Source organism: Pleuronectes platessa, chromosome 16 (assembly GCF_947347685.1).
Source record: "Pleuronectes platessa chromosome 16, fPlePla1.1, whole genome shotgun sequence".
In the NCBI taxonomy this organism is placed as follows: Eukaryota; Metazoa; Chordata; class Actinopteri; order Pleuronectiformes; family Pleuronectidae; genus Pleuronectes; species Pleuronectes platessa.
In genome coordinates this window covers 10,931,048-10,992,770 of record NC_070641.1, presented here as the reverse complement: position 1 = coordinate 10,992,770, position 61,723 = coordinate 10,931,048, and the positions used below count along the sequence as shown (strand labels likewise).

The following is a 61,723-nucleotide window of genomic DNA, read 5'->3' as shown; positions in this document are numbered from 1 at the left end:
AGTTTCTCGGATTTGAACGTTACAGTATACATTCGTACATATGAGGTCATCTGTCATTCTACTTCCTGTTCTACCACTGCCTTCGAGGAAAGAACTCTCGACACATGATCCCTGGACTTCCCTGACTGGAAACCCCACATTGCATGAGTGCAGCCCCGCCATGTCTTCAGCTGTAACGTGCCACTGATAGGAACAGCAGCAGCCTGACTGCTGGGATTCCCATGAGCCCGTTTAGTGAAAGCTGAGATAAAGCAGCTAAACAAGCACGGGCAGCAAAGGAGACACTTTCTGCATCGCCGGGCCTCTGCCTTGCTCTACACCCAGTCAGCCCGGCCTCGATCTACTGTGTGTGTTTGTCTCGGTGACAGGAAATAAACACAGAGGGGTGTGAGGGGATGAGTGGGTGTGGAGAAGAGGTGCATCTATTACCATCAGACAGCTGCTGACTCAGCTGTCTGAGGCAGGCTACTGTCACCCTTCAGCTCTGGCCCGCAGCCAATCAATCTGGAGAATCAATGACACTGTGAGTCTGGTGTGTGTGTGTGTGTGTGTGTGTGTGTGTGTGTGTGTGTGTGTGTGTGTGTGTGTGTGTGTGTGTGTGTGTGTGTTTGAGACAGAGAGAGGAAAAAGCTGACATAAAAGAGGGCCGTTCTGACATGGATGACATTTATTTCTCAGATTTCAGTCAACATCATTCAAAAGATACTCTGGACTTTGACCCTTTTCTGTTTCTTTGTGACGAATCAATAGTCACAGGTCAAAACCAACCAAGTCCATGACTGCGTGTATTTCGGGTTATTCCCATTCTATGAGTCAGACAGGTTTAGTTGCTATGAACAATAAGAAGTAACCTGTCTATTATCTGGATTTTAATTCTGCCACGTGTGATCAATAAGAGGACACAACAGGAACAATCAACAGGTCACATGGTGTCTGTTGCCCTTTTACTTGTATTTTGCTTTGTCCCTGGCAGCAATATCTGACTCTTTATTTAATTTGCTGGACGTGCCTCAGGCACACAATGTCCTCTAGTTTATTTTGGCAGCTTTATCTTTAGTCCCCGCCACCTCACCACCCCCCATCCCCTCCCTCCCTCTCTTTCCCCCCTTTTCATCTCACCTGATAAGGGTTAGACTGAGCGGAAATTGAAAAAACATTAATTACATCTCTTTTAAAATGCTCCATTAAGCGTTATTTTTTCATTAAACCAGAGGGGGTCGCTGTTGTCCAGATTGATGACGACAGATATGGGTAGTTGGCGATTAAATTGAATGTAATCGACCTGTGTGCACAGAATCAGAATTAGAAAAAATAACTTATACACATAGGTTTACACATACAAGGGATTTTTCTGTGGTGTATTTGTGCAACTATAAGTATAAAGAATATAAAGAATATATAAAAATAGGAAACAAAATAAAATGTAAAAAATACTATAAGCACCATAAGAGGGATTGTGCAACACGCTGTAAGTAAACACTAGAGACACGAGCCCCTGCAACAAGGGAGCAATTTAAATCTGATATAAATGTTTGTATTGATCATATCACATTATTGATTTATCTAAAGCAGCAGTGTTGAACAAAGTTTATTTTTAGTGACTGTGGTTCTTCTTGCATGTGTGGCAACACAGTACACTATTGCTCAAAACAAAGTCAGATTCAACAATAAAAATTAAATAAAATACAATAAAACTAAATAGTTAAAATTAATAAAGATATGTTAAGTTAAGTTAAGTTAGGCAAAGTGCAGTAAAATAAAACAAAGTAAAATGCATTTAATTTGTTTTAATTAAATCTAATTAAATTAGTAAAGTAAAATAAAGTAACGCAACGTAACGTAACGTAACGTAACGTAAAGTAAATTAAAGTAAAACAAAATAAAAATAGAATAGTTTTTGCACTAAGCCTGCAGAAATGTTGTTAAATGATATAATGTAGATATTAGAAAGAAATTAGCAGAAAGTGTTTCTGACAGAGAGAGAGAGAGAGAGAGAGACAGAGAGAGAGAGATAGAGAGAGAGAGAGAGAGAGAGACACGCCGGAAGTGGGCGGTTTGACAGAAAGAGAGAGAGAGAGAGAGAGAGAGAGAGCAGTGAACTGCTGGAAAACTGACGACTGACAGAGAGAGGTAGAGTGAGATAGAGAGAGAGAGGTAGAGTAGAGTGAGAGGGAGAGAGAAAGAGAGAGGTTCCTGTCGTAAGTCGGTATCGTCGCTGCAGCCTCTGCCCTCGTTTTATGAGAAAAGCCCCGCAGCTCCCGTCGCTCCACCGAGGTAAGCGTGACATGCTGTGTGCGTGTGTGTGTATATATACATGTATGTCTTTGAGTTTGCGTGCGTGTGTGAGTAAGTGAACGTCTCTCGTCTCGTCCCACTCACTGTCCCTCCACCGGTTGCGAAAGCTTATTCTGACAGCGCTTTGTAAACAAACTGCGAGTGTGTGTGTGTGAGGCTCCTGCGCACGCTGCGCACACACACACACACACTCACACTCACACACACACGCAGGCTCACACACAGGCTCACACACACACATGTATGAACCCATCTATGTAGACATGTAGTTTCTTCCTCCCGTGGTGTCATGAAACGCTGCTGGATCCACAGGCAGCTCCACATGCAGCGGGACCCGTCTGCCGCTCGCGGGCTGTGCTGGTTGTAGCTGCAGAAGTTTGGCAGGTGATTGTGGGACTTTGTGTTTTGTGCTGTGGTCGAACACGAGCTGCTGCTGCTGCTGCTGCTGTCCCTGAGCTGCTGCTGCCCTCTGTGTGGATGCAGACACCTTTCCCCCTCAACACCGCAGCGAGCAGTCCTGCACTTTGTACTTCCATGACATCTGTCTGACTGCGATGTTACCTCGAAGATAAAGACTTCACATGCAAAGGATATGTAGCAGTTTGGAAAGTGGTGCCTGTTGGACCCGGCTACAGCTTTTAAAAGGTCCTATGTGTCAGCACAAACAAACTTTTTGGGGATTTGAATTTTCTGCAGTCTGACTGATAGGGATTAGTTTTGGGCTGATACCGATATTAAGGAGTAAAAAAAGATACAGATATATCGGCTGATATCTATTTAAAAAATAAATAAATGATTTCATGATTTGTAAGATTACATTATCACAGCCTAATGACAAAGGACTGTAATCGAGGTTTGACACTGTACAGTAAAACCATAAACCTTATTAGAAATAACTATAAATCAATAAATAGTTACAACCAGATTTAAAGAACTTGATTTAACAGAGTAAACATAATCATATCCCCCTGCCTTTTACTGGTCAAATGATAAACTCCATCTGGTTCCACAATCTACTATTGACACTTCTTGAATTAATACAAGTACATATGGTTTCATTCCAGTCAAATATTTGACTGCTTTCCTCTGTTCCTCTCTACACGACAAACAGCGGCTAAAGTGATACTATCAACATACATTTTACTGGTTAAATAAATCGATTTTTTTAGAAAATGGATGAATATTATAAGGACGTGGGAATGATACACAACAACCTCCAAAAAAAACCACTTATAACACAATAAGATGCTTTCAGGCACGTCAGGCTCCGGACACCATCAGGAAGGATACAGTTGAAAGAGTATCGGTGGCACGTTGTTACATCGTAATCAGCTCTGTTCCATCTAACTTTATCTCACCTAACTGTACGTTACTGCGAAACAGAGGATGTCATTGTTTATTTGCATACCACTGTTGATGTGTGGTATGAAGAGGCATGAAGGGGAAGGTTCATGGAGGTCAGTGCAAAGCCGGCTCTCCAGAATCAAGACCCCGGAGTGGGCATCCTCTGTCATTTGCTGAACGCTCAGTTGCTCTGATGAGCCTTTAGTTGTTTACCTTTGGAAGGTTTCGTCTCGACACCCACAGTCCAGCTGGCAGTGACTTGGCCCCCCCTCGGCTCCTGGTAATGGAGAACTACATGTTGTGACAATAATGTCCTCCGCCCACTGTGATAATGTCCCCCCTTGAGGCTGCAGTGTGAAAAGTTTGGATGTGTTCTACGGCTACTCCCCGAGTCCTTTCCTCTCTGCAGGGCGATGGAAATGATTTGTTTGCGACACCTTTTGTGTTTTGCTCTCAGCCGTGCTGCAAACAGTGGGTCAAAAGTCAACAATCATTTTCGATAATTGAATCATCAGTTGCAGCTGCAGTTTCTGTGTGTCCTGCTATGTTCACCAGATGGGTCAAACGCTGCATGTAGTGTGACTGTGCATGTGTGCTTGGGATTAATAAATGTATCTTGTATATGTTCGGACATCCAACAGCTGGGTTTTGGGACGAAGTCATCTCAAGACATCACGGTGAGCGAAGAGGCAACAGGGATCTTTCTTGACATTTTGCTGGCTTGATTTCAGATTCTCAGTTCTTTGCTCAAGATGCTTCCTTCTCTATGTATCTTTTATTTCCTCTGTGTTTACTGCACATCTGCTCTCGCTATCAGTCAAACATTTCAGACAGGAAACAATGGTCGGAGTCAGCGTTTAGCCCTGTTGGCAAGCCACCATGTTACCCCTGCGTGCTCCCTCTGTCCCCGCTGTGCAGGGTGCACTTGAAGGGAGCATTTTCCCAGGTTTCTGTGAAAAAGAGGTTCTCTGGTGTTGGCAGGGGAACATGGCGGTGCTGGCCCTGGCATGAGTTGATTGGCACAGAGTGTCCCTGTCCCAAAGCCCCCCCGATGCAGGGGGAAGAGCAGCAGGGGAGACCGGGGAAAGCACTGTTTTATCCAGGGTTCCTGCAGCTTAAGACAGATTTAAGATGTTTTAAAGTTGCCTTCAGTGCCACTTGGAATAGAATGTACGACTTTCCGGATCATTGCACGGACCAAGTCTCCTAGTCCGTCACTTAATTTGTCACTGTGATCAAACACCACTGCCAGTGTCTAGGCGCACACCCAGATCGGAATCAGCTTCTCCTTGTGTTGAAGTTGGTGCTGAGACTTTGTGGAGACTTCACAGTTTTTTTTGTTTCTCACTCTGCATGCAGGATTCCCTGCCTTGATTCCCATTGTGCAGGGTCTGAACAACTTCCTGTACAGAATGCACAGTGTCTTGTATCCTGCACATTTCCTGGTGCTGGTTTCAGCCATCTTGCAGTGCATTGGTTGACTTGCCAACCTGCCTAGAAGCCATGTAAACTGTTTACCATTCCCGCGTGGTCGCCTGCACCCTGCGGGGAATACACGTTTACCTGATTTCTGCTCACGTAATTCACTCTCATGGCGTTTGTACTGCGAAACAGATTGTGCTGCTTCATTCTTTAATCAGAGCTGTAAACACTGACACCCACTGAGACACAAGGTGAAGGCAGAGATCTTGCAGATTTTAAGGAGCGTTCATGTTGCGCGAGCTTAGCATCACTAGCTAGCTGGTAGTGCAATTGCTCTGAGCATCCCGGCCACAGACCCAATACGATTGTTGTTGCTTCCACCAGGGGCGTTTCTAGGATTGAAAGAAAGGGGGGGCTTAGCCCCTAAGGATGCTGAATGTTTGCGCGCGCAGCGGATATCCATGTTTCATACAGTTCATAGATTGGTTCAATCAGAAAGAGTGGGATTTTTCTCTGTATCTTTGCTTGCATTCATTCAGTATAAGATAACAGAAAAGACAGAATTTCAGGGTCATTGTGAAATTTGACAACACAAATATGAACTGATTATAAACAACAACATTCTATAGGCACTGATATTATTGTTTTAAAATACTAGAGATAGATATTAATGCAAAGAATAGAGAGCTGTCGATAGTTATTTCTTACATTTCAAATTTGCTCGTTCACACACTTGCTCACTGGAGACATTTTCTAACAAAATAGCTAGCTAGCTAGCTTAGTGTTAACATAGCTCTTTACAATATTCCCTTTCATTTGCCTCAAGTAAACCTAAATTTAAGAAGGTAACAATCGTTAACAACTACAGATAGCCACATTCTGTAACTACCTGTACTTACAATTTCACTCCGTGCATCATTTACTATGAGCTAAACTCCTTGGCTGTAATCCTACTGTCTTGATGAGAGACGTTACTTGGCAGAGTGAGAAAGCCAGCGCAGCAGCGATGTAGACTCCCTAAGGTCCTAGTGCCTGGTCTTTTATTGTTAAGTATGATGAGAGGCTATAGGATTGTAATTTGAAGGGGGAGAAAACATACAAACCAGAAAAGCACTTACATATGTAGCATGTTAGAGTTATAAATAACTTGTCAATGTGTAAAACAATAGTTAAAAAAAAAAAAAAAATCCCAATAATTATTTGGGGGGGCTGAAGAACATTTTACGGGGGCTTCAGCCCCCCTAAAACAGGCCTAACGACGCCCCTGGCTTCCAGTATCCTGATATGTGGGACCTTAATGTTTAAAAATCTTTAGGATAAATGAATTACAATTTCAGATTTTAAATTTCAATTGCCCAAAAAAAGATTACAAAAATCTGACTTGCCATGTGTCGCCAAGACTGATTCAAGTCCTTTTTAAATACCCATTCAATCCAATTCCTATTTTTAGATCCGTGAATTAAATGGATCCGCGGTGCCATGTGCTCACAGCATGGCATGTCCTTAAGCGTCTGTGTGTCTCACGTTTTCACTCGCCGCTGCCAGACAAGTGTAGGGTTCACTGGGCTGGGAAAGGCTGATGAGAAAGTCTGAGTACTGTAAGTATGGGGTGCAGGGGGGGAGGGTTGTATGGAAAGACCGCACAGGAGACGTGTTCTTGATATCATGAGGCGATTAGAGTGGTAGTTTTGATATGAGTGAGCTATGGGTCTAAGTTTTCAGCATCACCTACACACTAATGACTGTGCTTATCATAGGGCTTCCTGTCACTCTGAACGGAGGAGGAGAGCATGAATGGATGAAAGAAGTTAACAATAAGAAAAGAAAGAAAGAATATCCTCTGATTGCTTTCTGGTGCAAATAACGGTATAAAAATCATAAGTGTGAAAAGCAAACAGGGGGCGAGTGACAGGAGGGACAGAAAAAGGGAAACAAATTCAAAGGGAAGTGATCAGGAAGCGTGTGGTGACACGCACCCTAACCTCCTCCCCCTGTCAGTTGGGCTAACGCTAATCCACCGGTCACGTGACCATGAGCTTTCAGCCTGGTCTTGGCCAGTAGCTCGCTGATCCATCTGTCGAATAGCGTTGCTGATTGTTGGCATCCACAGCGTTTACTTCTGTCCCATGATCACTGCCTGCTTCGCACAAGACTCAAATTTGATTGCCATCAGCGAGTTGTTTCATCTGCAGTTTCACTAGACGTTCCCCTTTCTGTAGCTGTATATTTCCCAAGATCTTTTCTTTTGCCTCCTTCTTTCTCATTGTCTTTTTTTCAAAATTTCTCTTCTCGTCATTGCTGTGAGTAAGTGGGAGCGGGGGGGGGGGGCGAGCTTTGAGGACACTGAAAAGCATGATAAGTCCTTGGTTTATTATCTCAGTGACACAACAAGAATAGCCAGAAGAAATTCGGAAGCAAGTTTGCGCTGAGCCATATGAAGGAAGCCACAAATCAAGAGAGGAGAGTATAAGCTTGAAATCCAATTGATGTTGCCAAGGGTGCTTCCCTTTGTTAACTTGTGTAAGGAGCCATCGGTCAGAGGTCAGCGTGGAATAGGCTAAGAATTAAAATACGTGATCCGGATTAATCATTTTCTCATGTTTACACAATACTCCCCTGCTAGGTCTAAACACACAGCTGTTATATTTTGCCGCTGAGGGAACGTTGCACCAAGCCTGACCCATAAAGCTCGAAACACCATACTTTAGTTCACATCTGGAGGCTGTTTGCTGTTATTCAGAAGCATGCATGACCTCGAATGGCGCTAAAGGCTCAGCGATATTCATAATCTGCACATCGTTATCTTGTTAATTTGTGAAAAACGGATTTCGGGAGCTCTCTTTGTCATTTAGACAACAGCACGTTATATCTCAAGACCTCAACTTTAGCTCCCAACCTGTGGCTACGCTCACTCCCGGCCGAGGGTCGGCAGCTCGTAGGTTACTGAAAGCCAGCTTGTGAGCCACTGGCAGGTCGCCCTTTCTTTTCAATCCCTGGAGAAGTTCTGGGAGTGTGAGTGAGAAAAAAGACGAGCAGTTTTTCCTTCCTCCATGCTGAAGTAGCATCAGTGTACAGGAATCCTACCCTCTGAATTACTCCAAGAGAAGCTCAGTGACCGACAACTTCGGCCGTGCCTTCAAACTCAGGAATGTGGTGATATTTATGAGAGTTTAATAAAAGTATGGCTTAGTGTCGAATCTTGGATTTGTCATTCGGTGAGTTATTGATCTCCGACTTCCATTTTAATGGTCGTGTTGGAAAGTTACACCTCGCAACCGCTTATGTTTTTTATTAATGCCTCGGGCCGTGAGTCACGCTTGATCTCTCGTGCATGAGTTATGTGAATAGATGGCTTCATCGGGCCTTGAAGGACATTTCATCATGTGAAGTCGTAAACTTAAATATGTGGGAAACATATTGAGTTTGTTAAGTACAGAAAATGTGAAGGACATATCGTTGGCAGTTGTGCAGTTATCAGTCCCCGTATGAACTTATTGTTTCCTGGTGATTTGGGACATGCTAGCTTTGGCATATCTAGCACACAACTCTTTGGGGTTCATCTTTGCAGATCTTGGAAGTTCGTCAAGTTTTTTTGACATTTTGCTCACATGGTTTTTACCATTAAGCCTGTGACGTGTGTCTCTGTCCCAGTGTCTGTGCATCATTACATTGGTCAGCAGGAGGCAATCTCGATGCCTGAGAATATGTTAACTACCTCATGTGAGTTCTTGTAAGTATTGAACATAAAAAATGGGCCCATAGAGACAGGGTTTCAATGTGAGCCTGACCTGCTGGCCTACTTATGAAGTCAGTGCACGTCGTCACCCATGGAATGACCTGGGTGATGCATTAAGAGAGCGCTGCCATCTGACAGTCAGTTTCAGTTTGACAGCAGCATTTACAGTAACACACACTGTGACATTAAGCACGTTCCAAGCAATAGCACCTTTTAGAGCAATTAAGAAAGTATTTTATCTTCTATCTAATCATAAAGCTGCAAACTCTGCAGCTGAAAACCATATTCTGTTGTCCTTAAATGTTCCCTCTGAACCCATATAGGTTGCTGAAATGAAGCAAGGAATGTGATACTGTGCATGTGATTTATTTACATTCCCAAATGTAAGGTTTACACTGCAGCTATTTTAAGCACAAGCTGTCTGTGTTCTGAGGTAATTCATATATATATATTTATTTAAAACCAAAGTTTGTACATAATGTGCTACAGCTGACAGTATAAATCAAGTGTAAAACTCAAGCTGCTCTTTGTGGCTGTGCACACCATGTGCATATAGTTCCCAGGAAGGGAAGGGCTGTTTTGGGTGGAGACTGGTATCGACCCAGCATGAACTGACTGAAACCGTATGTCCTGACAACACAGATACAGATGTATAAGCAGCAGGTAGAGAGGTGGGATCCCAGTGTCTATTTGACACTGGGATCTAACACTATATTTAACATTATACCTTTTAATGAGGAATCAATCAGAATGTGAGTGTAACCTAAGGATAAAGTAACTGTTTCCACTACTGCCTGTGGAGGAGAAGCAGAGAGCAGAAAGGACAGTGGCCCACAAATCTGCCAGTTCTCACTTTGCTGTCAAACCAGATTTTGATTACATTTTAGCTTTTTTTTGCCACATCAATGTCTCTTAAAGAACTCTAACTCAGGCTCATCGTGAGCTAGTTCCTATGTAGGTGCTTTGCAACACGAAACAGACCCAACATGTGTCTCACAAGACTCTGCAGGACTACAAAGGGGTCAAGGCAATTCTCCAGGTCAGTGCTCAGGTTTACAGGTAAATAGCAGATAAGCTGAAAGACTTAATATCTAATGAGGGGTTTGCAGGGAGGAGGAAAACTCACAGACATTGAGCAAGTTAAACACAACCCCCTAAATGTGAAACAGGATCCTCGGCAGGACAGTCCCATAATATGACCGACAAAGTAGTGATGAGGAGGGCACTCAAAGAGCACATACCTCCATCTCACCATTTTAACGAAAGAGGAAAACTATTCCTTGATCTGCTCAAAAATTGAATGGCTTCTTCACTCAGACAGGCATTGTTCTTTCCCTATCGTATGACCCCCCAGGACATCAGTGTTTCATTGACTTGAAAGATCCGGATTCTTGATCCAACATCATTGATTGATAACTAAATAAATGTGATCATCAGTTTTGTTTTTGAAAAGTGACAGAGACCCCCCCCCCCCCCCCCCCCCCCCCCCATACTGTATGTGAACTGTCATCGGGGGCAGTGAAAAATTCTAGTTGCACCTATATTAAGTGCTGCTGCAGCTAAATGAAAAAGTTAGGCGCACCAGTGTGACCAACGTCAAAAGTTTGTGCGGAGCCCTGCAGCCTTTTTGAAGCTGAGCACGTCAGCCCTGCTGAATTACTGGTCAGGATCTAATCTCTACAAATGCAATGTAATTTAGAATGAACTTCTTTTTGGAGAAGAATTTATAAGATTGTTTGACGACAGAGATGACAAGGGCCGGGGCGATACAGGGTCACGCACAAGGTTAACACGATTATCAGATTCTGTTCATTGTTATTTACATGGAGGACAGGAACGTTATATGATACTGAGTGTAGATGTAAGTTTAGGGCCAGGCCTTTAACCAACACCGGTTCCTCTGTTATTTTTGCATAACAGCACTGTGGCTAAAAGCAGTTTTTGCTGTAGAGTCTGCTTAGAGACACTTTAATTGAGCCGGATGAGAAGTAGCTGCTGCACGCTCCCACTGCTGTGCTCAAGCCTATTACAGGCTTACAGAGAACGAGACGGGCTGGAAATGGATAGCTCACCGATAAATAAATATCTCTCTCTGTTTGCAGAGAGAGATCGGGGTAAAGATAGTTGCTCTAAAAACAGACAAACATGCTGTCAGTAAATGAAATAATGCTGTTAAATGTACCCACACTACACGGAGCGCTGTGTATGCACATGGGACGGAGAACATAAACAACGTAGCTCATTTGTTTGTGCCGCCATTATTCTTGACCCTTGTTTCAAATTCACGTGTGTGTGTAACATGTAAGAATGTGTTTTTGTTCAGCTGGATTTAGGTCATGGATGCTCCTTTGTGTCTGGTGAACATCTGTGTAAGATTAATGTAAGGAGCATGTGATGAAAAAATTATTATGAAGACATACAGTTCCCAATTATTGATCCTTGTGTCTCTTATGTTTGCATGTATGCTGGATTACACTGCACTGGATTAGAGAGGAAATAGGGCTGAAGGATCGAATGCACAAACAAGCTCCTTATTTCTCCCTGGGTTGCTATTTTAGAAGTGTGTGTGTGACATTTTGCACGCTTCATCCTCTATCTGTGTCCTGCTTGCTCACAGGGGCACTGGCGGATTAATGCGAAGTCAGTGTTTGGATTTGTGGAGCTGTTCTCCCGTATCGATCCCAGGAGCTCCTCTGTGCCCGCAGCAGTGTTTTTAAAACCAGCCCGACTCTCCCATAACAAAACAACAAAACCCTTATTTTTTGTTTTGCTTTGATTTAATAGAAATACAATATTTCGCAAGAAGGATGTTTTATTCTTTTTTAGGCTTCCATATTCAGTGTTTTCTAGATGGTTGTACATGCATTTACAAAATTGTTGTGCCTCAGTGCAAAGGTTTGCACGTGCTTGCTTAGCGTCTCTATAATAAAGCACATGTTCATACACAGGTCTATGATGAGGTCTGAGTGTTATAAGCATGTGTCAGACCCACAGTTACATTAGGGATCCCTCTGTGTATCTTTGACAATTAGATCCCATCTGTTGCTCCTTTCACTGCCCCCTGCTACCGCTGTGAGGCATTCGGCCACGTGAAGCCGTTTTCAGACGTGACCTGCGGGTAAACTCCGAAGAATTTGCTGCAGTTACCCGCAGTTTGCCTTTCACACAGTCCCAACACAGCGGGTTCTCTGCACAGACGCGTTCACAACAGCATCAAATCCTTTCAGGCGAGAGGTGGATCAGCAGCAGGAAGAGACAGCAAGTGACGTATCAACTCCGCTGCAGAGATCATGGGATTTTCTTGACAAAACAGACACCGGTGTCGGCTTTTATCACCACAAACTCTCTCCATCAGGGTCTTCTACATGTATGACACCACTCTTTCCCCGGGAGATATTTGTTGGGGATCCCCTGTTGTGTTCACACATCATCTTCTCCTGGATTTCTATGGACATTATACCCGGAGGCCAGGCAGAGAAGGTCTGCATAGCTCAATGCATGTCTGAAAGCAGCTTGTGGCAATCACATGTTCAGTTAAATACATGACAGACAGACAGACAGTGTGCATTTGTTGTTTGCTGTGCAGGATCACCAATGCTCCGTGGTGCGTTGGATTACCATCAAACCTCATTAGACACATTTTCCACTTTCACATGATCTGATGCTGCTTGTCTTTGTTTTGCCCACAGCAAGACATGAGGCTGCATGTGTATACACTGGTGAATAATAAATGGATTGTAATTTAAGTAAAAAGCAGAGTATGGTTTGTATATTTCTTTCTCATGGGAAGCATGTTGGTTGAGCAGCAAAATATAAAAGCGTACAGAAGTATTGTTACAAATAGGATGGATATTAAACATGTTTGGGGCGGAGGTTGTTAGCAGCGTCGCCTCACAGCAAGAAGGCTCCCGGTTCTGTTCCCAGTTTGGCTCTGGTCTCTCTGTGTAGTTTGCAGTGTCTGTAGTCTATATCGGGCCCCTTGCAATATACTGGTGACCTGGCTCTTCCTGTTACCCTAAAGAGGAGAGACGGATTTCGATCTTTGAATCAAAGAATATCTGTTTTTTCTCAGATGTAATATTTTATTCCTATTCCCTTTCCTATCTCTTGGCTTAAAAAGTTGCCAACTCTTGTTGTTTCCCAATTCAGGGTTTGCATCTGTGGCATGGACTAATGAAATGAGACGGTCTGGTCTGGGGTTTCCTATTTGCATCACCAGCTTGTGGTGCACTTGCTCGGCTGCCCGCATAGCAATAAAATGCATCAGATCGTCAAGGTATGCTAGATGAAAATCAAAACCAAATCAAAACACTTGCAATTACATGATTAATTGATGAATACTCAATAAAATTGCTCTAATGTAAAAAGAAGAAATAAAAGCATCCACAAGGCAGGAGGGAGACGATGCTTTGCGCTCATAGTGATGTAAGCTCCAACACTTCCTGTTCCTCATATTGCTGTACATGTGCTTTACTGTTCATTCCACCACTTTGCCCTTTCGGTAAAATGGTGCTTTCCGATGCCCTTCACCGCTGTAAACAGAGACCAGGTCCCTGACTGACGTCATGTCACCAAACCACGGTGGTGCTATCGTGTCCAACAAAGTCGACTGATTTGGTTTGGTTTTTCACTCTGACTTTTGTTTTCTCATAAACACTTTCAAGTTCATTTAAGAAATCAAGTTTCATAGAAGCATAGTGGAAGGATGTGGTATTTTTCGGGGAGGAACCCAGTTAAATATTGTGTCGATCAGCGGGCGGATCCAAGATTGCTTTTACTTTCTTCAACATAGCAAGATTTTTTAATTTAAATTTTTTACATCATTATAGTTATCCCACAGAATAACACCTACAAAAATTGGCACATCTAGAGAACTCATATCTATGAGTGTGTGAAATTTGGTGCAGCTTCATTGAATTTAAGGGGACTGGCCGTGGCACGGCTATGTGCTCCACAGAGTTTGCTTTTATTTTGAATATATTTTTACTCTGAAGCAACTGTTGATAATCCTGCTTATGACATATCATATGGTCTCTTCTTTGTTTATTGAACTTTCTATGGCTTCAAGCCACAATGGGGAGTTTCTGTAATGCCCATGGAGGAACTGAAAGAGAAAATTACTTGTATGAAAAAACCCGGGGATGATTTCATTGTAAGCCACAGGAATGACTAGAACAGTCAGATAGTTTAATCAAGGAGGTTACTTGATGCTCTAAGTTATAGTTTTTTTTATTCTAAAATAATGATTTCCCTATTGAAATCGTGAAAAGATGCTAAGTCTACCAAGGTTCCCAGCACTTAGCTCTGGACACTGTTAACAAAATCAACCCCCCCCCCGGCAGAAGGAGGGTGCTGCTGTTTTCTCTGTGGGGTAAAGGTGGAGTTGACCTTTTGCTTGAAGCACTGAGCTGGCCATGGCGGGAGGGGGAGACATGGAAAGGGGAGCAGCAGCACAGGGAGCAGGGTGCGGGGGGGGGGGGGGTCCAGAGCTCAAGTGACTGTGTTAGAGACTGTGTGTGAGAAACTGCAGCTTTCTGACCTCTGACACGTGACAAGCTGGGAAGATCAAAAGGGCGTAGCTCTCTAAAGAGGCCTGCATTGGTGTCGGGAGCAATGTCAAAGCAAAAGAAGGAAAGAGAATCGTTGAAAGAGATGAACAGTAGAGTGAAGACATGGCTTGAATTTAGAGACGCCCAAAAAAACAATACGTGAAATTCTTTCCAATCTATAGCAATGTAACGTGAAGGACACTCAGAGAGCGCTCACCTCCACCAACACGCCCCTTATGAAAGCCCATTTAAATTCACTTGCTCTATTTTGATCTGCTACAAATTGCACACTGACAAATATTAATCTACAAAAAAAATTCTTCATCAAGATCCATTATTAATCATTTGAGAAATCAGAATTTTTTTTTTGTAAAATGCCCTGTCTCTCAATGTCAAAGAAAAAGAGAAACGATCCTTATCTGGATCTGCACCAAAAGGTTATGAGTTCTTCACTGACCCAACCAACAAATAAACAAATGAAGACAAAACCCAAACCTCCTTGGTGGCAGTAACAACACTGCTCTTCCACTTAACTAATGTCATAAGACCGGTTTGAAGATGTTGAAACAATACATAACCCATATTTGCCAGAGCACCATCCTTTCCATTGACACGTACCAAACACAAACACACCGACTGTGCACGCACATGTACGCACATGCACACACACACACACACACACTCTACAACACACACAGCTATCCTTACAGTCTCACACCATGTTGTGCCTGAGTCTCAGAGGAAATGGAGGACTCCTTTAGATTAGGGTTAATAGCGTTATGACATTCTAATAAACGTGCATTAGGTGTAACTTTGACTAGATGTCTCAGGGTAACTGTGTTAGAGTTAGGCTAATTCATGTAATCACATGCACAAGTGTCTGCCGCTGCTTTAACTAATACAGCTGCACATCCCCTCTCTTTCCAGCTGATGAAAGGCATCGATTGGCCGGCCTGAATGTGATCGTTCGTCTCATGGGTGTGAGCTCACGCAGCGCAGAGTCGACTCCTCCCGCCTCCTGCACACAGCAGGGCGACCAATGTCCACAGCAGCCAGGGAAATATGCAGCCTGATCCTCTTACCATACATCTGCAGTGAGGTTGACCGTTGCTATAACTTCCTGACGCTGAGATTAAAAGAGCAGAAAGAATATGACCTGCCAGATGAATGAGATTAGAAAGGAGCGACCCAGTCAGGACCTCCTGACCTCCTGACATTGAAATACAGTAACATTGCATTCTGTCAGCCGGCGGATCAATAATGATCCGTCTTTTCATCCTCAGTGAGCAGTGTGAGGGGTTTTTATTAGATCCACCACAGGACTAACCGAAGTCTTGCTCTGAAACCGGCCCCCGGCTCTTTCTTCAGCCCCTTGTCTCTGCCGGCCCGGCTCCTCTGAAGATCAGTGAACTGAGCTTGAGGTCGGTTTGGAGCCGTTTCTGCTCAAACTGAGTTACTATTGAAAACCCTTCAGGAGTTGTGCTCTGCTGTGACTGGACAAGTTGTGAACATGAAGACATGGGAAGTGTGCAGGGTCTTTAGGATTACACAAAAACGATTCAAATGTAAATCTGTAATGAAAAATAAAATTATAATAATAATCATTTAATTAATTATTTTATTGCTAACATTGTTTTTATTTATGCAAGTTGTTCTTGAACCTTATCAAACATTTTAACAGTGATTTGGGGATTTGGGGATATATATATCTATCTATATATATATAGATATATATATGCAAGACGTTATTATCACTATATAATATATTTAAATATATTTGAGGCTTAAAATGTTACAGTTTAACAATAAACCTTATTAAGAATAACTGTTTATTCTGTCCTTACTCTAGTCGGGCTCTAAGATACATATTCACATAAAGCCTATATGTGTTCTATATAATTGTCACTAAGCAGCGACACATTCTGAGCAGCTGTGATAGTGGTGCACATGAGTGGACACAACACCGTCGTGCAAATCCCACAGGACCCTCTTGTTTAGTTAGATCATAAGGCTTTCAGACCTGGTCCAGTACTGAGTTTCATCTCCTCCTCTCTCTTACAGCTTTTGAAAAATCCAGGCTCTAAATTCTGCAAGCCCAGGTTTTTTTTTAGGGCCTCCACGTTTGCCCTCAAACCGAAATATGTAAACAACCCCCTCATCCGGGGCCTCATTACAACTGCTTATTGCCTGCCCCCAGAGACCCCCGACATCCCCTCCTATGCAGCCTCTGTGTGGTGTCTCCCCCGAGCCCGATGGTCTCGGCTGGAGACACGGGAGGCCCCTCCGATTGTTTGTTCACTTGTCAGATGTCGTTTAACGCCCTGTTTGGTGAGACAACGAGGACGGCGCTAGAGCGATGGGGTGAAGTGACGGGGAGAAGCAGGGAGGTCCGCTGGTTCGGGATCAATGAGGATGTTTTCCAAATGAAATGAACCCAGGAAGGTCAATACATCCACACTCTCTGAAGGAGCCCAGACTATAATTCATCATTTAATCAGTAGCGTATATAACAAAATGTGGTGAAGAGTGATTCTGTGTGTAAGGCGTTAACTCAGACACTTGTTTTAACCGCAGGAGTTAAAGAGCATGTCAGCTTATATTCAACCTCATAGACTATGGTCGCACAAGATTGAGTTGACCACCATGAGAGGCCTATAGGTGCTGCTCACAGTAGACATGTTGGAGATGAGGTGGTTTACCTGAAAGACACTTACTGCTGGGTAAGGTCTAACTATGTGTGTCCTATAAAAATGAACTCTTATCAAGCGATGTGACGTTGAACAATTCTGTCTTGTTCCTCTTTTGTGACGAGCCTCCATATCAGTTCAAACTTACCATCAACATTCTTTGATTCAGGGCAGATATATTTTATAAAATGTTTTAATTAATAAGCATTAATTCAATAAATTGTGTTTGGAATGTTTAAAAATGACTCCAGACTCAAAACCTATAGAAACAAGTTATGGATTTTTTTGACAATGTTATGTTGTTGTATGAATTACTTTGGTATAATTGGCATCTTATACTCTCCTTTGGATTTACACATTATTATGTACCCAGACACATAAAGATGTCAGGCGCACTTCTTTAAGAGTCCTATTTTTATATGAAGTACTAGACACGGAACCTTTATGATCTTCTGATTTCTCAAAATCTTTCCTTCAAATGATTTCCACAAGGCCGGTGTTATGTTTTTGCTAGGAATCTGACGATATCACTTATTTTACGACAAAGGAATAGATGTGTTTTTCTTCTGTGTGTTCTCTGCTGCAGCAAATGGGCTGAGCTGAAATGTTGCCCTGTGTGTGTTTGTGCGTGCGTGCGTGCGTGCGTGTGTGTGTGTGTGTGTTAATGTGTGCCAGGTACTAATTTCTCTTGGTCTCCTCTTCAGAGGCCTTTAAAAACGAGTGGTGGCAGGGGGCCGTGGGGTCCCTGTGGCAGGGCCTGACTCTGAACAATAGCTTCAGTGCTAATGCTTTGCTCTGCTTCACTAGCTCATGCAAATAATTTCAGCCCCATTAGAGATAACCTGTGCGATCTGGCATAAATAATATTACTAAAGATATTCTGCGTTGTCTTCCCGCGTCGACTGTGAAGATTCAACGATCATCTGGTCACACAAAATGAGAAATGCAGAATTTTTCTTGTGGCAGCTGGGGTCATCCATTCCACCGCGAGTGGCTTGATGATATTTAGTGAAATTCTAATACTGAGGGATATGTATGGATTATCTAATCTTGGTGGAGGACATGCAGAAACAACCAGTCATGCTGCATGTGGAGAGGACGGAGCAGATGAGGTTTAAAACCATCGTGTTGCCAAAGGTCCGTGCAGATTAGAGTTCCCGCTGCATGTGTTTGGTTAAGAAGAGAGAGGGATGGGATGTTACGACAGTTACCCCAAATGCCCTCAACTAACACATGGGCCGGTGAACTTATCTGTCTGGCTCTGTTCTTTGTTTCCAATTCATGCCGTATGTAGGTTAAGCTTCTTGTCGGGTGATTATTTTGTGTGTTCACGAGCCTCAAGCCTTCTGATTGTTGCACGTTGTAATCCCAGAGTTTGTTAATCAAACAGAGTTTTTTTTTCTAGCTGGTTATTTATTACATAACAGCGAAGTACAACAAATGCTTTGTCAATTAACGAGCATCGAGATGTTTGTCTGGAAAGCGGTGATGGTGTGACATCTTCAGAGACATATTTTCTAAAATGGATTTCACGACTTTGGCAGCAGCTTCCCACCCAGAAACGAGGAGAGTGGTGCTTTTATCAGTTCAGGTGTCAGATGGTTTCATGACGAAGTCTGTGAAGGAGAGCACTGTTAATCATTCATCAGGCGGGCCAAGGGCTGACTCTTTGTATGTTCTTGTTACTTCTGAAAAAATAATGTGAACTACGACAGGAGAAATAATATGAAATGAATCCATCTCTGGGATTCAAATCGAAGAATCTGCGGCTCTCTGTGGTCGTAGTTCAGAGAGAAACTGACTGTCTCCAGGTATTTTGGGCTGTTGGTTTAACAAAGTGAGGCATTTGATGATGTCACGTTGTGACATTTGGAAACTTTTTTTTTTACTGTTTAAGAGCCAATGACTAATCAAGCAAAGAGGTGGAAGATGAATTATCACAAGTTTAGAGGAAAGTGTCTCTGTGCTGCGGTGATGGAAGAGTCATCAGACGTCTGTTATTAACTGAGGGGAATTGTTAAACCTATTGAGGCGCACTGCAGTAAAATGGGCAGTTTAGATAGTAACAAGGAAATAAATTATCATCATTATTAATTTGACTTTAGAGAATTCAACCTTTACCTCTACAGAGGACCTTGTTGGAAGGGTGGGACATAGTCCAGGGGACAACCCACTAAACTTTGGGGCCGATCTCAGTCATTTTCTTTTTACTTTCATTAGCGTTGTTTTTTTCAAACATTGATAATCATGCAGGGATCTTGTTTGCTCTTTGGTGCAGCTTGATTGAATTTACAGCGACTTTCCCGGTTGGCCCCTGGATGAAGGGCACGTACATGCACTCTACTGATGTCTGGTTATCTTTAGTAAATGGTTTAAATGTCATGGTTGAAAATACAGGAATTGTGTACAACCCCTTTAATCACTGGTATCTCGTGATGCACCTTTTACTGCTTTGGATAAAAGCGTCACTCCTTTCCAGTATTAGTTTGACTCTTTTCAAATCAAACACTGTGCATTTTGATTAAGAAGATAAAAATGCATCCTGACAGTTCATCCTGACAGAGCACATGGCTGCTGCCCGGTGGTTGCACTCTACAAGGTAGCAGGTTGAGCCTAAGTCTGTTTTTCCAAGTGGACTAACACTATCTTGAGCTGATGTCTGATTATAGCAGACTGCGGGACAGTGACAACTGGCTACCCGGTCGTCCTCCCAGTGTGTATCTCTGGTCGTTGGGTTTTACTGGCTGCAGGCCTGTATCCCATAGTGGCATCGCTCCAGCAAGCCGGCATTCCTGCTGCCGCGGACTTCAGCTTGCAGGCCATATCCACATTTAACACTCCCTCTGGGCCCCCACATTATATAATGTCACCCACTGGTCCTCTGTAGTTGACACCAACACGCACGGATGCACATCTATGTGTGGACGCATATGATCAAATACACACACACACAGACGTGCACTGTGGTCTAATCCTTGTGCATGCATGAATGCAGAAATGTGTCATAGGCTATATTCTATATCCAGAAGCGAACAGAGAAGCTCAGTGTGTCGTCAATGTTACGGACAAGGGAGACCGAGATGAGACGAATACAGAAGTCAAGTTATTTTTCACCAATCATGGATTTCACCAGATATATGTGGCTTTTAATGTCTGCAGCTTCAATTGATAAAAAGAAAGAAGTTAAACTGTTTTTTGCTCAGTTCTGAGGGAATTGGGGAAAAACTGGTTGAACCAAACCATTAGTGCTGCCTTTGTGTTTCATTAGTGGCAACATGAAAGGTAAAAAAACCACTGGAGATAATAACTCTTCTCTATTTTCCTTCCTAATTACGAATCCTGATTTAAAACTCTTTTTGTGGTGCCTGTTAGGACACTGTATCAGAATTTTAAACGGAGTAGCAACCAGAAGAAATAAGACAATAACATAATTTGACAATACCAGCGTTGATATAAGTGTGAGTCCCTTGTGTCACCTGTTTGGATGATCTCTGCATCTGTTGCTTTACTGTAAACGAAAAAATACTTTTGTGTGCTTATCTCTATTTATTTCAATACGTTTGCGGACAAAATCACGAGCCATGCCAAACTTAATATTGATCCAAAAAGATGTGCAGGCACTCTATCCAGGTTTATTTGTAGTAGTACAGCTGTGCACCGCCTGTCCAATATGAACAAAGGGGAGATCCAGCCTCACATCTGAAAGTATTTAAAAAAACTGCACGGTTTCCTCTTCACATAGAGGCTGCAGCCTTTCTCACCTCAAATAGTCTGACTTTCTCTCCGGCGTCCGTCCAGATGGTTGGAGAGCGTGAGCCGCGGGAATAAAGCAGATCATTGGCTGGTGGAGCTCTGGCTGCAAGAGGCTTAGGGCGGGGTGGTTCGGAGGCTAGCGGGCCAGCTGAGCACAATGAGGTCACACTGCCAGGGACTCGGCGAGTGCACAGAGTACAGCAATAGCGATCTGCGAGCGGCATTAATTCCCTCCTCCCTGCGAAGTGCTGAATGACACCGCACAGTGTGTTTATCTAACCATGCTGTGAATGAATCAGACATCTGAGTGCAATGTTCTCAGGAAAACTGACTTATAATACCGTTTTATTCAAAACCACCTTATCAAAAGTGACACATCTCCTGAGGTATTCTTGGGATTCGTGTGTTATAAATTAATATATTAATGCTTTGAGCGATTCTTCTGGACTAAAAATAAACTTAGATCACAAAAACATAATCAAAAGATATTTCAACCTCTCCCTGCCAGGCCAGCTCCTTTAAATAGGTCCCACAAGGTTGTAAAAGGCCACCATTGCGACATGTCATCACCAGTGAACTAAGGTGTCTCTGTTACCTAAATAACACTGAAGTAGTTCTGCAGAAAGATGCAGGAAGGGACGGCCACCCGCTAAGGTGTCCGACTTGTGCGTCCCGAGCTGCAACGCACCAGAGCGCTTGCCAGGGATGACACACAAGTGGTTGTTTTTCAGGCCGGGCAGCAGCGTCGGGCGGGGCAGCTGTCACCTGCAGTATATTATGACTCCCTGATTGATCCCACCTCATACTGACTGCAGCTCAATGGCTCACGCAGACAGCTCCAGCCTGTGACGCAGAAACTAGCAGATGTTACGCTCCGTGTTTCAGGGAAGCGAGGGGAGGTACGACTGTGATCGAGACAATGATTTACCAATTCAACCTGAGTAGCTTCAACCTCAGCCTTTTTTTTATTCCACCTTCCCCCATAGACTGTGAACATAGCTGGACGATGCGTCTCCACTTCCTCCCACTGTTCAGAAACAATAAAAGCCCAAATCATACAAATTCATGTATCTTGCGCTGCTGGCTTCATGTAGATGAATCCGTGGAATCAAAATGCCCGATACATGCACTCAACCAGTTACGCGTCAGTCTCAGCTGTAAACCATGAAGTTTCACCAGTTTAAAAAAATTATAATTTAATTCATCTTTGCTATTATTACGAATTATTGTCTTGTCTCCTTAGTAACTGTTTTAAAGCATGAGAGCAAGCGGCACATTTCAAGTGTTCATTGCAAAAAAAATCGTTTTCTTATTTCATAGTTTGTTCCTCACACCGTGTACAGATGGATCATTTCCATTGGTTGCAGTGTACACAAAAGTATTTCCCTCTCTGGGTTCTGTTTGTGCGCTCCCTCTGACAGTATTAGCAGCCTCACCATAATAACGTGCCAGACCCACAACCTCAGGGATGTTACTGTGAGGTTGTGATTGATACTGATTATCTCTCAGGAATGGGCTACTGGCTTTGCACTGCTGACTTTTTAACTGTGTGTCACTCACACACTTGAACACTCGTGGGATGTAATCATCTGCGTTCTGATCTCCCCGCCCATCAGCTCCTCCTCTCGTCTGTCAGTACCTGGTCACTGCACTGCAGAGCTTTTCAAACTGTGACGCCCGCTCGTTTGTCTCACTCAACGAAACATGGGACCCAGTTGCGGCTGCAACAAGGAACTTTAGCACCTTGTTGTCAAAATGTGCACAGAAATGTGTACTCCTGACACGTATCTCGTAAAAAAACTGATGTTTGCAAATTAACGTCCGTTCTTAACATGCCTGTGTGCCCGGCCTGTGCTAATGCTGGTTGCGGCCATCTTTCACAGACGGCAAAGGTTCAACCTGCAAAAACAAGACTTGAAGGTCATGTTTTTTATTATGCTTTGTTTGCATGTTTGTCAGCAGGATGACTCAAAAAGTACCAAACACGTTTCCACGGAATTTGGTGGAAGGATGTGACATGGGCCAAGAAAAGACCTCATTTACATTTTCTCCTGGATTCATGATTTTTTCCTAGATTTCATTTTTGCCCATTTCTCAATAATTCTTGGTTCTTGATGAAACAAATCAGGCATATTTAGAGGACTGGTATCAACGAGAATGTGCAACTTGATTGAATTTGAAGTGACTTTTGAGCCTTGGCGGGGGGACAGTATGTGCTCTCCAATTCTGATTAAGTTTGTTTTCCTCAGAATCAGAGCAATCCAGGGAAGGTAATCTCTGTATCAATGGAACGTTGCAAACCGGAACAAGTCCCTTTTGGCAAAAACAAGCCTAAAAGGTTCAGCACACTGCTCCTTTCACTTTGAGCGATCCACGGTAAAGGAAGTACTCTGAGTGTTTTGAGACTTTCAGACATTTGTTTGATGTCTCAGTCAGTTGTGTACAATATCAACACAACAACCCCCCACAGGCCTTTTATCACCCGTCTGAAAAACGGCCACATAATGCCTGTCCGAGACGGTCTACTTCTTTTATTTTTGCAGGGGCTCATCATCACAGCCAGAAAACAAACAGTAGCCTCTCGCCCCCGCTGCAGCGCCGCGGGTAACTGGCTCCCTGGAGGCCACTCTTACGTCTTTGGACAATTACATTTGGTCTGTCAGTCTGAAGAGTGTCTCGGGGTCTTTTTATGTGTGTGTCTACGAGGAGAACACAAACGGCTAAATTAGAGCTCTATAGTGGGATTGTCACGGTCGATGGGACTGACTGAGGTGTGCTGTTCAGTCTGAAACAACAAGGGGTGATTGTTATCCAGTTAATTGTTATTTAAAAAAAGATGTTAACATTTCAGCACTAACAGCTGCTGATGATGTTAATATGTGGGGCACAAATTAGTTTTTGATTTCACTCCCTTATTATTTTGCGGCCTGCGCTTTTAATTTGAAAGAACTTGCGTCACGTCAAACGTCACCGACTTAAAGCTTGACTCAATTAATGGAAATTTTGCTTATTATAGATATTTCTTTGGTTTTATTTTTCATTTTCATTATTAGAAATGTATATATATATTGACTGGCATCCATACTAGTACAGTCCAAGTGGACTGCAATGGCAGAAATGGAAGGTAGAGTTATTGTAGTTCAATGTGAGGCGAGTGACTCATGTCAGGTTGACCGTGGCTCTCGTGCTACACGGCCCGGCATCAAACTGACACATCAACACTCTCTGTCCATTTACACCCCCAGCCCTCTGGCCCTGGGCCTTTTTAACACATTTCTCTGTTTGCTTTCCAAAAAAAAATTAATAACAAGACCCTTTGAAAATATACTATAGCTGTTGGCAGATGTTGTGTTTCATTAAATGCGTTTCTTTTTGAAGTGTCTAATTTTGATTCGGTTATCTCACTGCCACTTCTCTTTTTATTCCCCTTGGTCATTTTCCTCTTTTAGTGGCGTTTGAATGTGCACATGCGCACACGGGTTTTTTTTCTGGCTTGCCTTGAGCATTGGCAGTCTGTCTGCTGTGAAAAAATATGCACTCTCAAGTCAACTCAGCTCCATAAATCTGTGTGGTCGATGGACTTTAGCATCGAATCAGTGACGTGTGTTGCACCAGTTTCCCCTCAGTTGGTTTTGTCAAGTTCAGCTGGAGATTTTCCTGAATGTTTCAGATTTGCTTCAGTCCAATTGACATTATATTTCTTACACATGTGCAAGTCAACCTTTTTTATTTTTGATAAAAAAAATATATTTGTAATTCTGACTTTGTAGACTGTCATACGGTTGATTTGTCCTTTTTTTAACGAATCGCTCACGCTCTCAAACGTCACATGTCACATGTTTGTCATGTAGATTCTTTTAAGAGCAGGGAAAAGCAAGGGGCCTGTAACTCCATTAGCTCATAAGCTGTGTCTAACACGACCAAACACACACACACAAAGGGACACACACACTCACACAGTCGGTGCTCCTGACTCCGGCACAGTTTGCCTGACGGTCGGCTCGCACAGTCTCGATCGATTGTGTCCTTCCGTGACAGAGGCGGCTCGAGAAGGAGCTCATCTTCCTAATGCGAGGACGTGATGGTGACAGCCGCTCCGGGTTGTGCAGAGAAATAACGACAGGAGCTGATCGCAGAGGCCTGCAGGGCAGAGTTCAGCCCTCAATGAGATTTCGCCATCAAATGTGTTCCCTTTTTCTCTTCGTGTTAATTTAGTCTGGTGAGCCATATTTAATTAAAGTTTTTCCACATTAGTACGTGCGGCCCCACCTGCACACGCCAACATGTGCCTATGCGCACACACACACACACACACACAAACACACACAGGAGCACATTACTGGACTAATGAGCGGTCTTCCTCACGTTGACAGCGTGATGGGATGTGGGCTGGAGCACAGCAACAGGACCTCCGGGCAGGTTGGAAAGCACAAAGCCCCTCTTGTAGCCGTCTGTCCCTCCCTATTAGCTCCTGGCACATTCGCTTGTCATGCGCTCCTCTGTGACAACGAGTCTCCCCTGTCTTCTTCTTTTTTTAGATCACTCTTTGATTTCATGTATTCAACGTGAATCGTTTGTCACATCCGCTCGACTGTCTCCTCTGTGCCAGCATGATCTCCACGTCTGCGCCTGAGGAACAGGTCAGTGAAGACTCTGACCTTTGTGTGCGGTCAGAGACAAACTGAAGTGCAGGTGGATGTTCCACAACTGGCCCGGCTGCTTTTTAACACCTAAGGAATCTGCTCTGAACTTGTCCAAGTTAATGTAAATGTGGAATACAAACAAACCCATTCGTGATTCTCTAGTGGAGAAGTTGTCGATGTACCCGGCCTGTGGTGTTTGCATGCAGGGGAAGGACAGTTGTCCAGACCAGTGGGGGTGATGTAATGGGGATGTTTGTCCTGTCTGGGATAATGTATTGCGTCCCGACTGCTGCTCTGCACTCCAGCGCATTTCCAGGTTTGTTTGTGCCCAGGTCCCTCTCGGGCCTCTTGACCCCACCTCGTGTTTCCCGAACCCCGGCCTAACGTTTAAACCCTCGACCCTGTCTCGTTCCTGCTGCTCAGGGGTTTGTGTAATTTTCTCTCTGCGGATTTAACGTTTTTTTAGGATGCCACCACTTGGGCATGGACATAACACAGGAAGTGAGATATGGGCTTGATTTTACACTCAGATGTTATTTGTATATGCTGCTGCAGTGTGTGTGTGATAATGCATTGCCTCTGTCATGGAGCAGCTGGACTGTGAGGGAGAGACAGGGGGCATGGACGTGTAATAGCCGGGAGGCAGGGGAGAGGGCAGACAGTGGAGTCACTTGCTTATTTTCGGCGCCCTTTATTTACACAGTAAAATCAGCATACCCAAATTAACACTGTAAGAGTTGATCTTAACACTTTTAAAGTGTCTATATGGGTCCACACCTCAGAGTGTTAATTTAACACTTTTACGAGTGTTGGTACCTTTACACTAAGTTAGTGTAAATTTGACTCTTTTTGGAGTTAAAATTTAACACTGCCTAACACCAACCAGTGTTAGTTTTTTTTAACACTTCTATGTAGTGTTAGCAATTAACTCTCTCAGAGGACTATATCTTAACTACACAAGTGTTACCCCCATAACACTTAAAAGATGTCAATATAATTCTTACATATATATATTCCTAAAAAAATACTTGGAAAATAAACTTTGCTAAAATAAAAAGGTAGTCATGTTTGGCAGTTTAAAAACATTTATTTTCAGATTTGCACCACAAATATTAGAACATTGAGCACAATGTATGTCCTTTCACTCTCACGAGTATTGCTTATCAAACGGTCTAAAATACGTCAGCTGGTCAGTGAAAATCACAATATGTTTATTATTTTGCTCTTCTATACAGTATGCATGAAAATGTTCATCGAAGTACAGTGTGTCAACAGCACAGCCTATTATGAAAGCACGTTGTTCATGTATTATGATATTACAGATTTTCTTAAAGGTAGGTCAACCGGTGATTGTGCTGTGAAGTCTGGCGTCGAAGCTAGTGATGCTGGAGGGTCTGGCAATGATGCTGGAGATGGTGATGGGTCTACAGATGAATCTGATTCATCCAAAGTAATAGCAATGTCTAAAAAACAGTTCAGAGAAGAATCAATTTAAATTAAAAACAATAATTTATTGATTGGTGAATGATAAAAAAAAAAAATCAAGACAACATAACCTTACCTGTTATTGGATACTGGCTATATCCAACCTTGAAGTTTCTCACCCCTGATTTGACCAGCTCATCGAATGTGTCGGCATCAACCTCAGTCTCTGATGTGTCAGTCAAGCTGAGCACACCTTCAGTCACAAGTTGGGCCTGCAGACTAAATTTGTCTGTTACTGGGAAAAATAAAAAAAAATAACGTTACATTAAGTTTATTATCAACCATGTCATTTAAACATTTAGAGCATAAAAAGCTTAAAAGCAAAACAGACACACTACAAAAATGAAAATATTCTCTAAAATGGCCTATAAGGGTTTTTTTTGCTTAAAATGTGTGGAGACAAACCTTCTTGAAGAAACTTCTGGAAGTCAAAGTTTTCATCAATTTGTGGAATTTTGATGTATTTTTGGACTCCTCCGTATTCCACCTTTGCCAGCATTTTCTATATGAATTCAGTGAATTAAAAGAGAGGATAGCTTTATGAACAATTTATCTGACCCACTGTTATTAAAATGAAAAGTCAATGTGAGCCATATCATGCAGCTTAGCCCATATAATAAAAATATCTTACCACAAGAAATGCCAGGAGACATTAATGCATCTACACATTTTAAAAGACATAAGGCACAGAAAAAAAGTATTGTTAGTTATTTTCATGTCATTGAGGGAATCGACATTGAAGTGTCTCCCAAGATAAACCATATGACACTTAGAAATATAACTCCCTCTTATACTTCACCAAGAGCTGTGTTATTTTCGCAAAAAAAAAAAAAAAAAATTTAGAAATTACTTTGGACAAAGGGCTTGCTAGCGTTAGCACCACGTTAGCACGCTAGCTAGCAACTCCGAACCATTAGCACCATTTTATCACGTTTTATATCTATGGTTACAAAGTGCATGACTCGTCCCACTCATTCAAAACGTCAAGCCAAACTTACCGTTTACTGCCGTTACTCACTTTTTACGTTACAGTGAGACCAGGCATGCATGCTAACCTCTAGCTCATTAAGCAGGTGTTTGGGTGGTTAGTAACAGCGTGAAGAGTAAAGTTACCGTGGCTCACCATTGCACAATGACCGGGTGCCCGAAGAGTAATATTAATATAAAATACAATATTATCAGATACTACTTCATGTACTTACCGAACAGTGTAACCGTTAAAAGTTGAGAGGTAGCTCTATCTTCAGCAGACCAATTGACACGCAGAACTTGCTTCAGCAGAGCGGTGTTCGTACGGTGTAGGGGGGAGGGGTGACGTTAACACTTGAGGTGTGAAATACAGGATCAGAGTTTAGAGTAAGAAGTTCGGAGTTAATATTTAAACATTTACACTTAGAGATTTGATTAAGTGACACTTCCTTTTTACACTCGGTTTTGACAACAACTATTTATCGACTGAGAGTTAATTATAATGGATTAACTCTATCCAGAGTATAATTAACTCTACTAGTGTATGTCTAGTTTAACACCAATAATTCAACTCTTCTCAATTTGCTGTGTAGACAAAATTATGCTATAATTAGCAAATCGTTTTTTTTCCCCTGCTGCCAATCTTCTCTCAGGGCAGCGTCAAGAGTCAAGTCCTGTTTCTTAGTCAATCTTCTCATTTCTTTCAAAACCATTGTTCTAAATAAATCATAACAAACTACAACAATTAGCTCTGGGACTTTGTTCATTAACACTGTGAACCAATCAGAATGAGGTCAAGCCTCAGGCTCCAACTTGTTCAATTTCAGATAAACACACAACTGAGTCACAAAATATACAAAATGTGTATTTTTATAGATTTTTTGAATGGATTATGAGGCTTTAACTGATCTTCATCCAGTTTAACAGAATCTGTAAACTATGTTTGTTTTAGTTATTGTTGATTGCACTTAGATACCAAGTCGATTTATTGGAGGACATGAGCTGCCTCACACCAGTAAGAACCTTCCTCTTTCTTATCAATTCTTTTGCATGTCATTTCCAGTCACACACTTTTAGTGAGAACGACAGGAGGCGGCCGAAACCGATGATAAATTCTGAATCAACACTCCCCCACGTTTTATCTCTTGACCGTCAACAGCAGCTGGCTGGGACTAGAATAGACTTGAAGTGACTCAATAAAAAAGTAAATAAATAACTTATGTCTGATTTAACTCCAAAATGATGGGCCAAACGGTTGTCGTGTGGAATGGAGATGTTGAAACAGCCACTGGCTTCACTTCATGTCAGTATCATGTCAAAATCCACCGTCACAGACTTGATACATGTTTCATGTGTGAAATGAAGTTATGAAGAAAGCTTTGAATCTTTCAGATGATTCACCAGCATCATCTAAAGACATCTGACAGGTCTCACGTCCGCAAGCCACAAGAAAGAAAGATGTTAGTGTATCGTCACGTCTACACAGTTACTGCTGCACTTAATAATAACTTCAACGCAGACCTCACGGTGACAAAATGTTTGCACTGGTACGTTTGGTCTATTTCAAGTAAAGTTTAAAGAAGTACAATCCTACTTCAACTCAACCAAAATGCCAAACACAAGGTTAAAGCCAGGTTTCTACGATCCAATTAATTGACAGATCTGTTGGATCGTCTAATTTAGTCTAATTTATTAGACATTAATGTCTCAGTCAGTCAGTAATGTTCTTAAACACAGGATTCAAAGTATTTTCAGCTGTGGATCAATGAATGATCGGTGAATGACAGATCAAATCAATCAATATCAGCCTCTCACAGACATATCGATATCAGGGTTTGTGCTTCTTGATATGAAAACATTTATTTTTCAAAATTAACAGAGGTGTGCAAAACAAAATCTGGTGTTAATGTCTTCTTTTTAGTTATAGTTATTTGAAATCAAGTTGGTTGTTGACGTGTTAAATATCAGGCCTGATAAATCAGCTCAGACATGTTTTTCTCGAAGGCCATCGGCATCGGCCCCTAACGTCCATACTAGTTGAGCTCTTTAAATGACTGTCTTTGATTTACTGTGATGTCAAAAGGCTGCGGTCAACTGCGGCGTTTTGCAAAAATTTGAATGGAACATGCGAAGACACAACGAAACCATAGCTGCGGCACCGTGTTGTGTGTAAACGTCCTTTTGAGCCTGGTGTTGACGGGGCCTTGGTTTGAAGAGGGCACGGGGGAAGTTGGTTTGAATGGTGGGTGGCACTTGAGTTTCCTGCTTACGTTGATGAATGACAGTGTTGGTTTGTTTCTCAGAGGAAAGAGTGGGTGACACGCGTGTGTGTTGAATCTGCTTTGCTCGTGTAGTAGAACGCGCCTGGATATGTTGAGACCGAGCTGGGCTTTAAAACGCCCTCGTCACAGGCGGCTAATACCAAGTTGTGATTGCTGCAAGTTAAGTGAAGACAACAGAGCCAGTGATTGGACAGAGTTCCTGCAGCACACACACACACACACATACACAGAGAGAACATTACAATGGCTTAAATTGAACCCCTGAAGATTTACTCTAACCCTAACCAAATATTTACTACTGATTTGCCCTAATCCTCCTTAACCTAATCCTAACCATAATGTTACCCTTACCTACATTTTACCATAACCTAACCATAAAACATGCTTTCACCGTAACAATTTAATGATTTGTGTTATGGGGACATGCTTTTTGTCCCCTTAAAGTGACGTTAAACAGATTTAAGTCTCCACAACATGAGTAATACCTGGACCACACACACCCACACACACGTTCACATCCTCTCCCTGTTTCAGAGTTCAGTGAATTCTCTGTATCTTTCTCATGCAGAATAATCCACTTATGCTCGTTAAAAATGTGACTTCATCATGTCGGTTTCTCCAACTCCAGCGCTGGAGGTCTCGTTCTTATCCTCAAAGATTTGACTCGTATGAAAAGTGCTATTCAGTCCTCTCCAGGAACCAATGAGCTGACAGATGTGTGTCGGTGTATCAAAGCTTGTTTTCGGAGTAGAGTCACAGTTTGCAAGCTCATTTTCCATTGAAACATGTCACCCCCCCCCTCCCCCCCTCCCGCTAGTTGCTCAACAATTGCGTAAAATAAATGTTTTATGCTTTTTAAGGACGACGACAGCGCGTGAGCCGCTCGAGATGAAGGTTCATGCACAGAGAATGTTACAGATTACATTTCTGAGGCCGTGCCTTTGATAACGTTAAGGGTTTTGTGTTTTCTCACGAAAAGCGCGGGGATCGAGTTTACTTGGTGTGAACTGGTTCGGACCTTCGCCTTTGACGTTATGTTTTCATCTGTGATTTATTTTGTTTGTCTGTTATGAGCAGAATTATGCAGAAAAATACTCATGGACAGATTAGCTTGGGGGAAGTGTGTGTTTTGGGTCAAGAGAGAACCCATTACATTTTGCAGCAGTTCCAGGACTTTTCTTTACACTTTCTTCAACATTGTGAGGAAGTTCTCCTTTTTTTTTTTACATTTTTCTATGATTTCCTGGTTAATAATTAATGGATCTTGACGATAAAATCGTACTGATATTTATGAGTGTGTGCTATTTGCTGCAGATCCAAATCAAAATCGGGTTCCTGTGGTTTCATACATGGACTGTTATTGGGCCTTTGCGGAGGTATGTGCTCCTCTCAGTGCCATTTAGCATAGTTTTGTAAGACTTAGCTTGGGAAGCATGGAAATGAAGCAATCAGCCTTTACTTTCACTCTCTCTGGGCTGGTAAAGAGAACTCTGTGCAGCCTGAATTAGGACAGGGGTTTTGATTTGTTTTGTTTTGAACTGTTGTGTAATGCTAGCTGGAACCCGCTCTCCTGTTCTCATTCCCAGACGTTCTCCACTCATAAATATGCCATCATCCTGCACAGTGGGCGAAAAAGAAAGCCAGCGCAGTTGTTCCCCTCATCTCAGCCAACGCTGGGTAAATGGGGGCCGAGGGGAGAAAACTATTATTTTTATTTTTTTTCTTTAACCTAATGTTGAACTGTGTGTGGTTCTGAAGCAAGAGAAAGAGAGAAATTCAAGAGTCAAACACAACGTGGATTTATTTCTTTAAATGGAAATTTATCAGTTGAAGGCAGTGAATGACTTAGTGACTGAGTGAGAGAGTGATCGACAGAGTGACTGACTGACTGACTCACTGATGTGTTGGCAGTATATATGCGAGTGTGAGAACAGCTTTGGAGATGCAGCCAAGGTCTTCTCCCCCTCTTTTGGAAAAGAATGGCAATAAAGATAAAGGAGAGCACCAGCCGATGATCCCTGAAGGGCCAGTCGAGGTAAAAGTCAAAGTTTGTGTGTGAGAGTGAACAAAATACCAGGAACACCTTCCAGCTCCAGCGAGCTGTGGTCCGACCAGTAACGAGCTCTGACAAACAACCACAGAGTTGAATTATCACCCCCCTTGACACCTGAACAATATAAACTTCACAAATGCAGCATTTACAGGAGGGCAGTAGTATTTAATTGCGTTATATTGCACTATTATTCTGCCCATCTTTGTCCTCTGAGAACATGTTGAAGATAACAACCTCCTGTGTGGAGTCGGGAGGCTTTTCATTTCAAGCAGCATCACTCTGTCTCCTGAAAGCTCAGCCTAACGCTCCTCACATAGTTTGAGTTATGGGAGGAGAAGCACATTAGGCATCGGTAAACCTCAGTGAGGATGGTGCGCTTCTGGCTTTTTGGCAGGTCACTGGTGATGGTTGTGTGTGTCATGGCTTTTTATAGATGTTTTACTGGTGATATCAACTACAGCCCGACTCATTTATCGGTTGGCTGAGAGGAATCGGATGATGTGAGCCTTTCAAGGATTTATCGTTATCGGTGATTATGTTTTGCAATATGCGCTTTATGGAAAAATGCATTTATTAGTCATAAGTCATATTTTTGACAAGAACATTTTATATTATTATTGAATTGTTATTAATATTGTTAGGGAGAGACCGGTCCAATATCCGATATATTTCCCTGTTTATATATAAATATATAAATGGCTCTATCAGATCCTTACGACAAAGACAAAATGAAGGCATGAAATTGAAGTGAAATAAAGAAAACACAAGTACAATCAAAAAATCTATTTTGGCCGAGCTCTGGTATCGTATTTTGTGTTTTCTATCTATTTGTTTTGTGAGAGTGGAGTCACAATAGCATCAAGCAGGTCAGTATTTTGGTTTGAAATGAGCCGTGGGTTGATGTGGGCTCCATAGAAGCAGTGTGACCTTGGGTTCTGCTGCGGAGGTCATAGGCAGCAAGGCACAGACGGGACCTTGACAAATTCTAGACGCAACCTCGAAACTTTTAGATTAAATTCTTTCTCCTGTTTGGGATTTGCTGCGGAAAAACGAGGCAGCGCAGAGGTAGAGAAAGAGTTAAACTGAACAAACAGAGCGGCAAGGCAGAGAAAAGTAGGATTGAGCCAAGGAAGACGGATCCAGACAGCAAAATAAAGATACTCGCATATTTGTCTGGAGCTCTCTGCCAGCATGTGGGTTCCTGATGTTCTGTTCCTCCGGCGTCCAGCCAGAAACGAGAGCTCTCTCGATGACGACAAGCCTAACTTCATGGACTGTTTGTGCGTCAGGATGACAGCGATGGCGTTCTGTCAGGCTGTTCAAACCATGACACCTTCCAGTCTCTCCATCCAGCCAAACACTACATGTGTCCTGAAAACAAGCATGGGAAACAGAGCACGAGGAACTAGAGGAACAAAACACACATTTTACTTGATACCGTCCTCTGCTTTTATTTGGACATTCCTTTTACCCCACACATGTTTTTCTCAGATAAATTATGAGAAAGAGATAAAAACAAGGCTTTCCTTATTTTAGCTCTCTTGTTTGTGCCAGTACCGTACTCACCAGGAGGTCATGTGGTTCCTTTGCTAATGGAATAAGAAACATGGGCAACCATGATTCCCTTTTGTCAAACTTAATTAAAAGAAATACTAAAATATGTTTACCCAAATCGTTTGTTATTAGCCTTCACCACAGTTGGAAGGTTCAACTTAAGATCTGTTTCTATTAAAACTCCACTTCTTTTACATGAAATATCCATGCATTTGTTTGCTTTCAAATAATTTGTTTTGAGTATGAAATAATGATTTAATAGCTGTGGTGCAAATGATACCCGTTAATCAGGGGTCATTCCCCATTTGCTATGTTCATGAAAGCATTATTTCTTGTTTATGACTGAAACAAGATAAGAACAGGCTGACAAAAAGGAGATGGGCTGTGTGATATAATTTTTTTTTTAAATAAGCAATTGATTAGAGAAGGCGCAGATGGTTTCCACTCAGCCTCGGTCCCTCACTGGGCAGGAAGTGTTAACATCTGTAACAAAGTCTGTAAGTAAAGATGGACGGCACATCTCCTCTTCCTCCCATTGTATAAAATTGTACAATATATCCTAGATAGGCCTGCTGCCAACGCGCAGCTGGTGATATCATTTGGGGCCAGAGTTTGTGCAGCACTGATCCTGGGGTGGAGCCGCGGTAGCGAGGTCCTGCAGACTCACAGTCTCAACCAATCGCAACTCGGTCTCTGCTGTCAATTATGACCTTTCACATAGTTTTTTTATCGCATCAAATAACAAATTAAAACCACACTTACCATAGAAATGTATATCTATCTGTGTGATAAGAACCTAAAATGTATTTGTCACATACTTTGACTTTTTAAATTGATCCATCTGCTAACATTGAAGAGGGTTTAGGACCTTTACTGCAGCCAGCCAGTAGGAGGCGATTTAAGATGTTCTGGCTTACCGTTTAGGGAGCTTCCATGTTTTCCATCTTTATGTTCATGTATATGATTAAAACCAACAAGCCGGCGTTTCAAGAATTATTATCTCTTCCACTTTGGATAAGCTTTGATTATGGGTGAGAGAGGACACAGGGCTGAAACAGATACAAATTTAATTGCAACTAATCTAATATGAATTCAACTTTTGACCCTCAGCAGTTGCTGTAATTTTACACACTCACATCTTTGTATTTCCTTTCAGTTTTTTCTTATTTTTTAACGAAAGTGTGTAGAATATCTGTTCAGGTATTTATAGCTTTTAGAGTCCTGACATCAGTTATTTTCCCACAAATGTCTTTTTAATTGCAGTAGTTCCCAGTTCCCTTCATATCATCTCTAAGAGAGCGTTGCCTTTTTACTAATCAGTGAGGAACTAATGGGAGGTATTTGTCCATTCTCATAAATCATGTTATTTAATTGACGTGTCCAACACTACCGGGATAAAGAGAAATCTGTTCAGTGGACTTTCCCTTTCACCCATTTTCAGCTCGCCTTCAATCGCTCATGCTTTTTGTCAATGCACCGGTCTTGGGGGGGGGAAGCTTCCTCAGAAGCACCAAGTTTGACTCACTTCCTCCTTCTGCTTTCTCCCTCATGCTTTCTCTCTCTGTCTCTTTTTCTGTCTCTCTCTGTCTCTCTGTCTCAGGTTTGTGGTGCTCCTCTTTAGAGTTTCCTGCTGTTACATGGTAACACAGAGCTGAAAACAAGAGGTAAGCTGGATTTTTTTTTTTTTAGTTGGCAGTTTTAATTTTAACGTTATTGGTCAAATTGATTACGTGGAGAAGAGAGAAAACGATAAGGGGACTCTTTAGCTGTCACGGCATATCTCAGGTTCATGCCAGGATGTTTGGATGTTGTGGTTAGTGACAGTGAAGCAGATGATGGGAAGCATCTCGTTCTCCCGGTGGAGGTGAGAACAGAGGCGTTAATGACTGCCAGCCTTGATCCTTCACCCTCGAGAACTGTTAAAGAGACAGACAGATTGGTTAACACACAGTTTCTCCATCTGTCTTTTGGCTGCACAACCTACACTTTAGCTGCCAGCATGCACTGCGTGCGTTGTCTGTATGTCTGCCTTAAAGGGGGATGGCACAGACAGACAATCTGGCATCCGCCGTGGGTGTCACAGAAAGAGGTTTCATGCTCTTCCTGTTTAGTTCCTCCTCCAATCAGCTGACAGTTTGGGGCACTGATGCCCTCGCAGATAATATACTGGTGAAATACACTCAATTTATTATTTTGTTGTTTTGTATCTAAGCAAAATTACATAAAAACAAACAGATCAGGTTTCAACAAAACTTGGTGGAAGGATGTGGTATGGGTCAGTGAACAACCCGTTAGATTTGGGTGTGGTTTGATTGGGGTTAGATCCAGTGATTTATTTTGTTCACTTTCTTAATCATTGCAAGATAGGCCGTTTGTCAACTTTTGTTAGTTTCTCAGAGAATTATTCATGGATCTGAATGAGTACAATCAGTGGATTTAGGGGAGTGTGTGAAATTCGAAATTGCAATTTACAGGCACCACTTGGCAATGGCAGAATATGCGTTCTAGTTGTCTTTTGGAAATATATAGTGTTTGTCATCTTCTGTCTGTAATTTTACTCATTCTAAAAACAACTCAAAGATGAACGAGCATTAAATGTTATGTGATTTTTCAGTTTGCCAACTAGGTAAATAATTTACTAATGTGATTAAATTATAGCTTTAACGAATGGCTTTCTCAACACAATGACCAGTTCTGTGCGAAGCGACTCCTTACTTATGACCGTCAAAGTCATCGGCCATGCAGCTAACCCACAGTTTACCAGAACAATCTGTCAGGATTTATGGAGCAAAGCTTGTTGTCTGTGGAGAAGTGAGCCACTCATACAACTACTAGCAGCTAACTGAAGTCTGTTCTTTAGTTCTTCAGTGGATAGGATGAAGCTTGGAGGTCAAAGGCTGACGTTAACACTCAGGGTGATAGTACAGGGGCATTAGCAGAGGCTGACAGGATTCAGTGTCTAAGGACGTGAATACCGCGAGGAGTGGAATTATCTTTCTGAGCCCATCTTACCTAGACACACACTTGTATAACTCTGGAGAGCGCATATCTCCGCCAAGGCCCAACAGTCCCCCTAAATTCCATCAAGCTCCACCAAAATACGCATGCAACTAGATTGACAACAGAACAACAACCCTTTCTTGCAATGTTAAAGAAAGTGAAAAAAAATATCTTCAGGCCAAAAGTTATTTCCTGACCCAAACCACATCCTTCCATCTAGTTTGTGGAAATCTGTTTAATCCCTCTAACTAACAAGCAAAAAACAAAAAAAACAAGGACCAACACCCCCCTCATGAAACGGCATTTAAATTCACAAAATCTACATTTTCATTTGGCTCTGCACCAAATTGCATGAATAAATATCATGATGAATATCAGTCACCAAGACATGCCTGACTTTTCATCAAGGTCCATAATTTATTTTCTGAGAAATGAATTGAAAAAAAGTCTATCTCTGAATGTTAAAGACAATTTAAGCAAAACAACCTGGATCTGCTCCACTGTTCCTGGAACCCACAACACATCTTTCCATAAAGTTGTTTTACGCAAAAACAACTTGCTAATTAGCAAACAAACAAACAAAGGCAGATGAAAACCTAAACTCCTTGACAGCGGTGAATACAGTGGATTTACCCACATGGACGCATCTGTGAGGTTATGTGATTTATTCCATGACATGCACATTTGCATGTGCTCTGCCTGCTGACCAGATGAGAAGAAAGGTTAATGACAGGGTTTGATGTTTTCATTCAATTGATTTATTTTCCAGTATCATTAGGCAGATAACTAAATCTTATCTGTGCAAGTCATGGGATCCTCATCGATTTGATGCAGTTTCATTCCGAGCAGGGAAGCAGCTTCCTGTTTTCTCTTTTTATGCAAGACCCACGACAATGTCCCAAATGACTGTGAACTGATGTTACTGAATAGTTTGGAGAGGAAATGCAAGTTTAAAGTAGGAAAAGAAAACATCCCTCTGAGATTGGCTTCAGCAATGTACAGAATGCCTTGTGGGTATTGTGGATATTATGAACTGGAGTTATGCTGAGCTAATGAAATGAGCGACAGAGAGAGAGCGAGAAAGAGAGAGAGAGATGAAATGAGACACAGACAAAAGAGATAAAGTAGATCAACTTTCTTTTCTGCCTTATTGCTCTGCCTGTGCTGCTACGTGTTGACACACAAAAGATACACACACAGAACAATGTACACAAGCGCCTACAATTACACTACATGCACGCGCACATACACTAACCACACACACACACACATATAAACACATTCACCACAAACTTCCCGCGTACTCATTTTACTCAGTCTTTTACTGACAGTGACTATGCCCCTTTTGAGAAGGGGTGAGTGGGTGTGTTGACTGGAAACAGGCAGCAGTGACCCAACAACACCAGGTCCTCCCAACCCAACACACAGCAATACACAATGTAGAGCAGTTGTTTGACATGTTGAGAGGAAAGACGATTGCGACCGGCTCAACCGCTGCAGTCATGGAGGCGAAACCTGAAGCATCCGTATGTTGTAGGTTTCGTTTCCCCAAACTGTGTGTACTGTGTGCGCCTGTAGTGGTTTGTCACAGGGTCGGCGTTCGGTTATCTGTCGATTCATTGTGGATTTGTCATTTCAAAGTAGATTTCCTTAAAGTTAAAATGGCAGGAACTTCATCTCACGGTGAATCAGTCGGCTGTTCGCTGAGTTCTGCTTCCCTGTCACTTTTCCCATGCTCACGCAAACTCAGTTTACCAGTCCAGTAGCCCCCCCCTCCCATTCAAGTTTTTTATTTGGATTTGCAGCAAATTGCACATACTCATGGATGGAAGTCCCCTTAACATACTAGATTTTTTTTATCACAAGATGCATTACATTATTATCTGAGAGGATTTAATGGGTTCTTCAACCAAGTTTCGGGGGAAACTATCCAGTAATTTGGTCATTGCAGATGCAGAAAAAGAAAAACACTGTCAAACTGAGTTTTGTATTTTGTAATAAACATGTTTGGATTTTTTTGCTGGTGGTCCCTTTTAACTTTGCAAGAGAAAAGGTCTTGAGTTAGGAGGACTCACCAAAGTGTTTGTAAGGTAACGCATTGGCACGCTTAATGTTGGCTGCGGTTGCTGGAGTGTAAACTTACCCCAGTCTAATAAAGATCAGGACAGAGCTGCTAATGTTACCCCAGACTCTCACACCGTCCAGGACTGGCCTCCAGTATCCAAAAAATCATGCACTCTTCTTCATATGTTTAAAATGTTACTATGGGCATCCCTTCGACTATACAATTACATTGTGCCTTGAAAAGCAAATAAGAGATAAGTGTTGAAAAACCACAAAGGTGTGGAGGTGTCCAGGGGGTCCCCTCAGTACTGTGATATAGTCGAAGGGTTGCCAAATTTAAACCTACTTTCTTTCCCTGACATCTCATATCGGGCTTTCTCCATATATGAAGTACTGGAGAGCTCTGTGAGCCAGCTTAAAAAAAACCCGGGGACATCTATTTGTTCCAGACCATAAGAAGGACCATCTTTGTAATGATCATTCCATACTGTATCGATTTAAAGTTTCTAACTGCTGTGAACAGCCCTGAATGGCTGTTTCTGGATTGGGAGGAAGATCGTCCACGTAGACATCTGAGTAGTAATGAAAAACTTCTGACCAGAACTCTTGGAGTCTGCTGCAAACCCAGGCATGTGAGCCAAGGTTGCATTTGATACAGAGTAGAGATAGTGATGTACAGAATGAGTGTAAGTCAACCTGTGAATAATGGAGTCTGTGTATGACTTTACATTAAATTAACTGATGTCTCAAGTGGATGCTAATAAGACAATTAGCCCATACTCTGAGACCTTCACTCTCATCCTCTGACATAGTTCCTGATTTGCAGATACTTATTAGCATACAAGTCATCCATGGTAGCCAGACCTGTCCTCCTCCAAATTAAAAGAATTATAATTATAACAAATGGGGAATAAAGTAGAAGTGTTTGGTAATTTGAAGCCTTTCTTTATTTGATTGGGCTTCCTTTTGTTATAATGTAAATTGTTTTTCTAAACATTGATTCAGTTGAAAAAGCATGTGTTCCCTGTGATTCAAGCCTGAGCATTCCAGATACTCACACCCACAAAACTCTTTGAATACCAGGTGTCTCTCTTTCTTCATCTCCTCGACAGGTGAAGAAATATCAGTCTGTGGAACGTACATAGTTATTTCACATTCTTTCAAATCCCCTCTCATTGCATCATCTCTTCAATCTTCATTCCCTGCTCTCTGATTTATAGCCAACCCCCTTTTCTGCCCTCAGGGTGTTGAAGATGGCAGTGTGGATCCAGGCCCAGCAGCTCCAGGGAGATGCCCTGCACCAGATGCAGTCTCTCTATGGTCAGCACTTCCCCATCGAGGTGCGGCATTATCTGTCCCAGTGGATAGAGGGCCAGCTCTGGTGAGTTGCTCCTCAGTGCAAACAGAACGTGCACGTCTGCACAGTTTTGCCAACAAATATTTGAGTTGCCTGTTTGTCCGTGATAACGTATTCGGCGTATTCGGCCCATTTCTTTCCTCCTCCACTTCTGTTTGTTCTTTTCGACACATCAGAGTCACCAACTATGTGCATGCATTTATACATGTCTGCTTGGCTTGTGTGTGTCTCTTAGGGATGTCATAGACCTGGAGAACCCGCAGGAGGAGTTAAAGGCAAAGCGCCTGCTGGACAGTCTGATACAGGAGCTGCAGAACAAGGCTGAGCACCAGGTGGGAGAAGACGGCTTCCTCCTCAAAATCAAACTGGGACACTACGCCAACCAGCTCAAGGTGCGTCTCTTGGAAATATGTCTTCTGCCACCAGAACTGAGCTGCATAACAATATTTATAGCACCTTGCTAGATTTATCCTTTGACTTGATGCCATTGGCCAACGAGCAGAAAAAAATTCCACCGTGTCCTGTTCATACATGGTGTTTCACCGAGGGGCTTTTTACCTTTGGTTTGAAGTCAGACAGGACAACTCTATTGGGCTCTTATTGTCCAAAGTTAGAAAAAAAGCAGGGTTTTGTCAGATATATCAATGACGGATAAATCTACCTGGCACTTGAAAAACAAATCTGGCGTAAAAAAATGTTTGAAAAATGAAAATGAAACATCAAGCACCCAGAGTTTATAAACCAGAAGCAACTCCAGAGGGACATTTAAAGAAATGAGATCATCTCTGGCTGTTGTCGTGTTTTCAGCAAAACACTTTTGATTGTTTACAAACGTGACAAGATGTTAAGCAAGCGGTTGGAAGGCACAGCTGCTCGGCTCTCTTGTCCTGGTTCTGAGGAAGAGTACACAGTGAACAAAATGTTTTAAGAACAGGTTGTATCCACCAGGAGAAAAACAAGAGGACAGCTCAAGTGAGGGCTTTGGTCGCCGGCCAGCGCTGCTATTTATGACCGAGCTCCCCGTTCACAGATCTGTTTGTTTTCTCCCATCTGCCCGAAAGCCGGCCAGAGAAACAGGGTGAGAGGGCTGCTGAGCACAATGAAACTGCAATCCTGAACTCCTAGCACACAGCTTTTTCTTGTTTTCATCTGTGCTGGCATATATAACTTTCCAAATGCTGGCGCTCCACTCTAGCCTTAAAAAGTCATAATAATGCAGGTGAGCAAAGTACTGTTGTCACCTCGAAAAAACTTTGTGATCAATAGCAACTTAATTGTTTCACTTGAAGCAGGAAACAACAACAATAACTGACACCAACGGTGTTTTTTTTTAACTGAAAGTGAAACTGCAATTTAAAATATATTACTATAGCACGTAAACCACTTGACTTTGGTTCTGTGTGCGTTTGTGTGAGAGGGACAATGTGTGGCTATGCTAATGAGTCATGTCTCTATATAAAGTGTTGAGCTTCAGAGATGGGACTCATTAGGCTCATCTAATGGGTTTTAGTGTGTCTGCGCCGCTGGCTCCAGAACTCGGCGAGCTTCCTTGATGCGACTAAATTGGCGAGTCCTGTCTGCAGCGGCCGCTCCACTCTTCAGGGGCTAACCGGCCCTAACACGGCTCATGTGCTCCTTTTCTTTCAGAGCACGTATGACCGCTGTCCTCTGGAGTTGGTCCGATGCATCAAACACATCCTCTACACGGAGCAGAGGCTCGTCAGAGAGGCCACAAACGTGAGTATGGTGCATGTGTGCACCTGCGTGTACACTTCTGCAGATCGGTCCCCGCGCAGACCTCCCCGCTGAAATATGAACTTGCAAACACCTTAGGCTTCTCCGTGCATTATTCACTTCATAGCCCGCACAAAGCCTGCAAACACAAGCACCACCACGTAATGGTGACTGATTCAGATAGTGGGGGATTGTGTAACCAGCCTCTGTTTCCCCCATTTATCTCCCCAAGTCGGCCGATCCCCTCGGATTATATCATAAATGTGATATCTACAGACACTCCCACTTATTCAATCATGCCGGAAAATGGCCTTGTATAAGCAGCCCTTTGTATTTCTCCACTGCAAACGCTGCAATATGGAGGGCAGTCCAAAAATGGCAGTCGAATATTTCACGGTTATAACAAGCACTGGGTTATAAAACCATAAAGCCAGCAGTGCGTAAAACATCTGACTCTCAGCAGCTCCTGGGGTGAATTGATTTCCAGTCACAACATGCCTTTTCTATTAGTGTAATGCATATTTGGGCTGATTGAATTCCACCCTGTTAACTCTGAACCTTAAGACACCATAGTGCTCTTGTTCAGAGCTTTAACTGACCATGCAGTCTGCCTCAGTATGATAAGCAAATGCATTTCCTCCCTCTCTGTTTGCAGTGTTCCCACTTTACTTGTGGCCAGTGGGGATTTCACAGTCAAATAGCACCACCGCCACGCACAGGGGTCAATGCATCGTGTCCAGCTAAATTTTGTTTCCTTGCTCCCCATCCCCCAGCAACGGGCTCAGCTTTTTCGCTTAATAACCGTCATAAAAATAGGATGACAGACAATTCAAACAATTTACAGCAAATGGAAAAACCAACCTTATCAATTTCTGTTCCCTGACTCGTCATTTCCTCCGCCTCTCCCCCGCCGCTCGCTTGTCTCTCAATCACGTTTTTCTTGTAATTGACAGTCAAGCTCTCCTGTGGGCGGGATGATGGACAGCATGTCTCAGAAATACCAGCAGATAAACCAGGCCTTTGAGGAGCTGCGCCTGATGACCCAGGACACTGAGAATGATCTGCGCAAGCTCCAGCACAACCAAGAGTATTTCATCATCCAGTACCAGGAGAGCCTCCGCATCCAGGGTGAGACCAGAGGGCTACAACAGTTTTGATATTTTATTATTCATCGTTTTTTATGTGTTTTGCTTCAATGTAATTTGAACAAAATCAACACTATCATCTGGGCAGTTTTCACTAATGTGAGCTAGATTTAATAATTGATTGATTTGAAAGATAATCAAGAGATTAATATGAGAAAATCCAGAGATTTTTTCTTAATTAGTTAGTTACCATGAATATCTCCCTGAGAAAATATAGAAAGTATTCTTATCTTGCAATCCTAAAGAAAAGTACAAAACTAAATTCCTGGACTCACCCACTGATCCAGATCCACACTTAAATTGAATTTGTTCTTCCCTGACTCAAAGCATATATTTTATATCAAGCTACATGGATATCTGTTTTGTTGATTTCTTTTGATCTCATATAAAAAACAAACAAACCAATCAACAAACAAATAGGGGTGAAAGCATAACCTCCTTGACAACAAATTGAGGTAAGCGCTAAGTGATGGGTGTACACCTCACTGACACAGTTGGACGATGTCATGCTGCTTCAAGCTAAAATATTTTTTGAATAAAGCTTTGAGATATCAAGGTGTATCCGTTCGACAGCTCTCTCTCAGCAATAGAGAAGATAATAGCTGGAGCTTCTATAACACAGCAACCAGGATCATATGTGGCATTTCTCATAACAGGGAACCTCACTGTCGGCTGCATTATCCTAAAAAAATGTATCCTGGGGAAATCATTCTACCTCTTAAGAGATAATGCACCATGTACGTGCACAGGTCAGAGATTTTTACTTCCTATCATTCATCTCTAACTTTACCCCACCTGTCCCCCCCATGGCTGTCATGAACCCCACCCCCCAACCCCTCCACAGCTCAGCTGACCAGCCTGACCACACTGCCCCCTGCTGACCGACAGCTACGGGAGCCCGCCCTCATGAGCAAGAGAGCCACAGTGGAGGCATGGCTGACCAGGGAAGCCAACACACTACAGAAATACAGACTGGTAGGACGTGAATTTCATTGTGTATAGGTGCATGTGTATAATGCCGGTTTTTGATGGTATGTCAGCCTCTCCACGGAGTACAAGTTTATACTCCACAGTGATTCCGAGGCTGTGCGTTTCTTTGTCGCTCTGCGCGCAGGACCTTGCAGAGAAGCACCAGAAAACGCTGCAGCTGTTGAGGAAGCAGCAGACCATCATTCTGGATGACGAGCTAATCCAGTGGAAGAGACGGCAACAGCTGGCAGGCAACGGGGGCCCGCCGGAGGGAGGCCTGGACATCCTGCAGTCCTGGTGAGTTTCTTGTCCACCTCCCACCAAGATCACAGCCCCAAGACTCCCTAACAATACATAAGGTCACAGGATACAAGCTTGAAATTGACTACCACTGGGTTTATTTGGCCCCCTAATAAGAGAGAGACAGGCAGGCATGTGATGACATCTTGTAATCCCTTATTATCCAACTGACTGTGTTCTGTGGTCATCTGCCTATTTGTCGGAGCAAAAACACTCTTCTCTATACATTCAGGGATTTCATTGGTTCTTTAAATTAAACAGTTTTCAGACATGAACTCCAGAGAATTTGATTTGGACTTTCTCCGGAGTTTGCCTTTCATAGATGATCAATGCAGCGTGGGATTCTCCGCTCATATGCGTTCACAGCAACACAGAAATCTAGTAGTGTATTCAGATGAGGGGTGGTGCAGCATGTCGGATGCAGAACTTTACGTATTAATTCCTCTGCGGAGATCATGTGCAGCAAACTTTATCACCGAAAGCTCTCGAATCTCAATGTCTTTCCCAGTTGACATCTTCTTTGGTGTCTTCTTTTTGTATAGCGTTGCTTTTTCAACCTGAGATATGAATATTATTTTTGTTATTTTGACTTTTGCATCTGTAGCGTGTTTGCATGCGCACTTGCTCACCGTGAATCCTGCAGCGTGTATTGCACTGTTTTCTAACATGGGCTCATTCAGACATTCTCCGGAGTTTTTACTAGGGGCTGGCTGGAGAAACTCCATAGGAAGCTGCTGTGTTCCGTTGTAATTGAAACTGTTAATATGGACCTTCTGCTGTAAAATAATCTGTGTTTAAGCCTAATTCCTACATGTGTGTGTTTGTCTCAGGTGTGAGAAGCTGGCAGAAACTATCTGGCAGAACAGGCAGCAGATCCGGAGAGCAGAGCACCTTAGACAACAGCTGCCCATTCCTGGCCCCATCGAAGAGCTGCTCAACGAACTCAACAGCACTATCACAGATATCATTTCAGCATTGGTCACCAGGTCTGTGTGTGTGTGTGAGTGTGAGCGTGAGTTAGGGCGTGAGTGAGTGTGTTAAACATCTTGCTGTGGCAGCTAGATCCCGTCTATACACATGCTCGCCCAATTTTCACTCAGTCTCAGCCGTCAATCATGACATTTCACTTCGTTTTTACAACATCAAATAAATAATTAAAACCAAACTTCCCTGAAAAATTTACATTGGAATGTATTTTTGTGACAACAGTTTTTTGAGAAAAAGTTATCTGACATCTACTTTGACCTTTTGTTTGGACCCTGTCCCACTCTCTAACAGGAAGTAGGCAGGGTGCATGACCTATGCTAGAGTCAGTCACCAGGGGGCGATTTAGACCCTTTGGCTTCATTTTTGGGGAGCTGTCATGTCATTCGTCTTTATAAACAATCAATGTTTGAACTCGACGGCAAAAAAGTTCCCCCCCAACTCCCTCATGTGCTCCACCCCTGTTATGTATGGATGCTTATTTCCATGGCAATATTGGCTACACTGGGCTACCTGGAAAAAAGGAGATCTATGTCGGAATCTTATACGCTGTGGTGTGGGTGACTGTTTCTCATAGCTGAACTGAAACATATAAACAAAGCATCTAAAACACAGCGTAACGATCATTCAACTGTGCTAGCAAACTCGTTTATCTCTCCTTCTTGACAATGCGATTACACTTCAGCATGTTAGCATGATTTCCTTTCCCTTGCTGCCATTCTCACATCTTCCCTATTTGTCCTCTTCTTTCCCCTTAACCTGCGCAGGAGCATGAACACTGTTTCGCTGAGATTGAGTTTTTTGACTCAGTCCAAGGCAGATTGTCTGTTCCCTGTTTACAGAGACAGGGCTGTATAAGGAAAAACATTTTTACCTCAGCACGGACACAGAATGGACAGAATTTGACCCAAAGGTGATTCGGATTTCAATCACTGTCAATACGAATGTGTGAGTTGGGGATTTATCTTATATTCAGGCATCGCCCTTTCCTGCAATCAGGGCTGGCCTTTATGGAAGCAAGTCGGACTAACACAACTTTTTGTTGCGTTTGGAGGCAACTTGAGTGAGAGATATGATCTGTTGCTAAAATTAAATGACTCAGACATTAAAATTGATCCATTTCTGGATTAAGTCCACTTTAGGGGAGCGACAGGATGTGGCGCTGTTTGTTTTGTCATCTCCGGACTCAACGCTTCCCTATATGACCAGCGGGTAACATTGAAGAATTCCCTTTCCAGAAAGAGCTGTCAAAGTTTCGAGAAATTTCAGTCCTGCTTGATTTGGTGGTAACAGCAAGCGCAGATATTACTCATTCAGTTACGGTTGACTTTGCAGCCAAACAAACACTGCTTCTGTTAAAGTCAGTCAGAAATAATGGTGAGCACAATCTGATTTCGAGCTGTGCGTGGTGTGAGTAATTTTCCATGCAGCAGCAGCAGTGCACATGAAAGTTTGCCGAGGACTGGAAGGTGCGCCTGAAGCTCTTCATCTAACAGCTCGATGTGGCTGATCCTTCTTTTTTCTTGGCTCCCTTTTATATTGCTCTTCTTTTGCAGAGACAGTTTTCATGAACAATATCTTATACATTCTTGTTTTCTGTGTGCTATACGATGAAAGCTTTTCGTTTTGGCTGGTTTTGTGTGAAGCATTGGCAGCAGGATATGTTTGGTTTGCATTAGCAGTGATTGAATGAAGTCCTGATCCAGTGTTTAAAGTATACACCATAAAGAGTGTGAGGCTGTCACTTACAGGCTGCATCGCTTCCTGTGCGTGTCAAGGCAGTTATTATCCAGCACGCGAATGGCTTTCCCCACCACTAACAATGAAACCTAACACTACTTTAGAGAGTTAACACACAGAATATAAACAGGGTCATTCTTTGTCCTTGGTCTGTGTTAATGCTCTTGAGCTACTTTGGAATTATTCCTTGTCATTAGCGAGTCCGCTTCAAACAGTTCTACAATATACTGTCTCTTTGTCAAAAAACTTTCTGTTGATTTTGCCTGGATCATCTGCAACGAAGATTTTATATTAAAAAAAAAAGGAGAGACGAAACTGAAATTTCTTTATTATTGGTCACTTAAATGGTTCATTTATAAATTTAAATGATTTCAGGAGAGTTCAGAGGTCTTTTAAGCAATCGACACAATATTCAGACCCAAGTTCTACTCTTTTCAAAATAAAAGGTCTGCCATTCAGCTCAATATGAAGCATAGCAGCAATAAAACAAATGTTGTGGTTTTACTTTAAAGACCAATTCCCAAACAGATTCTGACCTGAGGTTTGACCCAGTCGTTGCCCACTGCTGTGGTTTGTCACCAACCTCTGGGCCTTTTACAATACACATGCCAAATGCGAAGACAGACTTTTGTGGAATTAGTAGGTAGATTATAACTTTGACTATGCTGGGTTTGTGTTTATTAAGATGCAGGTGAAACTACCATTGTATGAATGTGTTGAAATACCCGTCAAGCAAGTTTAGTTGCAGTATACTAAGTTAAAGTGTGTCCCGTCTAAATTTTTCCAATCTGAGCCCTCAGGTTAAGCCAGAGCAAGTTCTTCTGGGTCACCAGACATCACATTTAAGACATTGTGTCATCCAGCCATCATTCAAAATCTGCAGAGAAGGATGAGGAGGATGAAGGAGATGAGTCAGAACTGAATGTAAATGTCCCCGGAGCAAAGGATGGTGGTTTAATGCACCTAGAGAAATCTGCAGAGAAGCAGAACATGCTGTGTGCTAAAGATTAAAATAAAGTGAAGCAGGCCCATCCAGCATCTGACATGCAGTTGTCTCCCCGCATCATTTCTGGACCCGGCAGCACATCTGCCAGTGCCTTTGAGCCTTCCACCATCTCTGGAAAGGGAGTAATCTGAGGTTTCTGACGGCCTCCTATCCCACTCTCCAAGAAGATTGCCCCTCCGTGGACCCACAACATAGTGAGAAGCAGTGTCCCTGTCACAGCGATTTGTTATTGACTGCAGACGGGCCTGTGACCAGACAGTAATGCACCACTATCACGCGCTGAACCGACACAGCCTTCTCAACAACATCCTCCATGTATTCTGCTGAAGCTCGGCAGGTTTCAGGCAGGGGATGTGCCGGGTTTCGTCTCCTCGACACCACTTAGTCCAGATGCAGACGAGGGGGCCTGAAGGGCTCATAACAACAGAGTGTGTTTGTTTCTGAGCTCCCTCCGAGCCCGCAGGCTTAATTATTAGGTTGCGTCTGCTGTTGCCTCGCTTCGTGCTCTTTGTGCGCTAATGTGGAAATCCGGCGACGGGGAAGCAAACCGACATCATCAGAAGAAAAGAACTGTTTACCCTGGTAGTTTGCTGAACAGTGACTTCTTTCATGACCTTCCGCTTAATGCACATGGTTAAAGTCATTTTATAAGGCCAATGTTCAAAGACTCAAATGTGCTGGTGCGGAGACCTTAAAGGAACCCTGGGTTTTTCATCTCTAGCAAGCGGGAGATTTTTCATTCAACACTTCACAGCAAAATGACTCCATCTCAATGGTGAAGGTTTCTTTCTATATTGTAAACATACATCGTTTGGATTCAGTTTGCAGCCTTTTGTTGCAGGGCTGTGATAAAACAATAAAGATAATTATCACAATGAAATTCTTATCAAGTCCAACATATCGATGTAATGCTAATGTTTTGTTGCACGGTGAAGAGGTAAAACACCAAATTGACCGACCTCAGTTTTGTAAAGTCTCATTCTCTGCTCACAAAGAAGAGATTAAAACCACAACCTTCACTGAGGAGCAAAGATGAGTCTTTAAACTTAAAATACTTTTTTTGTGTGATTATTATTATTATCGATATGGACCAATATTAAATATTTTATCTTAGTCTTTAATAAGATTCAGTTCTTATTGAAGTCACGGTTTTATTCGGAAATGTGTGCAACATTGTCTTTAGCTAATATCTACCACAAAAAGGAATGAAATAAGCTATTAATACTATTTTACGTATTTTAAGCAGCATTTCATTCGTTTCTGAAATATGGGGTTAAATGGCGAGAGTTCAACCTACCATGTAATATGATGTGCACTTGAACTAAATGACTTTCTTCTGTCTTCCTCTTCGTGTCTCCACAGCACCTTTATTATCGAGAAACAGCCTCCACAGGTGTTAAAAACCCAAACCAAGTTTGCGGCTACGGTACGACTCTTGGTGGGGGGGAAGTTGAACGTGCACATGAACCCTCCCCAGGTCAAAGCCACCATCATCAGCGAACAGCAAGCCAAGGCCCTGCTGAAGAACGAGAACACAAGGAAGTAGGTCCACTGCTTTGAAAACCAAAAAAACACTAACGATTACAATGGACACTAGATTGTCTGAGTCATTCATCCGCTACTTGGAAAATATTAACAATGTGGTTTATTTGAAACACAAAATCTATTCTGTAGCTGATGTTTCAGGGAGTCACGCATGTCCTTTCACGCTGTAAAAGCAGCATGTGATCCGTCTGCTTCCCTCTTTTTGAATGAACATTTCTTTTTTAGTAGCCCCACTTCCTTTAGTTGGGACACTGCATTGATCTCCCATGGCGCCATTAAGACAAGAAGTCTAGTTTTTCTGCAAAGACGATTGGATCCCAGGATGAACTCTGGCCCAGTGTGTTTCCAAACCTCACCGCGGAGACATTGCTGGAACTTGAACAGTTCCTCCGAGGAATCTATGGTGTGGATGCAGAATCCACATTTAGCCTGTTCCGCAGCCTCGGTCCACATTCCTCCTGGCTAATAGAAACCTTCCAAGACTGTAGGTCAATCTGACAGCAAGTAGTAAAATGAGGGAGCAATTCAACAGCTCGGCCATCATCTGCTGTTTGTCATCTGAAGCACCCGGTGCGACTCAGATCCACAGCTCAGGCACATCTGCTCGCTGTTTTGTCATGTAGAGAGGATAAAGAAGGTGGTTGTTAAACCCTCCACTTATATGAAAAGAGGAGTATGAACATCATTTCTGTGCCGAGTGGGGTGTTTTGTTCCACTCCTGGCGTCTAAATGAGAATCACTTTGTTTTAATTAGTCCTGGAAAGTGCGTCACAGCAGACAGCAGCAGCTTATTGACTATTTGATCTCCTTTCTCTTTCAGTGACAGCAGCGGGGAGATTCTCAACAATAACTGTGTGATGGAGTACCATCAGACCACAGGCACTCTCAGCGCCCACTTCAGGAACATGGTGAGTGTCTGCAGCGAGCAGAGGGGTTTATTCATCAGGAAGCTACAGGAAATTAATTGACTATTATGTCCTTCATACGGCAGGAAGGGGCTAAAGAATTCATTTGAAATGATATCAAAGCCCAAATTTATATTACAGCCTTGTCCTCGTGTAACAGAGTTTTAGAACACCTCAATTTGTCTACTTTTCTTTTAGATTTAAAGTTTAAGAATTACAGGTCCACTGAATAATCCTGAGCTGGGGTTTGAAAAAGGTTTAGGTCACCAAAATCGGAGAAATCATACATTTCAGAGAATTTGGGAAATAAAGACATTATATTCCAGCTTTTCTAAATTCTTTCTCTAAATGAGTGCACACAATTCAGACAGGTTACCCATGATAAGCTCTGTCAGCTCTTATGGATGTACTATTAGAATGGTATATGGTGCAGGACTTAGTACTATTGCTATCAGAATGGTGAGAAAAAGATAGTAGAAGGATGACAGTCTGGCTGGTCAGGGGTTCATCGTACAGCAAGATAATGACCCAAACAGGAAAACAGCAGGATGATGGATTCACTTATCATGGAACTTCTGCAACAGCACTGGGTCGAATATTTGATTTGACATTATAGAAATGACGTCACCAGTGTAATTGGCTGCTCAATCATTTAAATTAAATTTATACCAAAAACGAAGTCAGTTATTCCTTTATTCAAAAGCTCCAATTGTTTATTTGCTCTATGCTTTCAATTCGGAAATACTAAGACATTGAATTGGGTAAAATTGAATAAAAACTGTCAAATTTCCTTCTGCATGCAAGATGTAAAGTAGGTCGCTTTTAAGTGAGGCAATTACCGATTGTTATGTTCTTCAGTGTTATGGAAATGGATGGTAAAATGGTCATATAGCTACAATTTATATAAAATGCAGTAAACTGTCAAGGCCCAACTGTCCCCTTATGAAACACAGTTTAATTCACTCAATTTTTTTTTTATCAAGATCGAAGATTGGGAAATAAACTAAATGTTGTAAAAATTCCTGGATCTGCCCCCTGACCAAAATGTAAAGGCTTCTTTCCGGACCCATACTTCATCCTTCCACCAGAGTTAGTGGTAATCAGTCCAGCTGTTTTATACATAATCCTGCTGACTGACAACCAAACGCAGATGAAATGATAGCCTCCTTGGCAGAGGTTATAAAAATGTATCCACTTGGGCTGACATATCTGTGCTTGTAAATGCAGTTCCAATAGTTTGGGGATTTACACAATAAAGTAATAGTAATCTACTGGGATCTTGTAGGATTAAGAAGAAAGTCAGTTAAGATGCACTGCACCACCCAGGGTCATTATCTTGTGATAGTGCAGTGTGGGTAATTCAGTACAGTGTGTGCTGCACATGCATAGTAACTCAGCAATCCTTTTAGTGGATCAATGTACAGCATCTGAGGAGCATCTCTGTACATCACACAACTTGTTTACAACAATCCCCTGAGCCTTCCATGGATTATTTACATGTCAGCCCTGTTCTGTGACTCAAAAGTGAATTATGCATGTGTGTACCATACTGTATCTATGATGTGTGTTTTGTCAGCCTGACTACACAGGCTGAATGTGCAGCATATACCTGATTGTTACACATCTTTCATGTAGTCTTTGAAGAGGATCAAGCGATCGGACAGGCGAGGGGCGGAATCTGTCACAGAGGAGAAGTTCACCATCCTGTTCGAGTCCCAGTTTAGTGTGGGAGGCAATGAGCTTGTCTTTCAAGTTAAGGTAAGAGGGTCCAGACAGACGGGGGGGGAAACAACTACCTGAACCTTGACATGCACACACACACACACACACACACACACACACACACACACACACACACACACACACACACACACACACAAACACACACACGCATCCATTCGTGCTTCTGCTTTAACAGGAATCTGTACGTTTTTAAAGCCTGAGTCAGGAGAACTTGAGCGTCCACTGGTGTTCCTCCTCTGTCGTCTTCCCACTGGTTTTATAATGATGTTTTAAAGAGCTCCACAATGAAGGCCATGCCATGTATGTTCAGTATTTATAGATCCTGTAGATTTCTTGAACTGATGCATCCCCCCCCCCCCCCCCTCTCTCTCTCTCTGAACAGACGCTATCACTTCCTGTGGTGGTGATAGTTCATGGTAGTCAAGACAATAACGCCACAGCAACAGTGTTGTGGGACAATGCTTTTGCGGAGCCGGTGAGTAAATAATTGCTTAATTGTGTCTGAGTTCACAATTGTTACTTCGACGTGTGTCTAATGTACCTAATTATATTGTTGTGGATTTATACATGAATGTTGTACATTAAAAAAATGATGTGTAGTGCTAGACTACGATGATAAACAATTGATTACTTATTGTATCAAATATAAATTCTAAATATTTATATGTTCCTGTTTCTCAATGTTTTTTAGGTACTACATACCATGACTATAATAATAAAACATTTTTAATATTGCAATATATTCGTATTACATTTATCAAAAAATGTTACAAAGTGCTTCACTGATAAACTCAAAAGAATAAATTTAGAATAAAATAAAGAATAAAAACACTAGAATTGGGCCGAATCAGTGAATGCAGATATGATGAAAGTATATTTTAAGCTTTGATTTAAAGGAAGCAACTGACTCTGCCTGCTGGATCTCCCCTCTGAGCTCTGTCTCTTATTCTTCAGTCCAGAGTCTGGAACAGTTAAAGCTGCCAGAGGATCTCAAAGTACGATCAGGGTTGTATGGGGATAAAGGATCAAGGATAGAATGAGAAGTCAGACCCTTAAGAGCCTTGTAAGTTTTTAAAAGAAGATTGAAATCAATTCTTAAAGGTCTTGAAAGCCAGTGTAAAGAGGCTTAAAACGGGTAGATGTGTTAAAAAGCCTGGAAGCTCAACTCTGTACTGTCTGGAACCGCTCTGCAGATGATTTTTACATGATTCTGCAGAGTGAAGCTCAAAGTTAGATTAACAGTGAGAAGGTAAATATGTAGTAATCCCTGCAGAATCAATGAAGCGATATAAAAACAGTGCTACTCTGGGAATAGCTGTGTTCACTCTGTGCTCATCTTTGCCCAGTTTATCTCCTACAGTGTTTATCGCCTCCTGCCGCTGCCTCGCTCCCGTCACTGAAGCTCGTGTAAATCCTCCGCTGTCTCCCTTGTGTCCGCAGGGACGGGTGCCTTTCCTCGTGCCAGACAAGGTGCTCTGGCCTCAGCTGTGTGATGCCGTCAACATGAAGTACAAGGCCGAGGTGCAGAGCAACCGAGGCCTGTCTGAGGAGAACCTGGTGTTCCTGGCTCAGAAGGCCTTCAGCAGCTCGAGCAACAACTCCGACGACTACCGCAGCATAACTATGACCTGGTCACAGTTTAACAGGGTCAGTTCCAGGGTCTCTTTCTCTCGTGGCTCTCCACAGCCTCTCCTCCGTGAATGCAAACACACAGCTCCTATAAGGATCAGTCTATCTGCAATCATCACTTTTAATGAACTGGGTTTTTATCCTGCTGCATTTAGAATGTGGTTTTCTCCTCTTTGCATTTTTTAAAAGGCCCACAGGCCAGTTTTAGTAAGCCATTCTAACCGCTGCGCATGTTCTCTGCAGAATAATTTACTACTAGTGGATTATTCACACATAGAGATATTTCTTGCTCCATTTGCGGCGTCCCCGCTCCCCCGTTCTGCAGATTCTGCAGTCGAATTGAGTGAGAACGCCTCATTTGCAGCCGGGTCTTTATCTTAATGGACCTGTTTGTCCACACACTGAAAGGCTGGAGGCCTCATTTTCTGGCTCAAAGCAGCTGGCGATGGGGGAAAACACACTCACATTCACCACACACCATCGGTCTCATTAGATTACAGGAACATCAAGTTTCAAGCGCTTCACAGACTTGTGTACAGGCTAAACACACACACACACACACGGACACATGTGTTCGCTCAGTTAAATCATAAATACGACTAGGATGAGGACATTTTTGTTTTTCTCTTTATTTCTGGACTCGGTTGACATGATATCGTCTGAACACGTCTGTGCTCTTTTTAAATAATGTTTTTTTCCCCCAATCCCCCTTTTCTTCTACAGGAAAGCTTGCCAGGGAGGAACTTCACATTTTGGCAGTGGTTTGATGGTGTGATGGAGCTCACAAAAAAGCATCTTAAACCACACTGGAATGACGGGTAAGGAAACTGCAGAGAGGTTTTTTTTCTTCTTTTTTCTTGACAGCTTCAGTATTTGGCTGAAACGTGAGTCAGAGCAGAAAAATAAAAGCGCTACCTCTCTTTTTTCATTTTGACAGCTGGACTTCATGCTCCATGAAAGTATTTTGTTTTCTCCTGTCCTCATTTTGTCAGTCTCGAAAACGCAGGCAATGTTTCACTTGCATGATTTTCCACGGCACCCTGGGGAGCCGCCTAGCCACTCTCGCCAGTAAACTCGGAGGCAAACGCGCTGAGGGGGAAGCACAAGACAAATTTTTCTATATGTCTCTCCCCTCTCCTTTTTCAGGGCCATCTTGGGCTTCGTGAACAAGCAGCAGGCTCAGGACATGCTGATGTCCAAACCCAACGGTACTTTCCTTCTGCGCTTTAGTGACTCTGAGATCGGAGGAATTACAATAGCCTGGGTGGCGGAAAATCCTAATAAAGCAGGTATGATGTGCAAATGCTTGTTACGAATTTACAATAAGTCAAGTTTGTTTATGAAACGAAATATGATCAAATAAAATAAGGCTGTAATGTACAAGGTAAAGACACTCAAAAGCCTGTGGGAACATGGCGGATTTCAATTTAATCTTAAACTAGTTTACAATAGGGAGCTCTTACTTGTAAAATGCTGTAAGTTATTGGGCAGCTTCAGCGATCTTGAGATTTCACTCTCTAAATCCACTGTCACTATCTGTCAACCATCTTTTGGCTAAGTTAAAGTTGCATTAAGCAATCTCTGGCCACTAGAGGGCAGTGAGATGAACTGTCAAATGAGTGTGGCAGATGTTGCCCTGTGTTTATCTTATTGAACTCATCTCTTCTACACCTGAAGAATAATTCATCACCTTCAGCTCTGATTCTGGTTGCCCAAAATGTGTAGTTCTCGTTATCTTGGTTCTTACGATGAGCTTAAAGCAGAAATGTAGCCCTCTGCTAATTAGCATCTGGCTAAGTGGCAAATCTGGCAAAAAATGTTGTGTTATTTCTTAGTCCATTTCTCATCCTTCCACTCTGTTTTGTGGAAATCTGCAGTGTAATTTTTGCATAATCCTGCTGACAAACAGACGTGGGTGAAAATATGTCCTCCTCGGAGATAAAACCACTGCAGTCCAGCTGAACAGAACAATTTGCTGGAGGAAAAAAATATTGAATTACTATTATTGTAATTCTGCTGACTCTGCGGTGGGGGCGCTGTGTTTCTCCAGGTGAGAGAATGGTCTGGAACCTCATGCCCTACACAACCAAAGACTTCTCCATTCGCTCTCTGGCCGACCGCATCAGCGATCTCAACCACCTCCTGTTCCTCTACCCCGACAGGGCCAAGGATGAGGTGTTCTCCAAGTATTACACCCCGCCCCTCTGTAAGCAACCCTCTGTTTGCATTGGCTGTATTACTCTCAAGATGTCATATAGCGGCTGCACAGCCCCCGATGTGAAGAGACGTCTTCACTGCTGTAGAATAACCGCTCCGAGCCGTCAGTCATTCTCTCTCCCTGTGCCTGTTTGTTTTAAAGCTAAAGCAGTGGACGGCTACGTGAAGCCTCAGATCAAACAAGTGGTGCCCGAGTGAGTATAAAACTTCCTGTTCATCTTTCCACCTTCTCTCACTCCCCCCCCCCCCCCAACCACCAGTGGGTTTTTTCCCCCCCTCTGTGGCAACATTTAGAGTTAATCACTAAATATTGGAGCCTGAATTCAGATCAGCTATTAGTCAGTTGGAGGAGGCCAATTAGGGAGGGCCAGGGTTCCTGAGAGAGCTTGTCTTCCGCTCATCATTAGAGTTAGGCTTGTTAGTGAGCGAGCCCCGCTCCGTGCCTTTCTCCGCGGCTGCTTCATCCGCACCACGGAGAACGGCCGTAATGATGCAGCAGGGCCTGGAAAACACGCTGAGGGTAGTTGCTTAGGCAACTGATGAACATAGACTTTATCTATGTGTGTGTGTTCGTGTGTGTGTGTGTGTGTGTGTGTGTGTGCAGGTTTGCAACAGCCAATCCAGACCCAACAGGTGGGAACCAAACCTACATGGATCACGGCGCATCGCCGGCACCTGTCAGTCACCCTCACACCTACGGCATATACCCACCTATGTGAGTCCTTCTATGAGCTGCTCTGAGTGAGCGTCTTTGTGTCGTTTGTCCCGGTAAAGAGTGTGTTGTTGCTTCTGCTTCTTTTTTTTTCTTTTTTTTTGGTGATGTGCTGCCAGCGTGTCTGACTGTGGGTGACTCCTATCTGTGTCCTGTGTCAGGAGCGACTCCATGCTGGACGCGGACGGGGACTTCGACCTGGACGACACCATGGACGTGGCGAGGCACGTGGAGGAGCTCCTCCGGCGGCCGGTGGAGAGCCAGTGGGGCGGCCAGCAGTCATGACCCTCGGACCCTTTTCACCTGTGACAACAACCAAACGAACCCTGCCTCCCAACCTGCCCCACTCGCATTGACGTCTCTCATGGTTTAATTCCATCCACTGCTCTTTTGTTTCTGATGACTATAATGTGAAATGTTAATAATGGTTGTGATCTTTTTTTCTTTCTTTCCAGCATGAGAGCATGCACGTCAGTGACTTCTCTTAGTTTTTGTTTGTGTCCGCTAGTGTTTGTAAAACAGACTAGGTATAAATGCAGAAACCTACAATGTTACAGTATGGTGAAGAAGAAGAAGAAATAGAAAAGAAAAGAAGAAATAATGTTCATTCACATCGTGCATGCCTCTCCGGTTGATTTTGAACCGATTTAAACAATATGCTACTGTATGAAGTCCTTTTAACAGCTGAATGTTTTTATTTTGTTCTATTCTCTTCTTTGTAAATGGGTTATCAGTATTTTTAAAGTGACACACGGAACTTGCCCTTTGACAAAAAAGAAACTAGTGAAGACGTTTCACTCTAAACAACCTGATCTGAGTCACTGCTCTGCAGAGTTAGTCCTTTTTTTTCTGTGTACACTAACCTAAAGGCAGAGTCACTCTCATTGCGACTGACGGCACACACATCAGCACAGCACAGCACAACGCGCACACAGACACACACACAGTTGGGTCGCGTGTACAATGTATTTGTTTGGATTTTTTCACCAGCTGATATGCAGCAGGGAGGTCTACGCCCCTCCCTCGCTCTCACAGGGCTATCTCTCTTCTGTCTGTACACAGAGATGCTTATTGAAGCATTTCCCCGCCGCTGCCTGCTCGTCCTCTCAGGTCCCTCCGTCCCCCTCATCAATGCTACCTCGCATCATTCTACTGACAGTCATTGTTACTTTCCTGTTGTTGTTTTTCTGCCACCACATCCACACCAGCAGGTACGGTCATTGGGGTTTTTTGGGGGGTTCTTGGAATTTACATTTGCCGTGCGTGAAGACGTCCCCTCACTGACTCTGTTGGCTGGTTGTTGCTTTTTTGTTTTTGTTTTTTGTAACGCTTGAAACCACTAACCTGAAGAAAGTGTCATGTCTGGTCGGCGTGTTTGACCACCAGGAGGCAGGGCTGCTCCCGTCTGATTTCTCCGCCCTCTGCCTCTGGCTTTTGGTTTAGTTGAGATTTCCAGATAAGTGTTCAATCGTGCGTCACCTGGTTTGCTCTGGTAGAAATGCTGACTTTACCCCCCCCCCCGACACACACACCCACACACACCCACACACACACACACACACACACACACTGCCTCCACTTGACACAAACACACTCGCACACAAGAACACTCACTAGATTGCGTGTCATTGATAAAAAAAAAGAACCTTGCACCTCAGGAAGAAATCGCTTTGCTCAGCTGATGTATAAGCCAAATAGAAAAGAAGTATCTATGTGCACAGAATATATATATATATATATATATATATATATATATATATATATATATATATATATATATATACACAACATTTATTTTCTCTATCATAATCCTAGGTTGTTTTGTTTCTCTGGCATGGCCCTAATGAATGTAACCCCTCCGCATGACCCTGTTGAAGATTAACATACAGACCCCTCCCCCGATCTGAGCAGAAGTTTCTGGTTGCCAGAAGTATCAGTTGCAAACGGGACGAAGAGCAACTAGGAATTTAGAGAAGACTTGAAGACGTACTTTGTGTTTGTCCAACAGACATGACTTCACAGTATTAAAAATACTCCCCCCTCCCCATTTCATTTCTTCTTATGTCTCCCACTTCCTTCGCTAGTGTGGAAATCTCAGCCTACACTTCTTGCGATATATCCTTCATTACCATAATCTGTCATTCATTTTTTTCTTTTTCTTTCTTTCAAGCTTTGTTCCACTGTAGACTGTGTACTTTTTTTCGATGACGTAGATGGCGCTGTGTGCTGTTTGATGTATGTACCATGTTTCGTGGTTCGGGTTTATCACTTGGGAGTGTTTTCCAAGAGAAACAGCTGTTGAGTTGAAAAAGAAGAAAATAAAGTTTTTATAAATAATTTCAACTATGCCTGTAGAAGTACGGATGATCTTGATGTCACTACAAAATAAAAGCTTCTTGGTTTTTTTCCATGTGTGCAGTCACCAGCCACAGAGTGAAGGGCTTGTGTGTGTAGTAGAGATTTACATTATAAGGGCATAGTTGAGTTTCACCATATATACAACTACATAAGGATTTTGTGTTTTAACATATCACCTATTTTTCACTTATTTTTTTCATATCACAAATGTTGTGCTTTGGGTTGAAGGAAATGTATTTTACAGTTGCTCATAGTGCAGAGAACCCCTCTGTAACATCCCCAGTTATACTTGATGTGGAATTTAACATTATAGGGTCACCTTAAAGGGATATGTCACCATTTTGTTTCATCGCTTATCTTTTAAAATCGTGCCAGTTGGTATCTCCTCTGCTGTCAGTCGCTGGTTTCCTGCCAACTTTGCACAAAATGAAGACCAACTTGCAGACTACGGATATCTCGTGACAGGTAATGGGAGGAAATAATATAAATGAATGTCAAGCAAAGTAATATTTTCTCAAAGTTAGTTACTTTCTCAGCATTGCAGGTTGATCGTGTGCAAATTGAAAACGGACATTTGAGACTGGGGTTTGGTTTTAAGACACAAATGTGACTTTCACTTCTGAACACTTCACTTTCTAATCTATGCATTTGCACACAAAGCAACTGAAATTATTTTGCATCAGGCAATAATGATTCGAGTGGATTTTCTATGTAAGTCAAGGGTTGTACAGGGATCATGAATCTGACTCTCCTGGAGGTTTCTTCCAGTTAATGAGGGAGTTTTTTCTCTCCACAGCCGCCAACGTGCTGCTCATTGTTGGAACTGTTTGGTTTCTCTATAAATTTCCCCGACCTTGATACGTTATGATTTGGCTCTTAAAATTGAACTGAATTCAATACCTTTTTATTTTAGTAAATTCATTGCCATGGAGTTTGTAAAGCACTTTGTAACCTTGTTTCGAATAAGTGCTATACAAATAAAGTTATTTATTATTATAAAAACACGTAACAAGATTACAGTATAATTAATATCACATGTAGTAAATGATACAAGCTGAACATTCACAACCAAATCTTTGTTGAAACCTGGCAACTGTAATATTTAATTGTAAGGGAAGAATTTTAAGCAAACCTGCATATTATCAATACTTATTTATATGGAAAGGGAGAAAGAGGGAGCACGTCTGTTTGGAAATATGTTTTTAAAATGTCTCAATGTGCTCCTTGGCGCAGGGCTGATATATATTTTTTATATTTTTTTCTGCTTCTTACCACATCATAGCAGCACTCTTCACTTAGTTACGAATTGTCTTACTCAGCTCATTTCTGCCATCTAGTGGACATAAGAAATAACACAGATGTGTTTGTTATTTAACGTGTGTTTATTTGAGCTGTGGTTGACAGTGGCTGCCACTGATCTGCTCTGTGTCATGCCTGGGAAAGGTGACAAGAAAGTCAAATTTTCATGAAAATCAACAATCATTCCACATATGATTTTCATTATCAGATCTAACCTCAAGAAATCCATTGGCTGCTTCCCTAAGAGAAAAAAAGAAAGATTTGCAGGAGAGTTAAATGTACTTCATAGCACAAGTCAATGATTGTAATACAGCAGATCCAGCTCCTGTAGGGCAGTGGTGGGTTGTTGCTCGGAAACTAAACCGTCATTTATTGCAAGAGCTTTAACACAGAGGTGAAGCATGAGCACTGTGGCTTCCATTTGAAGTGATAATGGACTCGCACAAAGGCTTTTCCTGCAGCAATTACAGAATATAAGCCAGGCACAGTAGAAAAGCCAATATAATAAAATATATACTGTGGATATATGTAATTAAAATGAAGAGAACCATGGAAGAAAAGCTATAAAAGGGATTTTAAAGATCACTGCGATTTGTGTTATACATTAAAATGTTTCAGTGATGAACATTTCCTTTTACTTGGCTGTAATCTGGATGATCCACACTGTGTAAAGGCTGTGAAGAGGCTTTGTATTGTTTGAGCACCAACGCAGCCTTATCACCACATTTATTTCTCCAGCATCTCCTCTCCCTAACACAGAGCTGTGGGATGGTGGTGAGAGCTGGTCAGAAGTTTAATGATCTTAATTATCATTTTAGCTCCTTATTTAAGACAGGAATCAACATAATTTATTGCCATTTAGTGGTTTTATGATTCCAATCCCTGTCAGGAGAATGCAACAATCAACAACCCTATTTATTTCATACTGAGCAATGTTAACAGGCCATTATTTTTGAAAAATGATGTCCTCCATCATTACTATAACCGATGATTATGTTTCCAGCTCAAAGATGCCCCCATGCCTTCACTATCTTTTTTTTGTATTTTAACAAACCTATTTCACCACCAGGTGTCAGTGAAGTCCAATGGAACAGACTGACAGCTTGTACTAAGTGGGCAGACATAATAATGGTTTACACATTATGAAAGAAAAAAAGCTCAAAGAATTGAGAATGTAAAGTAAGTTGTTAAATGGTTATAATTATTATATTAAAGTTATAAAATGCACTTCTTTGATTTCCAAC

General features: G+C 42.4%; 1 protein-coding gene across 2 annotated transcripts; it reads left to right on the top strand.

Annotated features, from left to right (window-relative positions):
• The first annotated feature begins 2,072 nt into the window (after positions 1-2,072).
• stat5a (signal transducer and activator of transcription 5a) lies at positions 2,073-59,228 on the top strand. 2 transcript variants are annotated; one of them, XM_053443935.1, is made up of 20 exons: positions 2,073-2,274; positions 35,373-35,436; positions 40,080-40,217; positions 40,429-40,585; positions 41,841-41,930; positions 42,881-43,055; positions 43,917-44,047; positions 44,187-44,338; positions 45,172-45,327; positions 49,434-49,613; positions 50,437-50,524; positions 52,157-52,279; positions 52,647-52,739; positions 53,705-53,911; positions 54,617-54,711; positions 55,040-55,182; positions 55,944-56,099; positions 56,253-56,304; positions 56,715-56,825; positions 56,984-59,228. In XM_053443935.1, the coding sequence occupies exons 3-20, from the start codon at positions 40,090-40,092 to the stop codon at positions 57,105-57,107; spliced, it is 2,361 nt and encodes a 786-aa protein (XP_053299910.1). In that variant the 5' UTR covers positions 2,073-2,274; positions 35,373-35,436; positions 40,080-40,089; the 3' UTR covers positions 57,108-59,228. The 2 variants fall into 2 exon arrangements, with proteins under 2 accessions (XP_053299910.1, XP_053299911.1); XM_053443936.1 differs by lacking the exon at positions 35,373-35,436.
• Positions 59,229-61,723: the final 2,495 nt, after the last annotated feature.

Excerpts from the sequence above, each read along its gene's own strand:
- stat5a (XM_053443936.1), top strand. The coding sequence starts at position 40,090 with ATGGCAGTGTGGATCCAGGCCCAGCAGCTCCAGGGAGATGCCCTGCAC. Across the intron at positions 40,218-40,428 it reads TGGATAGAGGGCCAGCTCTG|GGATGTCATAGACCTGGAGA; the intron begins GTGAGTTGCTCC and ends TGTGTCTCTTAG. Across the intron at positions 40,586-41,840 it reads ACTACGCCAACCAGCTCAAG|AGCACGTATGACCGCTGTCC; the intron begins GTGCGTCTCTTG and ends CTTTTCTTTCAG.